The sequence below is a fragment of the Ornithodoros turicata genome, chromosome 3 (genome assembly GCF_037126465.1).
Source record: "Ornithodoros turicata isolate Travis chromosome 3, ASM3712646v1, whole genome shotgun sequence".
NCBI lineage: Eukaryota > Metazoa > Arthropoda > Arachnida > Ixodida > Argasidae > Ornithodoros > Ornithodoros turicata.
In genome coordinates this window covers 52,689,682-52,761,770 of record NC_088203.1, presented here as the reverse complement: position 1 = coordinate 52,761,770, position 72,089 = coordinate 52,689,682, and the positions used below count along the sequence as shown (strand labels likewise).

Genomic DNA, 72,089 nt, shown 5'->3' with positions numbered 1-72,089 from the left:
CCACAGATGGAAGCACTAGATTTGTTACGTGTTGCAGGCTTTGTGACATTTTTTGGAGTCTTTGGACAGGTGCAGAACATTAGTATGACGTCAACAATAGGAGAATAAACCGATGAGTACTACTAGGTTGTTTGAAGGGTACAAGAATACTATCTGTAGAGGTGTAGCTATGACTTTATGACTAAGGAACGCTAATTAATTTTCTAGAGATGCATCCTCTACACTTGAATGCCCAATGAAACAGCGAACGTTCATTGTCTTTGAAGCCCCACTACTGGAATTGTTCAATGTGTGCCAAAGCTGTAGTGAGCCATGCAGGGTTACCACATCATATTGGTCCTAAATTTGCAGAGTTCCCCTATCTCGGACGCAACTGTCATTTCTCTTTATTGCGCTTCCGATCCTACCTTCTCAGAGATTAGTGTGGTTCACCATACACTGCATGGGCACTGCCTTTCTCTACTCATGCCTTCGGTTTCTTGTTCTGTTGAATAAATCTTCACTTGAGTTTACAGCCATCACGCTGTCTACTGTGTTTGCCCCTCATCTATATTGATGTGCTATAACGGTATAGCACATCAACATGCCAACAACCTACCAACAACTACCAAACAACCTTGCCTAGTCCTACTTTTGTATGGAAACTACACGATGTGGTAACATCCACATATATAAAGTTTCAGTCGACGGAGATTTGCTGTTTTTGTACAACCTTCATTGTACATTTCTTTTGTCTCACTTAGCATGCCTGAAGAAATGTTCTCATCTTCATCAAGATGACAGGTCATTGTTTGATCTGCAGCATTATTGTTCCTGTAATCTTTTCACCAACAGAGAATACAAAAGTGAACAAATGGTAAAATATAACTACCTTGTTAAATTCAAAAGCAAAAGGTAAAACTGTTTATACGTCTCTTGTTTATTTTGTTGCAGGTTTTACAACTCTATCAAGTACGTCAAAACATCAGAGGGCAGGAAGTCCTACTCTCTTTCCTAAATCCCTGGACAATAAAAAAGAAAGATATAGTTTGAGTTGTGACAAAACGTTGCTTCTGCTCTTATATTATATTTCAACCAAACGTTACGATGCATTTGCAGTATACACTGAAGCTAGTTTCAATTTGCAGGGCTGTCAAAAGTACTTTACAAAAGTACATCTCAATTACAGTAACAGAGAACTTATGCAATAAATTATTTAGCCATTTTGGAGTACTATGCACACCAATGGTGCATGGTTAACTTTGAACCCAGATCAAGGGTTAATAATAATTGAAGTCCGCCCTCAAGTCCTTCTTTAAAATGTTAGTTGGTGACGTGATAATGACTCAGTTACAAGTACTCCGTTCAGCAAAACAGAGTTAATTAAGTGTCAAATCCCAATTTTGGTTCAAATATTAATTGACATTTGGAAACGTGGTCACTAAGAAGTATACTAAAAAGTCATGAACACGGTTCAGCTGAATGACAGTGATGAAAATTATCTTACTTACTCCTCACATATACAATTTATTTATTTATTTTTATTTCATGATACTGCGGGCACTGCCCAAGCAGGAGGGGAATAACAAGAATATACAAAACTACCATTGTTAATCACACAACACGGAAACAGCGACCTCAAATTGGTTAATTGTACAGTTCGCAACATCAAAAGACAACGAGTTCCATTCAGGTATCGTTTTCACAAAAAAAGAGTTTTTAAAAATATTCGTACGATTGAGACATGAGTATAACCTACAAATACATCTATGCCCACAGGTTACTTAACCCTCCAGGAACAAACTAGTAATTATAATATGCTGACATCAACATTTCTACAATCTGCGAACTGATGGGAAAGCATCCCTAATTGCATGCATGACGCAGATCGAGGTCCAGTGGAGTACTTTCTATTGTATTTTCTCGGAGCACCCCATATGCTTCTTGTGAATGGAAGACAGATGGTATAACGGAATTTCCTGCAGAAATAAGGGTTTTCTGTCCAGTTTGCCGTTCAAGTAGCGCGTAAAGACCACACGGCGCTGCCGTGTATGTTGCCAGGCTCGGTTTCTCGGATGTATGTAAAAGACACTTGCAGTACTTCGGTGTCAAGGCATAGTATTTCGAAATATTCGTTAGTTCTGATGCAATTGTCTGTCTGCCTTCCACACGCATTCTCTACCTCTCGGCAGCAAAAACAGTAGTATCCATCTGTAGTATCCGTCGGTTTGCATTTCACACATGAACACCTGCACGACGAAAAAACAGCGCTTGTTTCGGCTTACACAAGTGCTTCTCTCTGATACATGGAAAGTTCAGAAAGCAGTCCATGTTCACGGCACGGTGAGTTACTGCTGAGGACGAATGTGACTCCGACTAATCTCTGGACGAGGAATCTTCTGCTGCGAAGAACACACTTTCCACCACGCTAACGCACGAACAACAGTTATGTGTGAGCGATAGTCCTCGAATGCGGAATTCCAGCACACTCATGTTCAAGAGGCTCGACATTCTCGACGTAGAAAGTGGTCACAAATGCCCACTGCCATTTTCGTTTTCGCCGGACTAGCGCCCGGAAGTGCGCGTATTACATGCGTCCTCAACAGATGGCGCGGGGTCATGAAATTGTTGACAGACTGCTCGATTTCCTACTAGGTCCCTGGACATGCAATCATGAAAAATTCGATAACACAAAAACTACAGCGATTTCAGCGGAGTTCTTTGATATTTGAACTTTTGAGGGTTCAAGCTTTTCGCTGAACATAAAGTTTCGATAGGTTTGTATTCACTTTTCGGTCCCTTTAATGCGTCACTTCACCAGCAATGAAAAAAAAAAAAAAGTGTGTTACATTGAAAGTATATAACCACCAGTCCCGCATATGTACTATTTACTTCACAAATATTCACTTAACACAGGTTATATGGAACAGAGATAGAAGTTGGAACTCGTTGCCAGTTAATTTAGACTGTTGAAAGATGGAAGTCACTGAAAAGGTTAGCCAGAACATAATTGTAGGCCGGTTCCAGGTTAGCTCAGACAGGGAGGTCCCATGGACCTCCTGAATTTTCATGATTTCTTATATATATTTAGACGCTCATCGCAGATGATGATCAACATTGGTAAAATTAATCATTCGAATACTTTCCGTGCAAAGAATCGAGAAATCCAGCCCTGAATTCGATTGTTGCAATTTTGCCGTGTTTGCACGTGTACACATCCTGCGCGTAAAAAAAATACTTTTCCGGACTGCGTTATGCGCAATAGAGAAAGCTGAGGTTTAGATTTAGTTAACCTCGATTTAGAAGTCAATCGACACTTTCTTAACAGAATGGCAAGTTGATGCAATCCACTAAACTTGGAGAAAGCAAAAAAGAAACAAAACGGAAAAACATGAATGACGCAAGAAAATAACGGAATCAAGAGAGAAAGCAAGGTGACGTCAACCAACGGTTTAAAAGCAAAACAGAATAAGTCCACAGACCGTTTTTCGTAGTCCTTTCCTGCACCCAACGAAGTAGTGAGACACTGGATATAACTTGAGGAATTGTTGAGGAAGGAGTTGTGGGAAGAAACGATCAGGGACGGGCCTCGGTTGTGGGCATAGGCACAAGGACGCGTTCCCACCTGGAAAGGATATAGAAGGCCGATTCCATGCAAAATGATACAGCGGACATCCTCGGCCCTCACAAAACATCCAGAATTTCTACGATTTTTTTTTTCAGTCCCTAATAGTGCAAAACGACATACCACAAAACATTTCTTTCCAGATATCAATGTGGCGGGTGCTAAACACGAGCAAAGCTCGCAGCGCTGGCGAAAACCGTGCCTAGCGTGAACGGCAGCTGCGGCTCATAGAAAGCACCTAGAAGTGTGCGGTTTGCTTTTGCCTATAGAGGAAATCATGCTCTACAAAGCGTCGCAAATCCCGGTTGTAACGCTATAGTCGGAGCTGGTAGTTTCGCAACTTTACTCCAATTTCGCGATTTTTTTGTGGAAAATCAAACCACTAAATTTTAATGACTATTTTTTCCTTCGAAGGTCTCACGGAATACTTCAACAGGAAAAATCGTAAGACGCGTAACCTTCGTAGTCATTGCAGGAAAAATAGGTGAAGTATGCGATTTTTCCAAAATTCGCTACAATCGACCGCAAAACACGCACGCAATGAAGAAATTAATTATGAAAGCCTCAGAACATCAATTGTCTCATACGCAATGAAGAGTTCGGAAGAGACGTCTAAAACCAACCCAGTTTTATAGAACGAGCCTTCCTCTACAACATATTAAAGAATCTCGATAATGTTTTTTCGTATACAAAAAATAATGTTTTTTTTTCCCTTTTAGTAGAGGATATTACGGCCACACTGACCCAGTTGCATGTATCCGGTGGGGTGCTATATTTGTTTTTTGGGCTCTCGTTTTAATTCGTCTTATTTCCATTTTTTTCTGGTCTGGTTGAGTTTGAATGTGCAAGCAATACGCTGTGGCACAGACTTCTGCAAGGTTACCACAGTCTTTTCTTCTATAGCATAACGCGCGGCTAGGTTTATCGCATTGTTTTCGATGTGCACGGTGCCGGCAGTCTGTCGTCTGAAGAAGGCGATCTTTGCGTGGAATAGCATGTCTCCAAACCTTCAGGCGGTCCTCGCGGAAAACAGGGACACCTTCTCTGTACACTGGAGACTCTTTTCGGCTGTAGTTCGAGTCACGGGCTCCACCTCTCGGCGAACGTCATATGTCACGTGAGAAAGTCGCTTCTGCCCGCGCGCCGGTCGCTGGGGATTCTTCTTGCTGCGGAGAGATGGGGAATATGCACATGTGGACATGTGCTCGTAGTTTTATAAAGTACGCGTACTACTGCATAGCCTTGCTCGATAGAGATGACATGAGTTTGTGTAAAACCGACAGCGGTTCGCTGCACTGAGTGCATTCAGGTGGTTCTTCATCTCGAACGAAACTGGGAAGTGTCTGAAGTTTCACCGCTACCCCACCTCTCCCCCCGTTTTTTTTTTTTTCATTGGTCTAATAAATATACCCTCCCCCCCCCGCTTTCCCGGGCCAAAGTCGTAATACACGGCACTGGCACTGCCCCGGCCAAAATAGGGAAGCCGATCGGCGACAGCGCTAGGTATTTGGCATTCAAAATAATTCATACGGCAAGGAAAGCTTTTGTTCGTTTGTTAAACCAAGCATATCATTCCAGATTGCAACAAGAAGAGTAACTCGTTCACTATTCCTTTCTTCGCAGGTAAGATGGGGGGGGGGATATATTTATTAGACGAAAGAAAAAAAGGGGGACGAAACGCAAGATGGAGATTAGTGTTTGCCGAACGGAAACACAAGTGCCTGCTGCTGAACTTCGGAAAAGTTTGCGATCAACAACTATAAATCACAAGGGGACTGTTCTGAACTCCCTGAACTTTCGTCTTCTGCAGCATAATACAATTTAGACTAACTTTGCGACAGGTGTGAGTCGCAGTTGTGCCTGTGATGTGTGATTCAAATGTGTGCTCAAATCGCTGGAAACATAAAAGAAAAGAAAATAGCAACAGAATAGACTGAGAGCAATATACATATGATTGATGTATTCCATTTAATGAACGAGTTTCTCTGTATATCTCGAAATTCGGAAGCATGTACAACAACAACAATAAATGATAGAGAAGTTCTGATGACATGGGATGTTTACCCCTGGTAGCCAAAGGACCCAACCCTACTTCACAGAGGTTGATATGAGAGGAAACACAAAGTTCGTATACTAAAGTTCCACATAGCTATGATAATCTATACTATTTTGTGAAGTAAAATAAATGTGAAAATCGCCGTGTATCGAATACATAATGCTGAATTCGAGAAGCCGTAATGGGTAACACACGTCAGACAGCGGTACACAGGCAACGGCGTAAATAATATTTCGCGTTTGGAAGTGCTGGACTGTTTCAACGGAACATTTAACGGAATGTTTATCCTGTTCTCAGTCTGACGGGCTGCGTACATATAACCGCTCATAATACCTTCTTTGAATTTATAACTCCCAAGAAGCTCGAATAATTTGCCCTATACTTGCAAACAGTTCTGCCGCCGGGCACATACCAATCTGACCTCCCCATACCCCGTCTTTGGTGTTCCCGCCTTTCCCGCTCCATCCCTTGCTCACCCTTTCCCTCCTCACGTGACATATGACGCACGCCATAAGGCGGAGCCTCTGTGACTCGAACTACAGCCGAAAAGAGTCTCCTCGTTTTATACCCGGAGTTACATCGCGGCACGAAGCACTTCTTCCCCATGTCGGATCCGTTGTCATCAGAGCTTTTTTTGTCATCAAATACATAAATTTGTAAGCGGAGGCAAGTCTCAGAACCAAAATAGCACGCTCTTCAATTTGGAGCCAATGCACGGCAAACGCGGAAGCAATGATAAGAAGGCCCCCAATAAAAGTGTCGCGCTCTGTCGGCATGGAAGAGAAGCGCGGACCGACCTTGAACCGCTCGACCGCGTGGAGGAGGCGCGGCGTCGGATCACCTTACCAGGCTCCCACGTCCCACAGCTCCTCATAGAGCCCATAGTTTGAGATAATTCAGGCAACACTGGGCATGAAACCAATGAAAATGAACTATGATGCCTACCATTCGGCCAATGAGGAGTCTCTCAGTTTGGCTCGCCTTTCGGCCCGGTCCTGGCTACCATCGGCTTTTACTTTTACTGGTTTTCATGCCTGACGCTCGTTATTACGTATTCCACAACAAGAAGGCATATTTTGGACAAAATACACATTTATTTGAAACATCGTATTGACTCAATAGTCTGACACAAATATTCACCGTGCGTACAGAGTTCAAATCGTTGCGTTCGTTGACCAAGTTCGAACTCGCAAAACACACACACAGTCTACTCCTAGAAGCGAGCGACGCTCACACGAGTGCATGCGATTTCACGGTGAGCATCTCCTTTCGGTGGTTGCAGTGCGAAGGTTACAACGAAGCGCGAAATGCTTGTCGCACGGACACCGAATCCTGTCTCCGTTGCGACTGCATTTGAAAATGCGACGGCGCTCACAAGTGTTCCTCAGGTGTCAGCTCACCACTGCCTTCCAGTTCTGAACGCGAGAGACTGTTCGTACATAGGATACTTGTGTCGGGAAACATCACAACACGCACTGAGTCACACACGAACGCACGAACAAATCTGCGAACAGACTTCTCTTTGAACAATGCGGTCATACGGTGCTGTCAACTAGTGATGGGCGATACTATCGAAACATTCGATACTATCGATACTTTTTGACTATCGATTGTCCAACTATCGAGTGAACCGGAATATCGATAGTATCGCGATAGTTTTTCGGACTATCGATAGTATAGTGACTGGTGCGCCTGATGCGTCGGTGGTGCACTTCACTGAGCTTCACGTCGCTTAAGCCAAGCCAGTCCAGCACTTCACTTCTGCCTGCAAACGTTTCATACTTTATTCAGTCCAAATTTAAAGTTTTAGCTTGTTCCTTTTGAAAATGACACTTTATGCGAAATTTTCGTTTCGCTCCTGCAAACAATCAATAGTTTGTTCACTCAGAATTTAAAACTTTAGCATGTTCCTCTCCAAAACGAAACCTTCTGAATTCGCGTTTCGCTCCTGCAAACTATCAATAGTTCGCTCAATCCGAAATTATATTTTAGTTTTTCTCTAGCAAACTATCTGCACTTCGAATTTAAAATTTGAGCAGGTAACGAAACTTTCTGAATTCGCGTTTCGCTCCTGCAAATTATCCATAGTTTATTTATTTCTAATTTATGATATCAGCATGTTTCTTTTGAAAACGAAACCTCCTGAATTCACGTTTCGCTCCAGCAAACTATCAATAGTCCGCTCACTGCGAATTTAAAATTTTAGCAGTTTCTTTTGAGAACGAAACCTTCTGAATTCGCTTTTGTTCCTGGAAACTCTCAATAGTTTGTTCACTCAAAATTTAAAATTTGAGCAGGTTTCTATTGAAAACTAAACTTTCTGACTTCGCGTTTCACTCCTGCAAACTCTCAATAGTTTGTTGACTACGAATTTAAAACTCATTTTTTTACTCATGCTTCTTTAAAACTCATTTTTTTACTCATGCTTCTTTAAAAAAACGTATGAGTTCGCGTTTCACTCATGCAAAGTATCGTTCAATCACTCGCAATTTAAAAGTGAACATATTTCCATCGGAAACAAAACCGTATGAATTCTTAGGAAGGGAGTTGCCTCAGGACAGAAGCCGCCGATATTTCGAAGAGACTGTTCTTCTTCTGGGCACCGTCCTCATCATTGGCATGGTATTTAAAGGCTTAGGTGTGACGTGTTTAAAGGTTCATGCGAATTGTGGGTCAACAGCCCGGAGGGAAGAAAGGGTCCGTACGGGCTTCTACGGCCGGAGTGAATGGCTGCTTTGTTAGAGTGTGGAGGGGATTATGTGAACGTAGTGGTCTAGGCTACAGACCGGTTACAGCGACTGTGTTCGGCGACTGCTTTGGGGAGTTTGTTGGACGTGTCGGTTCTGTGTCCGGTAAGGCGGTTGTTCATTTGTTGGCCGGTTTCACCAATGTATTGCATAGAGCAGTCGCCGCATTCAATGCAGTATATGACATTGGAGCTTGTGCATGTGAATGCGTGGTTAACGGGGTGGGTGTAATTGCTCGCAGTGCTTTTGATGGAGTTAGCGTGTTGAACGTGCTTGCATGTTTTGCAGCGCGGGAGGTTGCAGGGTCGTGTTCCCATGTACGGGGCGCTTGTTTTGCTGATTTTGGCATTGACCAAGGAGTCTGCCAGGTTTCTTGCGCGTCGGTATGTCAACTGTATGGGATTTGTGAATATGTTGCTAAGTCGGTCAGTGCTTTGGAGGAGGGGCTCGTGCTTCTGTAGAATGGCTTTGATGTTTGGAAGTGCGTTGGAATATCTTGTGATGAAGCTTATTTGGCACGCGTCGGGATTTTTTCGGTTTTCCAGAACCTCGTTTCGATCGAGTGTGAGTGCCTTGCGACGGAATTCGGTTAGGAGGGGAGTCTGGATAGTCCCTTTGGGCAAGTGTACTGCAGAGTTCGTCAAGCTTCTCAGCGTAATCTGTGTCGTTTGAACAAATTCTGCGTAGTCTTACACTCTGCACATTAGGAATTCCAACCTTACAGTGACGCGGGTGGTGACTCTTGAAGTGAAGGTATTGTTGTTTGTCAGTTGGCTTTTTGTACAGGGTTGTGATGAGGTTGCCGTTGTCTAGTGATATCGTGGTGTCGGGGAAGTTAAATAAGTGAGTTGACTGTTGTGATGTAAACTTTATGTTGCTATGCGCGGTGTTCAGTAGATCTACGAACTTTTGAAATTCATGTTCCCCGTGTTCCCATATTATCAGTATATCATCGATGTATTGAAGGTACACCGTGGGTTTTAATGAGAGGGCGCTGAGAACTTTGTTTTCTAAGAACCCCATGAAAAACTGACACCTGAACTAGAGCTAGAGTGGGCGTCAACCCTTAACAACACAGCCCGTACGTTTCTTGAAATATTAAAGAAACAGTGCCACGCGCAACTCGCTACGATCCAGGCCCATATGAACAATACCAGTCTCACCGACGCGGAGGCAAACACTCTCGAACTACACATTCAACAACTCAATCGCGAGCTAGCTAACAAGGAACACTCAAAACTCGGAAAACCTAATTCCAACAACGACACGGATACCGGACCCACTAACACGACACACGCAGCAGCCGAACAAATCATTTCCAGCACCACAACCACAACTCTCCGCAACATCGCTGAGCCACCCCGAGAAAACGCTGACGCAAGCACCGTAATAGATATATCACGCTCACTAACCAGCGACGAACTACAAGTCCTCTCTAGGGGGTTAACGTTCTGCCCTACACTCAATTCTGTTAACGAATACGAAATCCACAAAGACATATCAGACTTTGCGAGACGGCTACGCCTTAGAGAATTCTTCGCTCATACAACACAAGAAAACAACAACGACCTCCGACTACCATCAGCCTGGACACCAAATCACGGCCGAGAACCCGCATTAGACCTGTACATTAAACAAGTAAGCAACGACATCCTTCGCGGTATTTCCCAAAGCTCGCGTGGTCACAACCTCACTAAAACACAGCGTGACATCATCAAAGCGCTAGCTGACAGAGATGATATCATTATCAAGCCCGCAGATAAGGGTGGGAGTATCGTCATCTGGCCCACAGATAAATATATTTCTGAAGCTCATAGGCAACTCAACAATACGCAACACTACCTCAAACTGGACCATGACCCAACAAAGGAGTACACGGCGCTAATAACCCATACCATACAGGACCTCCACGAACGAAAGCTCATCACACGTGACGACCTCAGATATCTCACCCCATCAAACACAGGCGCAGGTCGTTTCTATTTACTGCCCAAAATCCACAAGGTACACGCCAACGAGCTCTATACGGCTGATATCCCCGGCAGGCCAATTGTATCTAATAACAACACACCAACAGAAAGACTCTCGAAATTCCTGGACCACTATTTAAACCATATTCCGACAACACTGCCATCGCATGTACAAGACACACCCCACCTCCTCAGAATAATCAGAGATATAAACAACACTTGTACATTTGGTGGGGACACAATACTAGCCACGCTGGATGTGACATAACTGTATACTAACATCCCACACAACGACGGAATCACAGCCCTCTGCAATACCCTTTCTACAACAAACACCAGAAAAGACACGGAAACCATACTCGCTCTAATGGACTTGGTCCTTAAACTGAACTACTTCGAGTTCAATGGCGAATACTACCTACAAGTACACGGTACAAGTATGGGCACACCTGTTGCACCCACATACGCAAATATCTTCATGGGGTTCTTAGAAAACAAAGTTCTCAGCGCCCTCTCATTAAAACCCACGGTGTACCTTCGATACATCGATGATATACTGATAATATGGGAACACGGGGAACATGAATTTCAAAAGTTCGTAGATCTACTGAACACCGCGCATAGCAACATAAAGTTTACATCACAACAGTCAACTCACTTATTTAACTTCCCCGACACCACGATATCACTAGACAACGGCAACCTCATCACAACCCTGTACAAAAAGCCAACTGACAAACAACAATACCTTCACTTCAAGAGTCACCACCCGCGTCACTGTAAGGTTGGAATTCCTAATGTGCAGAGTGTAAGACTACGCAGAATTTGTTCAAACGACACAGATTACGCTGAGAAGCTTGACGAACTCTGCAGTACACTTGCCCAAAGGGACTATCCAGACTCCCTCCTAACCGAATTCCGTCGCAAGGCACTCACACTCGATCGAAACGAGGTTCTGGAAAACCGAAAAAATCCCGACGCGTGCCAAATAAGCTTCATCACAAGATATTCCAACGCACTTCCAAACATCAAAGCCATTCTACAGAAGCACGAGCCCCTCCTCCAAAGCACTGACCGACTTAGCAACATATTCACAAATCCCATACAGTTGACATACCGACGCGCAAGAAACCTGGCAGACTCCTTGGTCAATGCCAAAATCAGCAAAACAAGCGCCCCGTACATGGGAACACGACCCTGCAACCTCCCGCGCTGCAAAACATGCAAGCACGTTCAACACGCTAACTCCATCAAAAGCACTGCGAGCAATTACACCCACCCCGTTAACCACGCATTCACATGCACAAGCTCCAATGTCATATACTGCATTGAATGCGGCGACTGCTCTATGCAATACATTGGTGAAACCGGCCAACAAATGAACAACCGCCTTACCGGACACAGAACCGACACGTCCAACAAACTCCCCAAAGCAGTCGCCGAACACTTTAACGTTCCTGGCCACAATTTTGACAACATTAAACTATATATTCTAGAAACCGGGTTTAGATCCACACGTGACAGACGTGATAGGGAGACTTATCTCATATACAAGTTCAACGCTCTTCACCCGTCCGGTATCGAAAAATCACAAGGTACCCTAGAAACACTTCACAAATAAAATATGCTTTTCCCTTCTACCTTCATTATCGTCTGTTATGTTCTGCATGGCCACTGCTTTCTGCTCTCTTTATTGCATGCCACAACTTTGTATTACAAATATACATTTAAAAAAAAATCCTTTGCTCGTTCTGGAATTTTTCCCCACGTAACCACTAACCTCCTTATCTTTCGCTATGCTTGCCAATTCTTGCCTGTTGTCCCGTTTCGTCCACGTGTTCGTGAATCTTCCATTTTTCTGTAACCGGTCTGTAGCCTAGATCACTACGTTCAAATAATCCCCTCCACACTCTAACAAAGCAGCCATTCACTCCGGCCGTAAAAGCCCGTACGGACCCTTTCTTCCCTCCGGGCTGTTGACCCACAATTCGCATGAACCTTTAAACACGTCACACCTAACCCTTTAAATACCATGCCAATGATGAGGACGGTGCCCAGAAGAAGAACAGTCTCTGTTCGAAATATTGGCGGCTTCTGTCCTGAGGCAACTCCCTTCTACATCTCTACCGGTTCGCTGGATTTCTACCCATCTACGTATGAATTTTTGTTTTTCGCATGCAGTTCGACGATCGAGTTTCGCTCGTGATTGATAATTACCTCTCGGGGGGGGGGGGGGGGGGGCGGAAATAAAATATGAAGTTCACGAAATATGAACTATCGGAGTATACATCTACACACTTCTATAAAGTTGGCATTTCTGAGGAGGAATTAGTGGCCCTTAATTGTCACAAACCCGTATTACTGTGACAGTAACATAAACTAGTAACGGTTTGACAGCGTATGCGGCTGCTCTGAATAATACTAACCATACGCATAGCGCACAACAACCCACGAAATCTCTTTTTCTGCTTTGTTGGCTTAAAGGTCAGCTCCGGAGGAAACTCACTGCCACAGATTACAACAAAAACTCGCAGGCACAAAGGTTGATGCCTACTGAATGTAATTCCAAAATAGTTTGGGCGAATACCCTGTATTTACTGCGAAATCTGTTTTTTGGTTTGCCGTCCGATCGTCCGCTTGAACAGCTGACGTCACGCTCAGCTTTCGCTTTGGCTCCTCTTGGCTTGTTTGCGAGCTCGCAGTTTCGCAATTGCCAGCAATCACAACTCGTCAGGCTGAAAGCGAAATCGAGAGTCGTGTATGTACGGGCACCTTTCTCCGCGTCTGAATTTGATCATCTTTTTACTCCGGCTAGTCAGTACACACAACCTCATCTAAGTTGTCACTTTGTGAGAGATGCAGCGTGAGTGAATTGTGAGAATGCCGTGCTTCTCGCAGTATGAGCACGTACGCTACTAAGAAAGATGTTTCGTGCCAGGTTCCCAGTTGATATTGTGCGTGATTGAGTGGTACGAAACCAGTGGTTGAGTGCTCTGAACTTATCAAGGCAACTGTCGTGTGTGCTCGAAGCATTTTGCATCAGAATGTTACGAGGTCGTTCACCTGACGGCCGATTTGGACTGTAAAAGTCGCTGGAAAGGGATGCGGCACCTGCCTCGTTCGACGACAACAAAGAGGAGAGGATAGCAACAAAGGACCAGAGTTGCGGGTAAGTGTCCGCACGAACTTGCTCTATGGCTTGCACACAATGTAAACATCTGAACGACAAATATGGGACTGCTAAACTCTATAATCCGCGGTTGTATGTAAAACTACGCAGTTTCTCAGAGAAGCTGGTTGAGAAATTACATGAGTTTGGAGAAGTCTGAGCTTGGGCACAGGGAAGACAAAACAGTCACAGCAGCTGAAATCAGCAACAACTTAGGAGTTCCTGTTTTGAGACACTCTGTGTCTGTTTGGACTTCTGTGTGATCACATTCAGCCTTTTCCCAACCATGGAACCACACCATATCCTGCATACATGGTAGCATATTGTTGTCCCTCTTTAAAAGCCGGGCTGTGTCTGTGAGTGCTGTGTATTCAAGCTGTAATGTAAAGTTATTACGTGCCAGAAATTCCATTCTGTCCTTCTATACTAATGATGTTGACTCCACCAACTGAGTACCTTGACCAGCAAGGGATGACGATCAGCATGCTCGTCACAGATTAGCAGAAATAGGTGAAGTCATGAGAAACACTCATCTACCTGTGAATCATCGTTTTGACACATGGCAGATTGCAAGAGGGCCACATTTGCTTTGTAGCACACCGTCATAACACATATGTATGCTGTCCATTCGTTGACAACATATTTCCTATTAGAAGGGGTATAGCTGGGGGCATGGGGGTATGCTGTCAACATTGTTGATCACATTTTGTAGCTCTTAAATATGTAGATGCTTTTTTGCACTTTTCCTAACAATATTAGCCTTAACAGGTATAATTATAATTTCTGCTTCTCCTTTCTCAGGCCCCAGGAAAGAGGTACATACAGCAGCACTGGTGAAGCAACGTCTGGTGCTACAATAATGGTGCCACAGTATCGTGAACATGTACATGTGTGCGCACATGGACAAGCAATGATAATGGCAACCTATTTCCGGTAAAATGGCTTATGATACTCTGGCATGTCATGGATATTTGGATCATAACGTTGCTTCACATATTCATGAGCATTAAAGTCACCATGCAAGATGTGCACATCAAGACATTGGGAAGCTGCTTTGGCCCCACGAAGGTGATTTACAGTATTTCAAGCTAGCAGCGATTACTAAGCAACTGTCCTGCATTCCTCACTTACAGGAACTGGAACATTCGAAGTGTTGTAGGGGATACTGGGTGTACTTCGCCTTCTGAAGGGCGTCCCGCCATTGTGTGCACTAAAAGTTTCCTTGTCTCAGTGCTGTTACTCGGTCATGTATCTAAGTATGTCATGGTAAGTAGGTCATGCATCACTTCGACCTTATCTGTGTGCCACATATTGTATCTACACATAAGGAATGTGTGTGAGAAAACTACTGAAACAGAGAATTGCATTGCTTCTTTACTGCACAAGCCTGTTCTGTCTGTTTTAGGAATTCTAATAATGCTAATTTTCATGTCAGGGTATGTCCAGGGGCTTTCTGGTGCTCTGCTCGATCTCTGTGGACGATAGCAGTTCATGAGCCCCCGAACAGAAGGAAGACACTACACAAGGGGGGCTCACCGCAAGAGTTACAGTGAATGAGTAAACGCTAACAACTCTGCAAGGCATTAAATGCAAGTCGACAGCAGAAGGGCTTCAGCGAACATGTACAAACAGTCGCACACCTAGGATTTTTAGTTTTTGGCATTTCATTCGCCATTAATCGGTGGCTTCTGTAGAAGCGTAGGCGATGGGGAAACAAACACAAGATTTTGGAGCACACAGTAAATGGTACTCCATGTTCCTTAGCCATTTCTACTACATGAAGTGCCAGGCTAAAATCAAAGGGGTTGGGACGCTTTCATAGACGTGGTTTGTTACATTATGGGTGCATCATGCATTGCGCTCCATAATGCTGATCAATCTTTTTTTTTTTTTCATGTGTCATACTTCGCGAGATAAAAGCTCTCGAACAGATGCCTGACTAACGCACGAATGTCAAGGACCTCAGAGATACAGCCAATTCCACTGATAGCCCTGAGATCTGTGACGTCAGAGCTGCTTGAGTTTTGCTATTCAAGGTGCCCATTTTCTACGCTCTATTCCAACCTTGGTTTGTAAAACACACATTGGTACGAAGAAGCTTTTATGTTCATGTGGGATGTTGGTGTTGCACCATCTTGCAGTGTGCTTGTTTACCTGTTGCGAGGGATTATGGGGGGAGTCAGATAGTTTTATGATCTCTGTGTATTCAATAAAATTATGGTCTGTTCAGTGTTACGTGTAAAATTACAGTATCTGTGGAATGTGTGGAGAAGTGCATTGATTCAAGAAGTAAATCGGCTCCTGAAACCAGCATGCAGATCCAGATGTAATACTGGTGTCTTTCACATATGGAAGCAACTCATCTTCATTTCCTTTCTCTTTTTTTTTCTTTCTTTTTTTGTGGTTGATTAATGTGATGGCTCATGGCTGCACTGCACTAGTAAACCAGCCGAAATAAGGTGCAAGATATCCCTGATAATTACACTTGCATGGTGTCCTTGTACTGTGCAGTGTATTTTTGTATTCCTTTCTTTTTCTGTTCAGCTCTCATAAGCCACGTATGCCCTCATGTAAGTATCTTGTTCTTGTATCTGGTGCTTGCTCTCTCGACAGTGTAAAATTTCGGCAAATACGTTCATCGCGGATCTACACTAAGGTTGTCATTCAAGCCCAATTCTTACGTACGTAGTACCTGCAGTGTGTATACGATAACATGGCGTTGCCAAACACAACTCGTTCACCCGGTTATAATGCCAAGAAATGCGATTACTGCTCCTGTAACGCCAAACGCCAGGTATTCGAGAGTGAGAAAGATATGCGCAAGTGATGCAGCAGTGGTGAGCCGTAACTATAAGAGAGTGAAGTCTTCAATTAAGCGATGAATTGACTTACTTTATCAAAGACACCTACAATGCGAATAAAAATATCTTTCGTATGTAGGCGTAGCACAGTTCCGTTGACGATATACGTGACGTTCATTGCGCTCTTAGCCAGTCTGCCGCTGGCCGGAACGCGACAGCATAATTGCACGAATCCTAAGTGCACAAGTGGTATCAACAGCGTGTTGTAGCATTGGCAGATCATCCCAAATATTAAAAAAACGATGCGATCAAGAAGCCTACGTCGATCGAGCAGACGCTTCCTGCCACCATCGCCTGTTTACATTCCCGTATGCTCCGTAGAGAGGGAGGGAAGTCTTGAAGAACACTGATATCACTTACGTCGGCGATATAGACCGCGTGAACAGCTGCCGTCATAAAAATGGCGGCCCCCATGTCTGTTTCGAAATGATTAATTTACGATTATTTAAAATATGGGGCTGTTTTGTGGAAATGAAGGGTGCTTTCAGACACAGTTCGATATGGGCTTCCAGAATATTGTTACAGTTTCAAGAAGTCAAGGTATCTCCGGAGCTGACCTTTAAGCAGAGCAGAAGTTCCCGTCCGTTTTTCGGCTCCTTATATAATCGTTTTTGTTTTTGTTTTTTCTTTCGTGCTAACGGTGCGAAACTATTTGAAAGATATCTGCTATGTAACTATAAATAAAGGTATTTGATTAGATTGATAAATAACTCGAAGCAGTGACTTCTACATTTTTGCAGCAAGCGGGTTTGGTATGTGTCCAGCTTACTATCGATAAGTGAAACCATCGATAGTTTTGAACAAAACTATCGATACTTAAATGAGTAGTCATCTCAACCATCGATAGTACTATCGATAGTGTTTGGATGACTATCGCCCATCACTACTGTCAACTGACATCGTCGAGACGCCGCCGCCACTTCTCTGTCTTCTCTTCTCTAACTGCCCGCCACACAGGCAGCCCGCGAAAGCGGGCGAGCGGGCTCTTTCGAAACTTTGCCAACCAATCGCGGAGCGCGCAATCTCCTCCGGCCAATGGGTATCAACTATGATGCCTGACGGGTAATACCACGTGTTTGTGACGTGCGAACATTTTTTTAGAGCCGCGAAGAGGGGGAGCTGTGGGGGCCTGATCTTACTATCTACCACCACCGTGGGCCAGGTCTAAGGAATACTCTTTGTCGTGTGAACTAAACCCATTGGCGGATGAGCTTTTTGACATCCGGATCCTACCCGAAAGATCATCGTCTTCCACGGCGCGCAGCATAGTTCAGTTTCTGGACTCGATATATCTAGCCAATTTTCCGGGAAATAAACGTTATTTCCCGTCAGCACAAAACAGTAGAGAAAAAAAGACTAACAAATACAGCTGTCACCGAACTCCATCCACACGGGCGACTTCCTCTCTCTTGTTCTGACAGTGAAAACCGCGGAGTGGCATAGCTTTCGTAGCGAGGACAAGTCCTGAGTGTCCATCGTGCCACTAAAGGATACAAGACAGCAAGCACAGATTTAGCTGTCACGAAAGAATACACGCCACCAAGCACAGCAACACATTTTGCAACAAACGGAACAGGTAGGGTTTACTGCAAGTGGAACACAGGGTGGCGCCGAACGCGCACCTCGACTCGAGGCGCCAGAGATCCGTCCCAGACGCGCGAGCGACTTAGGTACACGTTGTACTCTGTGTTCGGTACCTAGTGTGAATTGATGGCCCAATCTCGCGGTTTATCCGCATCCGAACCACTCCTGATCCGGCGCCATCCGCGTTCGCTCCGCAGATCACAACAAGCGTCCATACTTCATTCTAATCTAACCCACAAGTTTCGGGTATACGCTTCCATCCATGGATGGTGCAGGGTTGTATCTGTGAGCCTCACTGGAACATAGGACAGTTTGGACGAAGATCCACTACCACGAGATTCCGTCATTTCCAGTACTTCTGCCGTGTAAATGACGTTTTTGTATGTTCGTCCTTTCCTCTAGCGTTATAAATATAATTTGCTAGACTTTTCGTGGTTTACGTTTTTGCTGAATTGTTCGGCATTTAAAGGTTACAGTTTGTGGGACATCTAATCCGAAGATACAGGGCACGCTGTGCCACGGCGACAGCAAGGGGGCGTGGCAGACGAACCGGGTATAAAAGCGGGGGTCTCGTTAAATGGTGCTCCCTTTTGCTTTGTCTCAACGGCTAGAAACGTGAATAAACCCCTCATGTTGTTTGTTTGACTCTCTGTTGTGCTGCTTGTTCCTTCGCGCGTGGAACGGACGTGCTGACGCCCCGGGGTTGTGGGAACTGAGGTTTCCACAACTGGTGCCCAACGTTTGGGGTGCGAGCTCGTCTGTTCCGTGGCGGGGAACACGCGGCACGCGTCCTGCGTAGTTTCTATTAGTTTTTAGGTTAGTTTCTAGTAGTTTATTGCTGTTTCTTTCTTGGTGTGTGCTTGCGTGTGTGTTTTTGTGTTTGTTTCGTCGAGTTTTTCAGATCCCATCTGGTGGACGTGCCCTCAGAGCTGATGGCTGACAAGGTGAAGGTGCAAACGCCGCAGTCCGACGCCATTGCGACGGCAGAGCTCCTGTCACGCATGACGGAGTTGTGTTCGTTAGTGGTCGCCATGGTGCCGAGTCGGTTTCGCCGCCGCAGGCACAAGCGCCTCTACGACTCAACTTACCGGTGCCTACCATCTCAGGTTGCACCGATAAGAAGTCTGTTGCCGATTTCCTGGACGACCTTACCGCCTATCAGACGGGTATGGGAATTTCGGACGAAGTTCTAATCCAACGCATCCTGCAGGTTGCTTTGGTCGGAGACGCCGCTCGCTGGCTTCGATTGCAATCGGAGTTTACGTCCTCTCAGGACTTCCAGAAGCGGTTTAAAAACGAATTTCTTCCCCCGGATTACGAATACCGTGTCCTAGAGGAATTACATAAGCGAACTCAACATCCTGAGGAAAGCTTATCTGAATTCGATCGGGCATTGCAGGATCTGTACAGCAGAGTGGATCCCACTTCTACGGAAAGGCAGCGCGTCGCACGGGCTATACGTCAGTGCCACCTGCGCTTCCGCCCCTACTTAAGAGCCCATCACTTCACTACCCTTGAGGCGTTGGCCCAGGAGGCTCGTTCAAGGCAACCTCCTGGCAGAGCTCGAATACCGCCCCCCCCCCCCCCCACGGAGCTAGCGTTGGAACCGCGCTGCGCGTGGTCGGGAGGAGCCGCCTCGGTCGAACGCCTGCATGCAACAGGTTTGGGTGACAACCCCCGTAATTCATATAATGCGGAGTCATCCCACCGAGCCCTAGATCCCTTCCTCTATGACCAGAGGACGATCCCCGCACGAATGAGCCTTGACAGACCCGTCCCGCCCCGAAGTCGCGGTCAACCTGTCCTTTCAGCTGGCGAAACCCCACGGCAGCGGGAGCGGCATGATCCTGCACCCCCGCAGCCACGAGCGCCCAACGGCTGTTGGAATTGTGGCAGCCCTGACCATTTTCGTCGGGAATGCCCGCGACAACGACCAAACACCCGTAATGTGCCATCGGGAAACGCTCGCAGCCGGCGTCCATTAATGCTAGCTCAACGACGTCGGCAAGATGCGAACAAAGCGAGCAAACGGTTACTCTCCGTGACCTTGATCAGTCAAAAACTAGCTTTGCAAGCAGTAAGACAGCGCAAAGAGATGCTTGGACTCCTCTTGCCTTTTCTGTCCGAGATTTCATCGTGAATAAGGAATCAAACATCGCCGTTCGAATTTTGGGTAAAGATTACATCGCCTTTATCGAGACGGGAGCTACCCTTTCCCTATCGGGGACAGTGTTTACGAGCATTGCGTATTACGGAATGTGGAATTGCAATCCACAGATGTCATTCTTGTCTTGCTTCCAATGACGCCGTTCCAGCCATAGCTGGGCGGCCTCACTCATGAGGACCCTCATGAGGACGCCTCACCCTCACCTCACGACGATAAGGTGAGGGTGAGTGAGGCCAGACCACGCTGAAATTCCTCATGAGGACAGTCGTGAGGCATTGTCCCTCATGAGGCCCACCGTGAGGGCCCTCATGAGGCGGTCGTCGTGAGGCCATGAATACGTGAGGGTACAACGTATTCCGTGAGGAGCCTCACTGATGAGGCCGTGAGGCCCTTTGTGAGGAACCTCACGGATGAGGCCATGGGTCCATTCGTGAAGAGCCTCACGGATGAAGGGGAAGTCACTGTATCCCCTCGCTTGGAGAAGGTGTGCGGCAGATGACACACTCTGCGCGATGGGCCAATGGAAATTCGAAGATCTTCGAGGATCGCCATGTTCCGTTCTTAGGTTTCATTCCTCCATATACAGGGTGGTCCACCAACCATGATAGAAATTCATAGTAAAAGACGTTGGCCTCGAAGAGACATGCGGTCAAGGGATTTTTTTCTGCCAATAACTTTTGCCACATATTGGTAATATTTTATTTCATTTTAATTGACGGTGAGTTAATTTCTTGAATTGAACTCCGAAATTTTCCAAGGCGACCTGACGTTTTCTTTGCGGAAATGGGTTCCCCGTGGTCATTTTTCTCAGTATAGCCATAATCCCACTCTAATGCAGTGGCAAATGCCGAAACAAATTCGTCGAAAATTCCTGGAGATGAGCCCTTGGCTCCGCCTCTTTTTTGACGGCTCTAAGTTTGAGCGCAAAGCTGCGAAGAAAGGAGGTTACATTGACACGCCACACGAGGGGGGAAAGGGTTACAAGCCTTACCCACGGAACAAACACCCGCGGTGAGTGCGGAATCAGAGCTATCTTATCAAAAATGAGGTCACCCGACGTGTTGACAGGTAGGGAAGGAAATACATTTTTGGACCGTTTTGCACTCCGGTCTCAGTGAATGCAGTGAACAAGTAAACGGCAGCGATGGCAAGCACCGTGTATTCTAACCAAGAAAAAACAAGGATGATCATCGCTCTGGGGGCTGCAGGTATGGACTATGACAGAGCAGTCCTCAAATACAGTGAAATGCTTCCAGGAACTAGGGCGGTGAGCTCATGTACCATAAGACGTGCATTTGTGAGACTGTCCACAACAGGAAGTTTCCATTCCGGTACTGTGGCGATTAGAAAGCGCCACGTGTCACGGCGACAGAGGGCAGCCGTGCTCCAGGGGGGCGTACCCCGGTCACCGGGGATATGCGGTGATCCGCTGGAAAAGTGGTGTTTCGTTGCGCGATTGTTGGCTGGAGCGTTGGTTTTTCCTTGGCAATAAACCTGGTATGTTGCATTGAATTTCTGGTTGTGCTGCTTGTTCCTACGCGCACGGAACGGACGGGCTGACGCCCCGAGGTTGTGGGAACTTAGGTTTCCACAGTACCCAGAGCCGGTCACACCCAATCTCTGCCAGTGAGTCGACACAAACAGACCACGCCCTGAAAGAAGTAGGATATGATCTCCACGTAATGTCTGCGCACTCTAGCAAAGTGAGTACAGACATCAAAGTCAAGTGTGCTGAGGATACTACACAAGCACAAACTCCACCCGTACCACGTGAGCCTTTATCAACATTTCCAGCCGGGCGACAACCAGAAACGGCTGGATTTCTGTATCTGGATCCGATGTCAGACCCAGGAAAGCAGAAACTTTGTGAACAGGGTCATTTGGGCAGATGAGGCCCCCTTCTGCCATAGCGCTGAAGTGAATCGCCACAACGCGCATTATTGGAGCCAAACAAACCCACAGCTACGGGACTGCAAGCATCAGTACGAGTGGGGATTGAATGTATGGGCTGGGATTTATAACGGAGCCATTATTGGGCCAATCTTTTTCACGGGACCCCTAAATGCCAACCGCTACTGTAGCGAAATTTTAGATGCCGTGTTCAGCTTTATTGATGACCTGCCTCTTGCTGAACAGACCCGCGTGTGGTTTCAGCACGATGGGGCTCCACCTCACAGCGGGCGGCGTGCAGTACAGCTGCTCCGTCACATGTTCCGGGAGAAGTGGGCTGGCCGATTTGATCCAGTGTCATGGCCCACCAGGTCTCTTGACTTAACGCCGATGGACTTTTACCTCTGGGGTCGCATCAAAGACGAAGTATACAAAAGCGAACCACGATGGCTGGCTGACCAGCAGTGGAAAATCACTGCTTTCTGCTCGTCGCTTTCCAGATCCGAAATAAAAAGGGCCGTGGAAGATACAATTCGGAGAGCCCACCTGTGCATTGCAGCAGATGGCGAACGCTTTTACGCTAATGATAACCTAATCAAAGTAAACAGGAAGTGTGTTGAATGTGAAGAAATCCGTAGCATGTTGAAACAAACGAATTGAAAAAAGAAGAGAGCTGACGGGCCGTGCATACAACTCTCTCGCTCTCTCACACACACATACACAGGTTCATGACAATAAGGTGATGCAGAAAAACTACGAGACCGCTATCAGCGGTCATAGTGAAAACTGCCACGTACGCACGTACCCAAAAGCAAACAAACACACTGAGCAAAACACGAATAAAGGAAAAAGAGCGCGACCCTGAAACTGACGTGGGCAAAGCTGATACCTGGCAGTGGAACTCTTCTGTGGGTTGGGTTTGTAACGCTTTCCCCCTCGTGTGGCGTGTCAATGTAACCTCCTTTCTTCGCAGCTTTGCGCTCAAACTTAGAGCCGTCAAAAAAGAGGCGGTGCCAAGGGCTCTCATTTCCACGATTTTCGGCGAATTTATTTCGGCAATTGTCATTGCATTACGAGTGGGGTTATGCGCTATACTGAGTAAAATGACGACGGGGAACCCATTTCCGCAAAGAATACGTTAGATTGCCTTGGGAAATTTCCGAGTTCAATTCAAGAAATTAACTTTCCGTCAATTGAAATGAAATAAAACTATTACAAATATGTGACAAAAGTTACTGTCAGACAAAAATCCCTTCACCGCAAGTCTCTCCAGGGCCTACGATTTTTACTATGAATTTCTATCAGGGTTGGTGGACCACTCTGTATGAAGGCTACCATGAAGAATCTCACTTCAAAGGGGCATGCGACCTTTTCATGAGTGGTCTTACAGATACTAAGTCATGACTCTCTTAGGCGGTCACGTTATGGTGTTGCATAAGATAAAACCCCGAGAATAAGGGAACACGATTTCGAAGTCGTGTTTTGAGCGCCGCACTACCTCCTGTGGATTCGTTTTTCTGCCTGTTTACTGGAATAGCAGCCTCGTTTGGAGAGGCCCTGTACCGCGTTTTCGAAAGCGCGTGCAGCTGCTTTCCCCCGCTAATTTCGAATGATTGCAACTGGACACACGCGTGCTGTGTCGTGCCAAAGGTGCCATGTGCGGTGTTTTTGTATTTTCTTTTTAAACAAATGTTACCGCTGCGGGGAATGTAACGAGGCTTTCTTTTTATTTTGACATCTCTTGTTCTTAACAGCATAAAGCTCAATATAAAGCAGCCTTTACCGGGCTCCCCAAAGTCTGTGCGGCAGCAATAATGAAGGAAGTACTAAGGAAGGAACTAGCAAAGCAGAACAAACAAATAACAATCAAAAGGATCTATGATGAAAAACCCGAGACTGGGGAAAAGACGAAAAACAGACGACGCACACAAACTCTCAATTTCAATGTCTGTTTTTCGTCTCTTCCCCAGTCTCGGGTTTTTCATCATAGATCCTTTTGATTGTTATTTGTTTGTTCTGCTGGACATGAAGTTGTAAGAATTTTCAAAATCTTTCTTTGTCTCCTCAAAATGAAGCCAGGAGAACTGGAATCCCCGTGACTGTAGCGCGCCTTTGAAATGTGAAAGAAGGAGAAGCAAAAACAACAACAAAAATGCACGACCTGATTGCATCTTCAGCTGTGAGCGTATCCTCCGATGCTGGCATCAGCGTCATACGGTTCTGAGAATCGAGTACGGGATCTCTTCAAGCACTATTCCCAGCCACCACCCGATCATTTCCGAAACGGTACATCTGCACTGTAGTATTTCGGGCTCCACTTTACTGATACCAAACACTAACGTTAAATCTCACTGTGACAGTAACAACTGTCAGCACATTTATCCAAGCACAGCACGAAACCCTGTAAACAGTTTAATGCCGCGCAGTATCATTAGTGCCAACTACCGACACAGTAGATAAACGTCGACGTCTCATGTGAACATGACGGACAGTTCTTTTGAGGCTTACGTGCACTGCAAAAAAATTCACAGTAAAAAAAACGGGCAAATGCAAGGAAAGTTGGCTGCCAAACATTGGCAGTGTTTTTTACGGTGGCCCCGTATAGGTTGTGCCCGTGAAAAAATACTGCATTGGCCAGTAATTTTAACTTGCATATGCAGTGTACCCCTATCATACTGTGCCCCTCCCTGGAGCCCCTCTTTTTCTTTTCTACATATAGTCGTAGCAATGAGAGCAGCGCAACACATTGTGCTGTTTGTCACATTGGGATTTATTTTCTATGTACATAGTGATGAAAATGCGCCAGCCACCTCTGGCATCAAAACCCTGCAAACAGAAATGAAATTGTTACAGGGAGCCGGGCAATTGGCATGCAGTTATACTCACCGTTTATTTTTTCAAAGGAAAAACCTACGAATTAACCATGTGCACCCATCAGTCAGCTCTGGCATCAAAACACTGCAAAGAGAAAGGAAACTGTTACAGGGAGCCGGGCAATTGGCATGCAGTTATACTCACCATTTATTTTTTCAAAGGAAGAACGTACGAAGTGGCCATGTGCACCTATCAGTCAGCTCTGGCATCAAAACACTGCAAAGAGAAAGGAAACTGTTACAGGAAGCAGGGCAATTGGCATGCAGTTATACTCACCATTTATTTTTTCAAAGGAAGAACATACGAAGGAGCCATGTGCACCCATCAGTCAGCTCTGGCATCAAAACACTGCAAAGAGAAAGAAAACTGTTACAGGGAGCCGGGCAATTGGCATGCAGTTATACTTACCATTTATTTTTTCAAAGGAAGAACATACGAATGAGCCATGTGCACCCATCAGTCAGCTCTGGCATCAAAACACTGCAAAGAGAAAGAAAACTGTTACAGGGAGCCGGGCAATTGGCATGCAGTTATACTTACCATTTATTTTTTCAAAGGAAGAACATACGAATGAGCCATGTGCACCCATCAGTCAGCTCCGGCATCAAAACACTGCGAAGAGAAAGGAAACTGTTACAGGGAGCAGGGCAATTGGCATGCAGTTATACTCACCATTTATTTTTTCAAAGGAAGAACCTACGAAGGAACCATGTGCACCCATCAGTCAGCTCTGGCATCAAAACACTGCAAAGAGAAAGGAAATTAGACTCACCGTTTTACTTTTTCAAAGGAAGAACATAAGAAGGTGTACACAAACCGCAGAGATGGCACGGAACTTCTTCTGGCAGCGTTCATAAGGAGATCTGATAATGACCCTCTCGTATGTACTGCTTCATATGCGACACTATCTCTATCTTCGTAGTGAACAGACGCGAACACGAATGGACGTGACATACTTTCGTGGTTTCGGAGAGCAAATCGATTCGAGGCGACCGCCCTGGTGTGTTCTTGTAACGTCCCAAAATGTGACATATGAATTTTGCATAGTTCGCCGCCATGTACACACATAATGCATGACAGCACGGTATTCTGCTCGCTTCGTGTACACCTCTACAGTGGTCAACTAGCCCGCCGGAGTGTTAAAACCACAAGGGCACCTTCCGCAACGATACATTCAATAAGAGCGCCTTGATCACGCTACCAGCCAGGACGCATGACACACGGAGGTCTGAAACTAGGGAGACGCTTCACAGCAAACGCGAGCCACGATTTACTGGTGTCCCATAACCTGAACAAGAACCAGGCATACGGTGCACCACGCTCAAATCGCAAAGAACAAGATGTGCGAACAGAAATGTGCTTACCTGACTACGTGCATTCACGAGATTTACAACGACCGCTTCGTCCTCCTTCATCAACGATCGTCCGCACACGATGTTCCGCTTCCGGCGGTTGCGAATGGACGCGTTAGATTCGTGCTCCGGGAACATTCCCTCTTTCAGGGGATCACTTAACACCTCCAAAGTCACTTCCGGTGCACGTTCCCGGGTGCACCCGGCGCAACCCTTCTTCGGAGCTGGAGAGCCGGGGAACGCTGGGGAAGAGCGCGGCTAGTTCCGGAGCGTGACGCATGTTCCGGTGTACTACCTTTCGAAATGGCGCAACCCTTGCAACACGTTGCAACCGCCCTTGCTCTTTGTGTTTCCGGAATCATTGGATGTCGGCGGTAAATAGTTATAATATTATAGAGGACTGCTATGGTCTACTGCAATGTTTACTTAGAAGCAGACGACAGAAGAAAGCTCTATAGGTGGCGCGCGCTCAGCGGCTCTGGCGCTCGGCTTCCGGATAGCCTCACAAACACCATTAAGTGGAGACACCAAGGGTACGTTCCCCTGAGAACCCAGGATATGGCGCTCGGGAGCCTGCCTAACGCGCCCAATGACGGCAATTCGCAATGCCCCGTAGTTGGCTTGGCATTGCCTCCGCATTGAAGTTTTTGGCCGGCGCATGATGATGGCGCCACCGTTTTACGTAGTTTTCGCAGTATTTGTGATTACGGTAACACGCCGTCGCCAGATACTATTAAACGGCCGTAGAAATCACAGTATTTTTTTTACAGTGTGTCTCCTAGTGACTTGAAGACACATGAGGCCATGTGGGTCCTCATGAGGTGAAGGTACGTGAGGCCATGAGGGCCCTCTTGAGGTGAGGGCACGTGAGGATGAGGCCACGTGAGGCCACGTGGGTCCTCATTAGGCGAAAGTACGTGGGGCGCCGTGAGCGCATGAGGGCCCTCATGAGGTGAGTGCACGTGAGGATGAGGACTCCTGAGACCATGAGAGCTCCCATGAGGTGAGGACAAGTGAGGATGAGGACCCTCATGAGGTGAAGATACGTGGGGCCATGAGGGTCGTGAATAGCCTCATGAGGTGAAGGCATGTGAGGATGAGGATGGTGAGGCCTTTCGGGATCCCGATGCCCTGAAGTGAGGTTCGTGAGAGAAAAATTTGAAAATTGTCAAATGGAATGTGGGGGTGAGGGCGACTGAGGTTAAGTTATTGGTGAGGAAAATTTGGTGAGGGTGAGTGAGGCTGATAAAGTCCGTGCTTCGTGAGGTGAGGATGAGTGAGGCCGCAGGAAAAAGTCCACCTATGGTTCCAGCACAGGCTGCAGTTGTCCTCTGGATACGTTTTGATGGAAGACGACGAAAGCAGCGCTTCGTGCACCTTCCTGGCCTAGCAGTTCCTGTTATCCTGGGCAGAGACTTCATCATCTGTCAACGTTGGCGCTAGAGCTGCCCAATGGAGGATATGTGTACAGGTTGGGACAAAAGCTTACGGAACACGGTTGTTCTTCGGTGCGACACCCTAGCGGCCACCGGAAGCGGGTGAGTTCACTGTTTCGGACGGGGTGGAAGGATGCGCTGTTAGCGACACACAGCGGTAGCTTCCACATCCCAGACACACCCAAGGAGTGTACCCCGTTTTACACCATTAAAAATAAATTATTGAAAAACACGCGCTTAAAATTCCAGTCACAAAAATCCATCCGCTGCAACAAACCTCTGAAAAATCCATCCCTTTGAAATCCACACTTTCAAAATAAATCATAGTTAGGCTTATGTGTACACTATGCCGTGCTACATTGGGTGAGCAACGCAGTGTTTTATGTGGGTGGAAACAAAAGAATAGGGCATTTTGCGATGTTCTGCCTCGCATTTATCGTGTTTCTTCAAATGTATAGCTGGTATCATCGAAATATTGGCAAAACAACAACTTTATTTTTGACCTTGGAGAGTGGTGAGTTTCATCGCCACAGGCGATACTCACCCCATTGCTGGTTGGAATTGGGGGAATAAAATAACGAGCCCCTTCACAATAACGATCGAAGTCCGATGGTGTCCAGAAATGTCAGAAGAGCTTTTTAGCGCAGAGCGTTGCTGGGCTGGATTGGGCCAGGGACCAAGTAATTTCGATAGGGAGAAGGGGCGAGAGTCCAGCTGACGAAGAGACTCGGAGAGTGTGATTCGGGAGGGTTGGTAGTGCGGGCAATGAAGAACAATATGCTACAGATCCTCAAGAGCACCACAGTGGCAGCAGGTGGGAGAGTCAAATTGTCTCAAGCGGTAACGCCACTGAGCTGTAAAGGCCACATCGAGGCGCATTCGGTGGATTAATGGAGCATCTTGACGAGAGGTGTTTCGTGGCATGCGGAAAGCGAGCGTTGGATCACCTCTGCTCAACATAGAGGGGGGAAGAATGTCGGTTGTCCGTTGGCGGGAAGCCAGGGGGGTCACTAGGCGTCGCAGAATTGAACGGCGGTCTCCTCTCAGCAGAACACTACTGGTCCGTTTCCGATACGAGAGTGCTGCTTCTGTGGCGTTGTCGGCCTGCTGGTTCCCCACGACACCACAATGGGCTGGAACCCACTGGAGAACTAGCCTGTGGCCTGCTGCGTAGATATTGTGGTAAGCCATTAACACATCTGTGACTAGGGGTGCGGATGGGCTTCGTTTGCGGGATTGTTTGAAGTGCAGATTTGGAGTCTGAAAAGACTGCCTATTCCCGGGGTGTAAAATCAGCGATGTGTTGTAGAAAGAAAAGGATGGCATAGAGTTCCGCAGCTGTGGAGGAGGTTGGATGTGAAAGGCGTCTCCCATGCACTACGCCTTCGGATGGTATGACGAATGCTGAGGCGGACTTGTTGTTTCGGGATGCGCCATCGGTATATGCCGCCGTAAACGTAGAAAACTGCTCGTCTACCAGAGCATGAAAATGGGCTCGGAGGACTTGAGGGTGGACCTGATCTCTTCTTTCTAGAAGGTTTGGGAGGCGTACAAAAATGGGCGGTACCGGTAGAGACCAGGGGGCTTCCGGCGGTATAATGCTTGTAGAGCGAGAAATGAGGCGACCAGGCTCTACTGAGGTTGATGGGTTTAATGACGGTTAATGGCGATGAACCGAAAACGAAAGCTCGGGTCACGCGCAGTGCTGCGCGTAACCGATGGCGGTGCTGGTGATGATTATGACGCTGCTGCTACAGGGCTCCCCCCCGTGGCGGATGACAAGGCTGGCGAGGAGGGCCGAGGTTGGCGGAAAGGTCGGGCGCCGAGGCCAAGGAGCGCAGGAGCCGGACCCGAGGCGGCGGGCGGCTCGTAGTGTGCGAGCTGCGGCGCCCAATGCACTCGACGTGGAGGGGGAGGAATGCTGGAGACAGGAGCTGAGCACGGACGTAGGGAGGGCGGGTCGGGCGATACCAGAGGTGCCGACTCCAGGAATGCGGGCTTGAGCCTGTCGATGGCCACAGTGTCAGGTCCCCGCGGAAGATCGAGGCGGAAGAACTTCCCGGCTCGCGAGATGACCCTGTAGGGGCCGTCATAGGGAGGCTGCAAGCTGGAGCGCACAGAGTCCCGGCGGACGAAGACGTGGGTGGCTTGATTAAGGTCGGGGCTCACGAACACGCGTGTTGCGGGAGCGGAGCGGGTAGGCGTGGGCTTGAGGTCCCGGAAGAGCTGGCGGAGACGGTCGATGTAGGAGGAAGGGTCGTGCACGAGCGGGGCCGAGGGGGTGAAGAATGATCCGGGAAGGCGGAGCGGGCAGCCGTAGACCATGTGGGCCGCGCTGCAGTCATCCTGGCGGATCGCGGCGCGAAGGCCAAGCAGGACGAAGGGTAGACGCTCGGGCCAGGTTGTGTCGCCGTGGTCAGTGGCGCGGAGGGACGCCTTGAGCTGCCGATGAAGGCGCTCGACCAGGCCGTTGGCAGCCGGATGGTAGGCCGTGGTTCGGATGTGATGGGTTCCGAGGGCGCTGCACAGGTGACGGAAGAGGGACGATTCAAACTGGCGTCCTCTGTCCGTGGTTACAGTGGACGGGACGCCGAATCGGGAAACCCAGGAGAAGAGGAATGCGTGGGCCACCGTCTCTGCCGTGATGTCAGGGATCGGCGTTACCTCCGGCCAGCGGGTAAAGCGGTCGATGCACGAGAGCAGGTAGCGGTAGCCTTTGGCCGGAGGAAGCGGGCCGACCAAGTCGATGTGGACCTGGTCGAAACGTGCATCGGAACCGCGATGGAGGCGAGATGGTGTGGCGGTAGATTTTGGACCGCTGGCAGGCCAGGCAGGCCCGCGCCCAGTCACGGACGTCGGCATTCATGCGAGGCCATATGTAGCGCTCTGCGACGATCTTTTGCGTGCCGCGCACGCCAGGGTGGGACAGCGAGTGGAGGGCGTTGAAAACATGCCGGCGGAAGGCCAGGGGAACGAAAGGGCGCGGGGTACCAGTAGAGGTGTCGCACCATAGACTTGCCGTCGAACCGGGGAGCGAGATCTCCCGAAAAGTGGTGGATGAGGCGGGGGAGGAACGAAGATTGGCGAGATCTTGATCAGCGTGTTGCGCCTGGGCGATGCCGTCCAAATCGACCGCGGGGGGCGGATGGAGAGCATTGACGTCCGGCCGCGAGAGTGCGTCGGCAGCGGCATTGTCTTCGCCTGCGACGTGTCGCACATCGGTCGTGAACTCCAAGAGGTAGCACATGTGGCGGGTTTCACGAGGCGAGTGGTTGAGGGAGGCCGATCGCAGGGCGAACATGAGAGGCTTGTGGTCGGTGTACAGCACAAACGGGCGGCCCTCGAGGAAATGGCGGTAGTGTCTGCATGCCAGGTAGGCGGCGAGGAGCTCACGCCCGAAGGTGCTGTAGCGTGTTTCGGCTGGCGAGAGACGTTGGGAAAAGAAACCGAGAGGTTTCCAGTGGCCATCCTGACGCTGCTGCAAGACTGCGCCGACAGCAGCAGTGGAGGCGTCGACGAACAAAGCTGTCTCGGCGTCAGGACGAGGATGGTGGAGCAGCGCAGCATCTGCCAGGGCCTGCTTGACCTCTTCGAACGCGCGTTCTGCTGCCGGTGTCCACTCCAGAGGGGCAGCACGGGCCTCTTTCGGATGGTCAGCGCCGAGAGCTGCGTAGAGAGGCTGGAGCAAGGCAGCACAGCGAGGCACAAAACGTCGGTAGAAAGTCACGAGGCCGAGGAATGAACGAAGTCCTTTGCGAGAAGTGGGGGCAGGAAAGTCTCGGATGGCCTGGACCTTGGATGCGAGTGGCCGGATGCCTTGCGGGGTGATGGTGTGTCCCAGGAAGGTAAGGGTGGTAACGCCAAACTCGCACTTCGCGGCATTGATGGAGACTCCGTAGTCCTCCAGGCGCGAGAACAGGGCGCGCAGGTGGGCGCGATGAGCCTCCGGAGAAGGACTTGCGACGAGGATGTCATCCATGTATGCGAATGCGAAGTCCAGGCCGCGGAGCACTTCGTTGATGAATCGTTGGAATGTCTGCGCAGCATTACGCAGGCCAAAGGGCATCCGCACGTATTCAAAGAGGCCAAAAGGGGTGGTTATAGCAGTCTTCGGGATGTCAGGGGGATGGACGGGAATTTGGTGATAGGCTTTGATGAGGTCTATCTTGGAGAAGATGGTCGCTCCGTCAAGATTCGCGGTGAAGTCCTGAATATGGGGAAGCGGGTATCTGTCCGGTACCGTGACGATGTTGAGTGCACGGTAGTCCCCACATGGGCGCCTGTCACCAGGTGTTGCTTTGGGCACCATGTGGAGAGCGGAAGACCACGGGCTGGAGGAAGGCCGAATGATCCCCAGTTCGAGCATGTGCTCGAATTCCCTCTTGGCAATGACGAGGCGCTCCGGAGCCAGCCGTCTGGGGCGAGCGAAGACAGGGGGGCCCCGTGTCACGATGTGGTGAGTGACGCTGTGGCGAGGTGGGCAAGAGGCGTGCGATTGGCGCAGGACAGCGGGGAACTCCGTGACAATGTCGGCGAAAGCAGTGGGCAACGGTAGCCGTATGGTGGGACTAATGGCGGCTATATGCGCTGGAGCTCCATAAACGTGCAAAGAAGTAGTGTTGTCGACGAGGCGCTGGCGTCTAATATCCACAAGAAGGTCGAAATGGTGGAGGAAGTCGGCGCCAAGGATTGCGAAGGGGAGGTCGGCGATGGTAAAAACCCAACGAAATACCCTGCGCAGGCCGAGGTCAAGGGTGACGGAGCGTTGACCGTAAGTTGAGATGGTGGACTTGTTGACGGCCTGCAAAGCCAAGTCTGGTTGTCGGTGTCGTTTTTCTGCGGGGGTTGGTGGAACGACGCTCACGTCAGCCCCGGTGTCCACCAGGAAGCGACAGCCGGACACGCGGTCCGTGATCTGGAAGAGCCGGCTGTTGTCGCCCCCAGCCATGCCAGCCGTTAATGGTTGGGGGGAGCGTTTCCCGGCCACGAGCAAGGGGCCTGGCAGTTCCTTGCGGCATCGCCGAATTTTCGATGATACCAGCAGAAGTGGTGCTGAGAGGGCGAAGGAGACCGTTGACGGGATGGCGAGCAGCGACGGCAAAACGGGCGCCGAGGGGAACGTGGTCGCTGCGGGGGAATGGCGTCCACCCGGTTCACCAGGGCCGCCACCGTAGTCTGGAGTTGCTGGAGCGACGTGCTGATGGCATTGATTGCAACGTCCACCGGTGGAGGGGAGGTGCGGGGGGCCAGGGCGGCAACGGTTTCTGGAGATGGAAGGCCAGCAAAATCCATAATACGGTCCGCCATCTTCGCTGAGGCTTGAGAAGTGACGCGGCGTCCGTCGAAGAGAACCTCCGCCTGCGCGAACCACAGCTGAGGGTCGGAGATGGAGAAGGGCAGCAGGCGGAGCGGTGCCACAGAAGCCTCAAGCGGTGGAAGTGGCGGTGGCCGGCTGGGAGGCGAAGGGCTGGTGGAGTGCTGGTCACCGTTCATGATGGTGGAACGCTAAGACATCACGTCCGGGTCACCAGTTGTAGAGCGAGAAATGAGGCGACCAGGCTCTACTGAGGTTGATGGGTTTAATGACGGTTAATGGCGATGAACCGAAAACGAAAGCTCGGGTCACGCGCAGTGCTGCGCGTAACCGATGGCGGTGCTGGTGATGATTATGACGCTGCTGCTACATGCTCTTAGTTATGAAGCCAGTGAGAGTCTGGCGTGTTCTCTGCGCTACTTGATAGAAGTCGCTTTCAGGGCGGTATCGAATTTTCCTGAGGGGCGGATGGCGGGGAATGTGAGCACGCAAGCGGAGGTAGTGCCCAGCCGTTTCCCGTTCACGGAGAACCTCAATCGGGAGCTTCAGCCAGTACTTGCCGTGTTTCAGCCATTCTTGGAACTCCGAGGCATCGACGAAGGCTTCGAGCAGACAGGGACCGAAGTGTATTTAATGAAGTTGTTGATATCCTGTGCAGAACAGGAAGGCTGTAAAGCACAGTCGCCCTCACCAATGCCGCGTGAACCGCGAGCAGGGAACGCTGATCACAGCCCCATCCCGAGCCAGAAAGATGTTGAATTGCGGGGAGCCATCGCTGCACTTTAGTTTCAAGGTGTTTAATGTGCCGAGCCCAGCGCAAGTCTGAGTCGATTACCACGCCAAGGAAGCGGTGAAAGCGTACCGGTTGAAGCTTCTTTGTACCAAGCCAAAGGGGGAAATTGGCCATAGCTTTGCGCGTGAAAGGGGAGCTCGACACATTTTTCGGGTGAAACGTCCATCCCAAGGCGCGTGAGGTACGTATAAATATTGTTTAAAGCGAGCTGCAGGCGGCGCTGGAGAGCTGGGCATGATTTTCCTACTGTCCAAATGGCGACGTCATCTGCATACACGGAAAACGACACTTTGCCAGGAATTACTGATTGTAGCTCGGCCATCACCACGTTAAAGAGTGTCGGGCTGAGAATGCTTCCTTGGGGGACTCCTTGAGGAACAGGATGCTGAGGGCTTTGGCCTTGGGACGTACGGACAGCGACAGTTCGGTCCGTAAGGAAGTCTTGGAGCCAGACGAAGAGCCGACCGGATACTCCAAACGAGCGCAAGGCCTGGAGTTCACAAATGTGCGAGACGGTATCATATGCGCGCTTGATGTCCAGGAAAACCGAACGGACGATCCGTCGATGGGCACGAGCATGTTGAACTGTAGAAACTAGGCCGAGAACTGGATCCATGGAGCTTCGGTGGCGACGAAATCCAGCCATTTCGTGAGGGAACGCACGTTGTTTTTCGAGCCACCAGTCGAGGCGATGCAAAACCATTCTCTCCATCAGTTTCCCCATACAGCTTGTCAGGCTCACAGGGCGAAAGGAGGATAGGGCATTTGGGGGCTTGCCTGGTTTCAGGATGGGAACAACCAATGCTTCCTTCCATGTATGTGGTAAAAATCCTTGTTGCCAAGACGTATTATACACATGAAGGCGAGCTTAGAGTGACCGCCCGTGAAGGTTTCGTAGGGCGGCATAGGTGATTTTATCGGGTCCAGGGGACGAGCCGGCGTTCACAGCAAGCTTCAACGCTGCCTTTAGCTCGATTAGTGTGAAGTCGCGGTCCATAACTTCCGGGGGACGGGGCCAGTCTTGGGGAAGTTCAGCCGTCAAACTGTGGACAAAGCTGCGGTGTAGTGGCGTGGTCGAGGCAGCCGCCGGAGTCGTTAGTACTACACCGAAGTCCGTCGCTAGCGTGTTGTCGTCTACACCCTTAACGATAGCCAAGGCCGCAAGAGGATTCTTTTGAGGGGGCGCCTCCTTCAGAGATCGGATTGTCCGCCAGATCTTCGTGGCCGGATCGTGAAAGGTGGTGGCAAAACTTACGCCAACGCTTCCTGTCCTCTTTCTTAAGTTCTCGTGTTACTTTAGCTTTCATCCGGCGGTATTCCACAATATTCGTCAAATATTGGCAAAATGAAATGTCGCCTATGAATACACCGATCTACAGGTCCCTCAGCGGAAAGCAACTGAGACGAGGCTATCGGAGGCTATCATGTCTGTACGAAGCGAGAAGTTGCGACGTAAACAACGAGAATTGCCGAGGTAGACCACAATTCGTGACGACACAGACATGTGAGACTCAAACCCCCAATATTAACGAATTCAAACAACATAAGGAAAAGAGGTGCTGACGTCAGGAATGGAGCGATTGCTGGCGTGAGCACATCTTTTCTCCGAGTTGTTTGAACTAGTGGTAGTTGTATCTGGTTGTGTTTGTTCAACTTAATATGGCGAGTTGGAGCAAATAAAAACATGGCGAATTTCCGCATATGTCTCCATTTCTCATTAGGTTGGCCATGATACATAACACTGCCAAGTTTTCCCCTTTCGTGTATCACAGAGTGCTTTTACGGCGTTTAGCTGTGTGTAGTTGTGATATCCAGTGTCAATTACGTCAGCACCGCCGCAAGGCTTTGGTAGCTTATCCAATATCACTGCGCCGCCGTTCCCTTGATATACTACCTAGTGTTTAAGTTCTCGACTGCGCGGCGTACCTTTGTGTTGATCGCGTTTCACTCTTCCTTTACGAAATAAAGTTCACGTACAGAGAGCACGACGTTGCAGTTGCTACACCGTGACTCGAAGGCATACAACTCGCCATGATGTCTGTGTTTCTATACTTACGCCATCCCGCGACTATGATATTGGCGACGAGGATTAACCACTTTGCATCTTTGCTGTTCGAGTAGACCTGCATCTACAGAGCACTCACCGTCATGCCAGTTTACGGCAATATTGAGCAGTTCGACGGCGACGCTTCTGCGTGGACTGACTACCGGGAAAGGATTCAGCAGTACTTCGAAGCTAACAACGTTGCTCAGGACAAGCAACGCGCTGTCTTTTTGACATGCTGTGGAAAGCAGACATATACGTTACTTCGGAGCCTGCTGCACCGTCCGCCACGGCACTACCCGCCATCCTGGAGGCATTGGATAGCCATTACTCTCCAAAGCCGTCACAAGTGGTCGCTCGCTACAAGTTCAACACAAGGGTTCGTCAGGAAGGCGAAGCCGTAAGTGATTTCATTGCTGCGTTGAACAGATTGTCGGATGATTGCGAATTCGGGACATTTCGGGACAGTATGCTACGTGATAGAATTGTGTGTGGCATTAATGACGCCCAAATGCAGACACGACTACTCGAAGTGCCAGATCTTACCCTAGCCATTGCAAAGAAGACTGTTGTCGCAATTGAAGCTGCACGAAACGATTCCAGAGCGCTGTCCACACAATCCGAGGGCACAGCTGCGAATTTTGTGAAGAATAAGTCGACAGGAATAACGTGTTACCGCTGCGGTGATAAGCATTTGGCGACACAGTGCCGACATCGTAACACAGTTTGTCATAGCTGCGGGAAAAAAGGTCACCTGGCGAAAGTTTGCCAAGGAAAAGCAAACAAGAAGAAAGAACAGGTGGAAGACAAGAAAAAGTCTGACAAAAAGAAACCAGTAAATGCCGTTGAAGATCCATCTGAAGACGAAGAAGCTACTTCTGTGTCTCAAGTGTTCGATCTCTGGAATGCGTCGGATCGAAGCGATCCGTTTCGCGCGCACGTCGTCCTGGATGGTGTTCCGTTGGAAATGGAACTCGATACAGGTGCTGGAGTATCTATCATTGGCGAAAATGTTCTGCGCAAGGTTCTTCCCCATGCAAAGCTTGAGACTTCCAACGTACTGTTGCGAAGCTATTCTGGTGAACTAACTCGTGTGAGGGGATGCGTGAACGTTCAAGTGAAGTTCCGTGACAAGCAGGAGTGCTTACCACTCTACGTGGCGCCGGGTTCTTGCCCAAATCTTTTCGGCCGCACTTGGATGAAAGCTTTTGGCATGGCTCTGACAGCAGAGGACACACACGTCTGCGTGGTCTCAACTGTTGAGAACGTTATTGCTAAGCATCAAGACGTTTTTTCAGACACTTTGGGTACCCTGAAGGATGTCACAGCGAAACTACAAATTCAGGACGGCGCACGCCCAAGATTCTTTAAAGCGCGTGCAGTACCGTTTGCTCTTCGAGACCGAGTCGCCGAGGAGCTACAACGTATGCAGCGTGAAGGCATTATGTAACCAGTAGAGACGTCTGAATGGGCCGCGCCCATTGTTCCTGTCGTCAAACGCGATGGACGTGTAAGAATTTGCGGTGATTTCAAGATTACCGTAAATCCCGTTGCCGTACCTGAGAAGTATCCGATTCCAAGGGTTGAGGAACTGTTCGCTAAGCTGTCAGGAGGAAAGAAATTCAGTAAGCTTGACCTCAAGGATGCTTACCAACAAATACTGCTGGACGAAGAGTCCAAGAACCTGGTGACCATCAACACTCAGAAAGGGTTGTATCGGTACGTAAGGCTACCGTTCGGTGTTTCTACGGCACCAGCGTTATTTCAACGAATAATGGAAAACCTGCTGCAAGATCTGCGTGGCGTCGTGGTTTACTTCGACGATATCCTTGTCACTGGAAAGGATGACGACGATCACAAGAAGAACTTGGATATTGTACTGCGAAGGCTTGAAGAGGCTGGACTACGATTGAAACTTGAAAAGTGCATTTTTATGGCCCCTAGGGTGCACTATTTAGGTCACGTAATCACGGAGGCGGGGTTACATCCTGATCCAAAGAAGGTAGAAGCTGTGCCGAAGGCGCCAGCGCCAACGAATGTGAAAACGTTGCAGAGCTACCTGGGGCTAGTGAACTATTACAGGAAGTTCTTGCCTGATTTGTCGACAGTACTGCATCCTCTAAACAAGTTACTGGGAGCAAATGCGCCATGGACTTGGGGCACCGAGCAGCAGCTCGCTTTCCAAAAAAGTTAGGACCTCCTAACGTCTGCTAGGGTCCTAGCTCACTTTGACCCCAAAAAACCTTTGGTGTTGGTATGTGATGCATCGCCTTATGGCGTGGGTGCTGTACTTGCGCACCGTGAACTGTCAGGTGAAGAGCTTCCTATTGCATATGCGTCAAGGAGCTTAATGCCAGCAGAATGTAATTACAGCCAACTCGATAAAGAGGCTCTGGCCGTAATTTTCGGCGTTCTGAGGTTTCATCAATACCTCTGGGGTCATGCATTCGAAATAGTGACCGACCACAAGCCACTGTTGGGACTTTTAGCGCACGATAAGCCTGTACCTAATAACTGTTCACCCAGGCTTCTTCGCTGGGCCCTGACGTTATCATCTTACCGCTACGAGTTGGTCTATCGACAGGGAAGCCGCATCGCACATGCCGACGGACTGAGCAGATTGCCACTACCTACTGAAGCTGTTCCCGTGGAACGACCGGCAGAAGTGTTCCTGTTGGAAGGAGTCTACCCAACTGTTTTATCCGCAAAGGTAGTCGCTCAAGCAACGTCAAGAGACGTCATTGCATCCAACGTTCGCCACATACTGTTGTCAGGCGGCAGATTACCTGACGTCACTGACTACAGGCCTTACCAAAGGCGTTTTGATCAACTGAGCGTGCAGGATGACTGTATACTTCTCGGAAATCGTGTTGTCATTCCTCAAGAGCTACGTGCAAAGGTTCTCGACTTGCTTCATGACAGCCACCCTGGTGTCACAAAAATGAAGGCTGTGGCCCGCAGTCACGTCTGGTGGGATATCCCAAAACAGCATTCGAGTTTCAGTTTTACTTAGTAAATAACTGATGTCCCAGGGACGTCTGTAGGATATCGCACTTTGGATGTTTGAAAAGCCTTCATCCCCGAGGTATCCATGCAAGATCTAGTATATACCAGATTTTGGGCACTGATTGGACCATTCAACATCAGTGGGATGTCGCCAGGACGTCGCCTGGAGAGGTACGGATATATGTGATGTTTCACATATTTGGACAGCAACTTTTTTCTTGCGCTGAGAGCAAGCAAAAACTTCCGTGAACCTTAACTAGATATGGGGGAACAAGTAAAACCTATATCTCTATCGTTCGCGTGCTGCTGGCCATGCGACGTATTTATCTGTGCGTGACACTAGCCGTGCAACAGAATTCGATCACTTTTACAGCTCCACGCAGCTGTTCCTCACATTATAGAGAATAGCCTGAGTTAAAAACACAATATTAGATAGGAAGGAATGTCAGAAACTTTATTGGTTATACCTTGAATCGGCACACACACGAATTAAATGCAAAGAGGCACCCCCTCACCGTTAGAAATGTGTTACACAGCAATACTCTTATAATGAACGTGCCCCTGCAACTTGTATTTCAGTATATGCTCCAGCCATTTCGGCAGCAGACGCTATTGTGGATGCTCTGGTCTCCCTCCGCGTACGCGGTGGGGCGGAGGGGGGCGCACATTAGGGGACTGCCCTTATTTTTAGGGTGAGAGCACCTTTAAACACGTTTACGTTCATTAATTAACATACTAAGTATGTAGGCTACTTTCCGTTAATAAAACCGTGGCGTCGTCACTTCTGATGCATCAAGTAAAATAAGTGCACATTATATTGAATTTTAACAGTCAGAACAATAACGGTTCATAAACGTCCCACGTACATTTGTCCTAATATCCCAAGGTGACATCGAAGGGATATACCTGCGACGTCCAAACAGTGCCCATATCCTTGTCTCCTGTATGTCGCATGGATATCTATGGGATATTCAGACTGCTCCCAGGGATATCCCATTGTAAAAGATGGGATATCCTACAGACGCCGTCAGGACGTCTGTTGTTTGTTGGGATTATTTAAATATGTGACAGTTGTAAAAAATCACGCGTCATTGGAGCACATAAAACATGCTGCAAAAGAAAGCTTTGTTATGCAAAGCTGTCAGAGCTTCATTCACCATGCACTGGTCTCGTAATATTATCCAAAAGCAGTTTTTAAATCTGTACAGTGCACCAAAATGTGTTTTGTGATGACATGAACTTGGGATATCTAGTGGATATTGAAAGGACGTTACAATGTCCGGGATATTAGCGACCCAATTTGGACCAAGCCATGGATAGCCCACAGATATCCGGTGGACGTTGAGATGTCTGAGACATCTGCAAGTTATTGTGGATATCACCAGGGCGTTTGTGGTTTGCTGGGCGAGCGTCAGCGCATCCATGTAAACAATCGCACATGGCCGAGTGCCACGGCCGCGACCAGGCGCTCACATGCATTGGATAGGTCGGTAATCACACCAGTCACTCTAGCTATAGCATCGTCACATTCTCAACAACTTCGCCGTGGCATATCACGTATCACATCGCTTCAGCTCATAAAAGGCAAGGTCAGCACAAGGAAGTGCGCTTTCCAAACGACGTCGCGCCAAAGAAATGTTCACATGCTTTGTTTCCGGCTTAGCAATAACATAACAGCTGGTTGCCAACGTACGGTGCACAGAGAACGAAACCAAGAAAGCCAAGCGGCCAAGACAAGAGTCCCTGCCAAGCCAAAGACAGATAAACCTAGATCAGTGACGTCAGTGCGCCTGCGCGCAGGGTTTGCCGACAGTCTTACGAGTGGGCGGGAAAATTAAAAAAAAGGTTCCTAAAAACTACGAACAGTTGGAGCAAGATATTTCGCACGCATATTCAGTGTTTGGTAATGAACACACAGCGCGAGTATCGCTCAGTTCTGCGGCACTTCAAAATCGGCATATCTGACCTTTAACTCAACCATTGTCCTCATCGTCCTCGTTGTCGTCGTTTTTCGCATTTCCTTCTACAAACGTCGCCAACGCGCGATCTCGGAAGACGAGGCACTAACAGCTGGCGCAGTAAAACTTGTCGGAGCGAATATCGCTCCGAGATCGAGCAGTGTCGGCGCGCTGCGGAGAATCAGTGAACTACATTGTGTGGACGCGTCGTCTGCTTTTACACGTTTATTCAGCGTTTACAGCAGTAGGTGGAGCATAGAAGCGGAGAGTATCGTGCCAGTGATCTTCCGGTGAATATATACTAGAATCACGGAAAAGAACTATCAATTCCGAACATAGGCCCACGTGTTATCCACACTAGAAGGCGCTAGAAGGGTGACAGTTTCGCCCCCTATAGGTCGATCTCGCAGCGAATTGCTTCATCAGCTTGCTTGCATCCTACCTTTATGTTCAATTGTCCATTGAGTTCCATTTTCTGTTTCACACGGAGGTGCAAAAATTTTGATCCCGAGATTAACCGGAACACTTTCGCTTTGCGCAAAAACGGAAGGAAACAACACCGTATTCATTGGTTCGGAGATACCAAAACCAAAACCGGTGTCTTAGAGGTCCTTTGGGCGTGACTTTGATTGCTTGGATTACGATCTGTTATCCAATCCAAACCGGTGTCAGCTCAGTGCCTCATTGCCAACGGCATGGCGTTTGTGTGTATGTGCGCGAAGTTTTGTTTGCTGAAGTGCTGTGTAAAAGGTACAGTATGTCATATTTTTTACAATATTGTGATGAAATCGTGAGCCACCCTTTCTTGTTTCGTTTTTGGGTAATTTGAGTGTCCATGAAGCTGTGACAACTTTTCCTTAGATTGTGATGCGACATTTGTCACTGCTATGGTGAGATTCGTGTACACAAAGCTTTTCCAAGAAATATGTTTGGTTGTTGGTCTAAAATAAGGTGGTGTGATACTGATAACTTACGCCGTTGCGTGCAATCTTATTCATCTTGGCTCAATGTGGAACGGAAACGGGGGAACATTTGGCTAACAAATCACGGTGTTACGTGATTTCTGTTGGAATGTTTTCTTTGGGCAAGCGAATAACAGTTCTCGTGTGTCGCGAACCCGTCGTGTTTGGATATCAGATTTTATAACGATTGTGAGGATCTGCTTTAAGCGAAAAACGGGCCTTTGTGAAGTGTGTTACATACATATAACGCTGCTCGAACTTTGTCACTGAGTTTTAGTGGCGCAAAAACAACTGTTAACTGTGTCACCGTAATGTGCATGTTTTTATACGTTTGAGTGACCTGAAGTTTCGAGAGAAAGTTTTACTTGTGGTCCGCTATATACGATTGCAGAACATAGTCTCAGTTCAGAGAACATAAAGTCTCAGTTTAACTGATTGCATGAAGCGAGATTTTCTAAATAACATTACCAGTGGGCCTTGATAGATCTGATGTTTGTTAAACCAAACTCCTAAGAATGTAATGGTGGGTGCACTAAAAGGTCAGTCACATTTTCGTGCAAGACGTGATATCTCCTTAACGCGATACCTCCTTGACGCACAAACTTCCTATGCCTCAGAGTAAAGCATTTATGCCAGAGAAACCTACGAAAAAGTTGTGGTTACCAAGCACTGTGTAACAAAATAAATACGACCATGCAAACTTTCGCCTCCATCCGTCAGTATAGTGCATAGGAAATACATGAAGACGAAAGTTTGTGTGGCTGTATTTATTTTGTTACACAGTTGCTGGTAACCACAATTTTTTCGTAGGCTTCTTTCAAATAAATTATTCATTGGGTGGCAGCGAAAATCTGTCTGTCAGGTAGGTAAAGCATCACGCACGAAAACGTAACTAACCTTTTATAGCACCCACCCTGTACATTGTGTGCTTCTATTACTCGTTGTTATTTGAAATTAACATGGATGTCGTCCTCGGGTTTGGTTTATTGATTGCTGTGAAGACAGTATATGCAATTTTGTTTACATTCAAGGAAATTGGCTTAAGATTTAACCAGGTCATATTTAAATTTGATAGATGCTTATTAATGTCACTCGCTAATGATTTTAGATCACTATGTTGAAAGAAATACAGAAGTGTCCTCCACATTTTGTCAAGTTCAACATATTGATTTGTTTGTACTCAGGCTTTTGCACTATAAAGTTTGTCCACCAGCTGACCTGCATCTACGCCATGCTGTCAGGTAAAGTTTACTGTTAGAATGGTCTCCGAAGGCTAGTCTTTGCCGTAAGTCGCTTCACTGTGCCTCCAATCCAGTCACACAGCCGTTTTCTGTGCGAGGTCCTGAGGAAGTTCCATGTCGCTGGAACCCCAAAATCATCTTTGTGAAAGCATAGTTTATGAAGCTCTTTCTTGGTTTTTTTTTCTATTGTGGCACAGCACAATGGAAAATATAACTAGGGATCCGGGTTTTTCGGATTTATCCGAAAAATGTACTCCGGTAAAATGTTAAGCAATTTGGATTAATCTGAATAACTCCGCTTGGCAGATGTTTTCCTTGATAACCGGGTTATTATTTTTGACCTCCTTTTGTGTCCTGGCTTTCTTCTGACTTTGTATACCGGCCCCACAGCAACATAATAATGGTTTCCCACCTAGCATTTTGTTCAGCGCTTCGGCATTCATCTCGACCACTTGAGGGTTGACCGCCTGGAGTTTTCCCCAGCCTGTTTTCAGAATTCCTTGTCCTACACGTAACCTAAGCACTAAAACAAGCATCGAACCAAGGTCATACGGAGTGGTCTTTTGGAAAGGGCAACTAGTTGCAGTGCTGGCAACAAGATGAGACACAAGCGAAAGCTGCCCTGCGACTACATCAAGCAGTACCCTGATTTCGCAGAGTTCACATGGTCCCGTGCAGGGTGAGCACTGCACACGGAAAGGGTGCATTTGGAATTGCGGAATACCTCAGTGTGCGTCGCACAAAATGTATTGTTAAGCTTGTGTCTCTTCAGTGTTGAAGCAATGAATGTGAGAACTGCGTTTTTTGCTGCACAACTGTGTGTGCGTCGTAAAGTTTTCTCCGAATTTCGGATATTAACTGACATGTAAATCATACACTCCGAAAAACTTAGTTTTTTGAAAAAACAGTAAAATCTGAAAAACATCCTCTTGTAATGGCCAGGAATAAACTTCGAAAACCCGGAACCCTAAATATAATGCAGCTTCTTGATATGAGGATGAGTCCGGATGCAGTACTAACCGGATTATGCTGCAAGTATCTACACTGCATCTATTCGTACTGAAATTGACCTCCAGGAAGTCACCGGGGCACCTTCAACAGGATGTATGAGATGTACCGTAATTTCACGTGTATAAGCCGCACCGCAGATAAGCCGCAGGACGCGTTCTTAGGAACGTTTTGAAAATTTTCTGGCAGATAAGCCGCACTCGCAGATAAGCCGCGGGCAATCCGAGACGACTGATTTGTGAGACAAAGGAGACCATAGGGAAGGCCTTGTGGTCCATACTACAGGGCCGGCATAGTGTACAGCAAATGAGGTCAGCTCTAGAGTTCTACCAAGATCGGATTGTGCCCTTGTTGGGAGTTTTTCATGGATTGATGGGTCAGCGGTCTTCCAGAAGACGTGAATCACCGTCACCACTATCGTTAAAGCTGCTTGGGGGAATGCACCAGGAAGATCAGTCTACTCGAATGTGGACCCCTCCCTGTTACGCACTGTTCGTGCATCAGGGCAGTGCTGTTCCAGAGACACTGTCGGCCCTTTCGTTAAAACCGGCGTATGGGAAAAATACCAGGAACAAATAGTCATCAGATAAGCCGCACCGGTGGATAAGCTGCAGAGCGCCCGTGAGAAAAAAAATCACGCATAAGCCGCGGCTAATACGCGTGAAATTACGGTAATATTGATTTGTTAAGTACAGTCAACCCTCGATTTATGAACCTTCGATTTATGAATTCCCTCGTTTTATGAACACTAGCACGGGGAACCAAACTTTTTACATGCATTTTTCCCTCGTTTAATGAACCTCGATATTCGAATAATGAATGGAATTTCTGGGAACCAACTAGGAATTACCCAGCGTTTTTGCCCTCAATTTATGAACGGATCGTTCCGAGGCCAACAAAAACATTCAAAGGGATTATTCGTGGTCTTATGAATGACTCCTGAACAGACAAAACATTTTCCAGGTATTGCACCCTCGGTTCAACAACAAACGGGTTTTTGCAGAAGTGTTCCTGACCTCAATTCATGAATAATGTGTCCGCTGTCACCCGAAGATTAATAAACATAGGTTAAAAACCCCAGAGGAAATCCGAGACCAGTTGAGCGCAAATGTGCTGACATCTCCTCTTTCCAAGATTGACACAGCGGAAAGCATCGTCCAAAGCAAAATTAAACTATTTGGTATTGCATATTAAACAGAGTGTGAATGCGCTAACATCTGTGCTTTGTGAGATTGATATAGCAGAAGGCATGGTCGAAAGCAAAATTACATAATATATTGCACTATAAACACAATACCAACTCGGAAATACTGTTCCGTTTGCTCGATAGAACTCACTTAAAGGAATTTTCGATTTATGAACGACTTTTCGGGTAACCGAGGGTGTTCATAAATCGAGGGTTGACTGTATTGTCATGCTACGGGTGCCACAAGTCAGCATGTGGAATGGAAAAGTGATGACTTAAATGAAATTTGAAAACAAAGTTAACAAAATCATTCCTAAAAATCACAAAAAAGGACCTCCCAATTAAAAAATTTTTTCAAGCGGACACATTCACCATCATTTCAGGGTTAACAGAATGCTCGTATTGTGTTGGCCACTTAGATTTGTTTGGCTAGCAATATAGGTAATTTCTGAAATTCTGCATAATTCTCAATGCTTTCTTCACCCTGGGAAATTACTTTGTTTTCACGTCTTCACCAAGTGACCAGCTCCACGTCTCCAAATTTTAAGTCCATATGTATAGGCAAGTGACTCAGATAAGAAAAGAAGGAAACATACTGTGAACAAGTGGAATTCTAGACCTATCATATGGCATGAAAGGCACATGAACATGTTTCTTCATACAGAATGAAAGAGTGATTCTTTATAGCCCGCTGATGTTTACAGACCTAAATATCTTTAGCAGTTTTCTCAGGAGAAGCCTTTAAAGGAGCATTAAAGTGGTATCTAACATGGCCAAAAATTGCTGTCATCTTGTAACGCACTATGTGAAAAGCATTCCCACAAAATATTTTTGTCCAAAGTTGTTTCACCGCGGCACAATTAATTTGCAAAATCGCCTACCCACTCTCTCAAATCACCCACTCTAGTGTGACGTTTCTGGTAGAGAACCCCCTCATTCGCTGGTAGGAAAAACCGTCCGTTACGAACATTGCGAGCTGTTTCTTGTTGACTTCTATTCCATATATGATTTATATCACGTTTTCTAAAAAAAAACGAAGCATATATGCACCCTGACAAAATAAGGTTGCAATAGTAAGAGTAATATATTCGTGGCTTCTGTGCAATCTCGGAACTCACAGTAGCAGAAAGCAAGCGATGACGTCGGTATTGTGGCACCACCTGTTAGCCACTGAATCAACTGTGCGGTGAGAACTGTCAGAGAAGCTGCGCACTGTCGGGAAGCACTGGGGTATCGCTGTACAGCACACAGTTAATTTATTGCTGCACCACTCGTTCTTCCCGTGGTGTCAGTGGTCCCAAAAAATCGAGGTCGTGTCGTTGACAGCCTTCAAGTCCTCCGTTTCGAACATCACGCAGCCGAAGGACGCCTGGCGTCTCCGAAGCGGTAGCAGACGCTCCGGCCTGCGCGGTGTTGCTCACCTCAATCATGTGATACCAGATCCAATGAGGAGCGTCCCTACCACTTGCGTCACACAGTGATGCACGTGGCGGCTCTCATCACGTGGCTATCCTGAAGGCGAAGGAGGGTGTTTCGCGCATGGAGAGGTTCGGGGGGGCTATTGCAGGCGTCCCAATTTTGCTACGGTTGGACTAACTGTGAGAAAACTGTTTTCGGCCGCCTAGAATTCCATACTGACCAAAAACAGAGACAAGGTTGTGTGCCTCTAGACTGCTCCTTTAAAGGCACCTCACTTTCATGGTAACTTGAGGTGTTTAGCGGCACCTAACGTGAAAATGCGTTCAAATTCAGCAAAAATATTTTGTGGGCAATGGTTTCTCTATGGTGTCATACCTGCCAACTCTTTTGGATTATCCAGGAGACTCCCAAATTTTGTTCCATCTCCCACTTGTCCGGATGCACCCTCCAATCTCCCGGAAAATTGAGGCCTCATGCTTTTCTTCTTCCATTTTCCGCAAAACGTTTTCCTGAAGAGCATGTGTTTCGCGGCATGACCATCCATGGCTGAAGGCGGTGGTAGATAGCGTGTTTCACTGTATCCGTGTTTCTCGAGAAGATGCTATCGTCCTGTCGTCAGCCTAGTCTTGTACAGTAGTTTCGTCTGCTCTGATGGCACTCTCCAAACAGAATTACCTTCACGAATTCCTCATACGTACCAGGTGCTTTTCATGGGTTTTCTCATTGAGAACGGCCAGCTGCGAAATGTAAGCGACCACGTGTGACAGCTGTTACGGAAGGTGTTACCAAAAGGTGACGAAGTGAAGTGCTGCACGTGTGGACGCACGAGGACCATGGCCATCGTCAGTGGAATGGCTGCGGCTGCACAAAATGCAATGTCCGGAAAAGAAGCGTCTTCGCAGTTATGGTTGACGGAACCCACGATACTGCATCGCAGCTCCACCCGATAGTGGCTGCTCATGATGTAGAGGAATCGCAATACAGTGGCAATGCTATTTCGAGTACACAAAGTTAATGCGTGCCCCCCTCCCTGGTTGTGCTGCGGAGCAGTCCTGAAATTTGAGTTCGTTCGGTTGGCACGTACGCGGTGTCAACCAGTAAAAAAAAATTAACAAGGTTCGTGGTGTTCGAGCAACGCAATTGTATCACTTCATGTGGAACGACCCATCTACGTAATGTCCAACAAGAGGTTATGCCTTGAGATGACTTCGAAAAGGACAACAGTGATCAGTGAAGTACATAAAGGTCAATCTCGCTGAGCTCAGGTGTGACAGAGGAACCAATGTGTTCAGTACATTGTTTATTGCATTATTATTATTACTATTTATTGCATAGCCTAAAGGAGTACACAGGGTCGTCCAAAAAATATCAGATTAAGACGTCACATGAATGCGTGTGTGTCAGTTTACAGAGTAGTGCGAAAGGTTCTGATTTGTGCAATTTATTTCCCAGAAAAAAAACTCACATGAGCATAGCTCCGCACGTTCACCCTTAACTCGCCACTCCGGGTGTAATGAGAAGGAGAAGCATGATACCACGTCACCAATTACGTTACAGGGTCCACACGTTCCGGTTTGCTGATCAGAGAAGGTCAGCGCCCTTTCCCTTTGCCGCCATAAACCAGTTTTGCAAGTTCCCCGTGAGAATTGGGGAAAAAAGGAGTGGCCGAATCACGACTGCGCCAGGAACCGTGCTTTTTCAGAGCCCCGAACAGCCGAGTAGCAGACGACAGCTAAATAGCAGACACCATTTCTCTGAACCAATCAGCAGCCGTGGACCCTGTAGCGTCAGCGTGAGATCACAGGCAGATCACAGGGTGGTACTACTCTCCACCACCGTTGTGCTTTGGTCGCTTTGTATGGCGTACTTTAAGGCGGACTCACTTCTTAAGAAGCATATGGAGAATTTTTGTTCGCAGGGTTCTTGTAAACCTCGCTAAATTTCTATGCGAAACAGGTAGAGGCGTGTTTCCCTCGAGTTTATCTAGGGGATGACACATTTTTGAAGGCATGATGCGATCCAGTGATTTTTGGCGAATTAAAGTTTGTCAAATTTTCAATACATGGGATTCTATGGGAGATGCAACAAAATGGCTTCTGTCGGCCCGCCCGCCCGCGATATTTAGGCCAAAATGATGTCATTTCCTACAGCAGCAGTTGGGGAATTGATTGCAATCACGAATTCGACAAGCTTACTGCTAGGTAGAAACTAGGTGTTTTCAACCTAGTTATGTACCAACTTGCCGAAATCTCCGCCTTAACTAAGCTTACTGCTGTCTCCCAGATCCCTACGAATGAAAATAAAGGCTTATTCGTTTGCTATCATGTTCTGCACGCTGGCGTCGATTACATTAGTTCCTTAAAATGCGGGAGGAAAGCAAAGCGAAGGAAACAATTTTGGGATGGTGCAGCCAACCTATTTCCAGAAGCGAACGTTAACTAGACCGCATGAGTCCGCCTTAAGTTCAGTTTCTGCGATAATTATGACTCTGGTGTGAGTTACTTCTCATGGTACATTTTATTGGCTTACTTAACAGTTTTATAGAAAGAAAACAGGATGTTAAAAATGACTTCTGTGCTACTTTAATTCATCATCTTAAGCTTCGTTGCTGGTTTGTGAGTCTATCGTATTGTCATCTCTTCCTGTGTTTTACCTCAAACTCAAGGGAATGTTAACATCACACTGTATTATAGTTTTGTCTGTATGAACATTGCTGCTAGAGGCAGGTCCAGGATTTTTCTCAGGGGTGGTCCTGCCTTGCACAGCATGCTATTGCACAACTAAGGTCAATTGAAACTCTATGTAACAACAGAAATTGAGGGGAGGAGACAGGATATCAGGGCCCCCCTCCCCCAAACCTGCCCCCAGTTGCTGCCATCTTGTGTTAATGCTTTTCCTCAGGACTGACCTTAGGGTCTGTAAAGTAGCACCAAAAAGAGTTTTATCAGCAGAACGTGCAGCTCCATCAGTTCATTCATTTCAGTGTTCCCCCAAAGAATTAAAAAAGCCCTTTGTTATAGCAAAATATTTTGTATACCCTCACAGTTTTTACAGATAAATGTAAATGAAACCTGTTTGTGTCCAGCATTAGAGTGCAGAAGAAAAGTGACAAGATATGCTTTTCATTTTAGTGTGCTGACATGCAAGACATGCAAAAAGAAGAAGGAAGATGGAGAGGTGAAAAACTCACCCACCATGATATTTCACTCATCCATCTAGCTAATGCCTGAGACACCCTACGTGAGCATGCTTCCGCAAAACTTCACAAAGCAGTACTACACCTGTGGAAATGAAGAGGGCAACAGCATATGAACCAAGGTCCTTGAGCTTCTGCTGGTACTTATTTCTGCCTTTTCATTCTTCCCACTCATGAGACCTGGCATATCAGCAGCTTGCTCGAAAGTCATACAACATTTTTAAAAAGCCATATCATGATTAACATTTATTGATTCTACTAGGGAAAGATTCACCTGTGTATTGCAAGTTACGGGTGGCAAGCTTTTTCCGGCGATACGACATTGAAGCTTGTGAAGGCAGTTAATCCACAATTGTGCTTTACATGATGTAAGATGCAGCTGCAAATAGTGGCACTTCGGAGAAACACAAAAAAAGACTCTGCAAGTGTAACTTGTGCAGGCAAGGAAGGACGTACATTTGGCTCGAAGCACGCTACACACTACTCAAAGAACGCACTGTCCTTGAACTACAGTGTTACAACATGTAAAGTTTTTCGAAGGGTATGAAAGGGTATGATATGAAATAGTGTACCCTGATGTCTGCCAGTACATATTTTTTTGTGCTAGATCTAGAAATATACACCAAACGAATTCTTTTCAGATTTTGTGAGCATTTTCACTGGTTTCTTCCCCAATATACAAACACAAACATTGAACAACACCAGTCCTCAAGCCTGCCAAATCTTTTGCACGGTTATTTGTAGTTTGTGCACACTTCTTCTAGCTTCTTTTTGGGCTCTTTTATTTCTGGACCATCATACAAAGTAACAATTCAGGACTGACCATTTAAAAAAAAAAGGTATGTGATGTGGTTGGTCCAGGTAGTGCAATTCCAAAGCACTACACACTAGAACAGGTCATGATTTAACTGAGGCATACTACTTGTGGAACAGAATGTCTACCTCACTTTAAACATTGGAAACTCTTTGGCCAATGTCTCTCCCTTTCTCCTGTACCTGAGTGGGACCCTTGAATGTCTTCACTGTGGAAACCTCCAGCATTCAGCCATCCTTCAATTTGCTTGGCTAAATGAAGGATTTTAAGCAGTGTTACCGTGTTGTGCTACTCACGCGGAGCATTTATTCTTAATGTGTTTGTTGTCTTATAGTTCTTCCTAGGTTGATCAATTGTCATTTTGAATTTCTTTGTTTTGTCAATAAGTACTAGTCGCAGATAACATTGCACTTCCTTGCTTTCCTTTGCTGACCTGTGATGCGTGTGTGTGTTTGTGTAGTCACATAGAGTTCTCTATATCTTAGTAGAACTTGCTTAGCCTGAGCTTCACATCAGGATATTTCGTTTTAAATTTCCTGTACGCTTCGCGGATAGAACAGGTGATATAACGTTTTGCCTTAGTCGTCTTCTGTCCCCCTTCCTTTACTTGTACGACGTCTCTTGCTCTTGGGCTCTGGACGGAGCAGTCTAGCTCATCCACGGTGTAGAAGCTCATCGCTGGTAGCAAGTCCTCTTCCTTCAGGTGACCTCTTTTGTAGGGGTCAGGTGTTACCCACACATGCTTCTCTGCAACCAGTCTCTTCGACTTGCGAATCATATACCGCATTGCTTCTGGAATGACTTGCTGTATGTCCCGCTCTGACATGAAGGAAGGAAGCAGGGTGAGAATCTGGCAGCGTACTTGCTGTGACTTGCTTTCTTCGTAGGCTGTTCTGCTGTTCTGAAGCAGCTCCTCACTCAGCCTATTGCTGGAACTTGACGTCCCAGGAAGCGAAACGTCAAAAGCCCTCTCGATCTGTCGGCGCGTCTTCACGTTAAGTGGTTCACTGATTTCCATCTGCTTTTTCTTCAGATACGGCGTTGAAGGCTTTTTACGTTTCCTCACTGGTGTCACGTCGATCCCTTGTCTTTGTATGAGCTCGTTAATTTCTCCAATAGTTTCGTCGGGCGTTGTGAAAGGCACATCATCGCCGTTGCTTCCACACGACACTGATGTTGTCACTTCCTCTGATTGCATCAAAGTCTTTAGGTGAACAAAACAGTTCCTGCAGATCATGTTCGATTCGCGTGCATTCGCTGTCCTCTCGGCACCAAGAGCAGATTTCAGGGCTTTTATACCGATGCTAGACACATATCGGAAGTCCTTTGTACGTAGAACTTTCTTCTTGTATCGACAGCAATAGTCTGTACAATAAACATGTTCACTACTGTGCACCGAACTCATTCTTTTCAGAAGAAGGTACGACGAATCACGACATCACAGGCGATGAAAACAACTCCCACACACAGATTGAACCTAAAGACGCGGAGCGTAGGTGACGAGGTTGTGCTGTTGTCCGAGCGGTGCAGGTAAGGGGGAATGAATTGGAAGTACACATACACTTTTTGAGTCAAAATTGTCATTTCGGTCATGTGAACACGTGATAGGGGATCCAAAGGCGTGGGTTGAAGGACGGGTGCACGTTCCCACAGCCTTGACGTCGACTGCTGTCGAAGTGCAAGGTCACCCAGGAAGTGTCCAAAGGCTTTTTCGGAGACACAAGTGAGATTAACAGTGGTCATGGCGACGCATAGGAACATGGTTGACTGTGCTTGAATGCGGCTTCCTGAGTAGTTGCGGCCTTTCTGAAGCTACGTTCCGCGCAATTCATAAGTAGGCGGTTTTACCACAGCACAGCGTATTTACTCTGTGCATGGACCCTGTTCATATAGGCAACAATACGAAGCGCAACGTGAAATTGTTCACGTTGCCTCCTAAAATTATTTTACAGATCAACCGCTTTCAGTCAGCACGCGCACGAATTCAGCGCTGGGGGGTTCCCGGCACGCGACCCCATAGGGCGCGTGCCCTGCGTTCATTTAAAAAATCGCCGCGTGAAGCACGATAACGAACGAATCACGATTTTTTGTGGGTGTGCGGGGAAAGGATTTCTGCGTAAAATATAAAAAAATCGAGGCATGTTTTTGGTGGGGTTTTTGGGTCAGAAGCGTGCTAAACCTGCCAATTTTGTGAAACCGCTTCTGTGTTCAGGGCAATATGGATGCGATTCGCTGATGAAATGATGATGATTTTGATACAAACAGAAAGAGCTTTTAACGGCGAACACAACGGTGTGTGTTACATGTCTGTGCGACAAGTAGGCTGCGCAGCAGAAGGCTTTAAAATGAAGCCATTTTAACGCTCTCACCCAAGTTTGGCATTTTTTCAAATAGTGGCTCTTTGTGCCAAAACAGTAAGAAGCCGTCAATCCATTGTCCGCCTGTCAGAGGATAAGCAGAAAATAAATAACTGCCGTGCGGCCCACTGCTGCCACTTGGGAAGCGCTCAAAGTTAGCCGAAACAACCAGGCGCCAATACACCGCATTTCTTTCTCCTCCTCTCCCTCGAGAACGGTTATAATATGGAAGTTTCATTTATGGTCTTTTTTCATCATTTGCAATGTGGTAACACATATTTTTTTTACGCTGAGATCGGCGATGTCGAGGTTCCATGCTTGGCTGATTTTCGGTGGAATCACCCTACTCCAGATTCTGTGTGTGTACTCTGAAACTAGTGGTCGTAAGATCTTAGAAGCCTAGATCCTTAACAGCAGGTGCTCTCGCAGCAGGTGGTGCTTGGCTCTTGTGATTAGTTGTACACGAGTAACAGTCTCTGTCGATCCTTTCGCATATGTGCTCCCGTTGCCGTTGCATGTTCATGATGCTGTATGTCTTCAGTGTGTCTATGACGACATTGCTGTCTCAGTCCACTTTGTGCATAATTGCAGAGCATTTGAATGCTGCTTTCTGTACAGCTCAATTATATGTAGCAGTGATTATGCAATGCATATTGCAATATTTTGGGGATGCGAAAGACAAGGCATAAGGTACACACAGAACAGGCATCACTCACAACTGAAGTGTATTGAGGAAAAAAGGGAGGCATAAATACACATACCGGTAACAGGCAACATGTGCCGACATTCAAGACCTCACACGTGCGGAACGACATATCGCTCCCAGTAGATAACAGGTGTGTAATTAGCTGTAGAAGGCAGCTCCTTTATCCGACAGTGCAACATATGGTTGACTAACACACTTGCCTTCTGCAGTTAAAAGTATGTGATGGGCTTCAGTGACCTCCCTAGTGATTTGGTGCCTCGCCCTCCCTATGACAGTTGTGCTGTGAAAGTCAGGAACACAACCACATCTATCGCAGTGGCATGCCAGATTACCCCCCCCCCCCTTCCTTTCTTTTTGTCTTAATAAACATATTCCCCCAATATATACTCTACTACACCAGAGAGAAATGCTGTACACAACCCCGGAAGAGCTAGGCACGAATTTCTGAGAATGTGCAGTCTCACACGCATCCCTCCGTTCCGCCCTCTTGACCATAGCACAAAGGTGACCTACCTTGTTAGGAGCCGAAAGGACTGTTGACACCTGGAACCTATTTGCTACCTTCTTGATACTGTGGGAAAGTTGATGGACACTTGGCAAAATAACAGGTCTACCTGGAGGCCTTTATCGTACTGTACTTTCTGCACTTGTTCAAGACATTGCATCATGGGAAGGGTTTATTTCCAGTTCTTACCATGTTGGCAGAGCTAATCTTTTCTTTGTATGTCTTATTCCAGTTACTTTGATTATTGATAAAATGCTTGTTTTGGTCCTGGATAGGACCAGGACGGCACATGGTACATATGCGGCAGCTGCTGCGTATTTTCATAGATTGAGAAGTTACCCGTCAAAAAGAACTCGTTGCAAGTTAAGTTACCGTGTGCAAAATGTAACTAAGTTAATAACGAGGTTCTTCAGCCTGATTTATAACTCGCAGTTACTGAGTTACTTAAAAAAAAGAACGAGTTACTTCCAAGTTACTTCGGACACAAAATAACATTACGCAGGTGCAGCGCGCGTGAGCAGTTGAGTTAGACCTTGAGTTGGCTGCGGAGGAGTGCAACACGCTTAGATCGTTTTCGTTTATGTCCAACAACAAACCTCTCCCTGTTTGTAAACAAATGACGTCATAGTGTTCGACAGTGCCACAAATTTGGTAGAATTGAACTACGCTCGAAGCTAGAGGTGAAGGTCGCGCCCGAAAGTCAAGGTCTTGACGGGATTATGATATGGTCCCTTAAAAGGACGCGACCATCGGTCCTGCTTTTCTTTCAGTAGGAGGCAGCGAACAAGTGCCCCTTCGTGGAACCCAGCCCTCTCCTTCCTATTTCTTTCGGTTTCAGTCGGTCTACCAATACCAATGTCATGATGACGTTTCTCTGGTAGAGGTCTATTCGAACGCTTTGCATCTTACTCCCTGTTGGCGCACAATGGTTCAGCTTCATTTCAATCGTAGCGGTTCATACTTCCTGAATAAAATACTGTCATTCATTGAATATCACGTTTTATGGCAAAAAAAAAAAATGCCATGAAGGAACCGGAGAGAAAGCAAGAAAATATGCGGACGTGAGTGAAAAGCGAGTTAAAAGTAACTTGGAACTTAACTTAAGTTACTTTGGCAATGTTACCTGAAAAAGGAACGAGTTCCTCTGAAAGTTACCACGGCGCAAAAGTACCGAGTTAAGTTACAAGTTACCAAAGAAAGAACTTAGTTACAGTAACGAGTTATTTGTAACGAGTTACCTCGAACTCTGCGTATTTTATCAGTGCTAGTGATGTTGAAAGAATTGTGATGAAGCGAGTGAGCTGGTCATTAGAATACATTACACTCAGTACCAGCGATATGTTTTTGTTAAATCAGCCTCCGCAATTCAGACAATGCTCAGAATGCTGTTGATTTCATGTTTAGAAGTTAGAAACCCAAACTTTCCTTGAAAGTGCGCTTTAAAAGATGTATATTCAGTAAAATGGCTAATATTCCCGCCAAAAAATTACTCATGGCCTAACTGCAGTGAACTAGAAAACGATCGCGGGTTCGAACCCGGCCGAGGACGCCAGCAACTTGGTGGCAGGGTACAAGTTGCTTAGACACGCCGTCTTCCGCGAGGGACGTTAAATACGGGGTGCCGTGTGATGAGCTTTCATCGCACGTTAAAGAACCCTCAGGTGGGCAAAAGCAATCCACAGACCGACCGCTGTGGCGTCGCTCATGATCTCAGTTGTCTCGCGACGTAAACACCCAATTATTATTATTATTATTAAGAAAACGGCAGTGGAACGACCAGCTCTCCGCTGACATTTGCGCTGACTGTTGCGTTGTTGATAGCCAAAGGCGGCTCTGTAATCGACGACTATGGAGACGCTATTGGAGGAGACAAGTATTGTTGGTCTGGATGATAGGTAGACCCCGGATGTTTAGGCACGAAAAAAACTTTGTTTTATGCACGTATAAAGGGTGCTAAAAACCTGACTTTGGCACAAAAAAACGGCATTAGAAGCGCTATAAATTGTTGATTTTTTCATCTGCAACTTCGACGGTGCTAAAACAAAGTGAATAAATCAGTTCCATCCACAAAAACAATGCCATGAATGGGAGTTGTGGCTGTTTTTCTAATCTTTTTGCCGCAAGAAATGCAAAATTTAACCATCCTACTGTAGTCAAAAGGCTCCTAGCCATTGTCACTGGTTCCCCGTCACTTCCCAGAAGGACTTGTCACGAAAAAGCATACTGGTGATGTGCAAGATGGGTTTCAGGCATTGGGGCCTTTAGTCTAATCTGCAAATCTCTTAGTCCTCGAACTTTTTGAGCTTTGCCTGCTAGATTTTGTTTTGGACATTACCACAAGGCTCGCAATAGCAAACAAGTATGGGGGATCAAGTCTGCTCACACTGAACAGTGTCACGTTCACTTGTGTACCTATGACGCTGACTGCCTGCGAGGAGGACAGCTTCCTCATGATGCCAAACTGTAGGGATTGTATGGGTCCTGCATCTACCTTAATTCGTACGTCATGCCCCCTTGTCATCATTTTACCGGGTGTCATTTTTGTTGTACAAAAAATAAGAAAGCTTTGGGGACTGTTCTAGATGCAAAGTGTAAGTAAAGTTTCTGTAAGTGGGATATGCTATACGGACCAGCACAACATATACTGCAAATGGCAAGACCATGTTTGACCCAGTGTTCTTATCAAGTCGTTCGAGAGCAGCGGCGCCTCAAGTTCTAACGGTTCCATCAATTATGCCCCCGATGCAGTGAGCGCGCACACTTCAAGACTATAAGAGGCAATAGCTCTCCATGTTCTAGATTCCGACAAAACCGTTACGGGACGTGTCTACAGAATGCTGGAAGGGAGAGAAAGAATGAGTAAGCGACCGCACTGGGTAACTGATGTTCAATTCTCAACTTACATTCCAGCACTAACCGGCAAAAGTGGGAGAAGTCTAGCACTCATAAGTGAATAAAATAAGTATTTAAAGAGATTGAAACATTTATTTTACTGAAAGCCAAGTAAAACCACCAACTGTGGATGCCCTCAGTCCTCTCTAATAAGAATGTGTATTTCCTCCTCACCACCTTCGTTGTCCCCTCTCTCTGATGTACATGAGTATAAATATCTCTACCAAGTGTTCAATGTATCGCATCTGATGAAGGATGGACTCCGTCCGAAAGCTTGTTTTTCAGTAAAATAAATGTTTCAATCTCTTCAAATACTTATTTTACATTCCAGCACCTTTGAGATACTGTATCAGTGGTTAAATTCGCGGGCTTAATAATTCGCAAATTTGCGAAGAGCCAAGGTCAGGCAATTATTCGCGGAACCTTAAATTCGCGGTACCGCAGTGTGTCGCCCCCGCACTGGGCGTCTTTGGGATTTTCCACCTTGAACTAACAAAAGAACAACAACCCTGGACAATAACCCATTTCATCACTTTTAAGCCCTTCTGACTCGGAGTGCTACAATGAGGGGTCATTGCCGAATTTCCGTGTCTCCCGTCATTCTTGTGTCCGCATCGACACAGTGAACACAACGACAGCTTCGTATTTTTCAACTCATTACCGCCATGTTCTTGCTCCGGTACTTGAAGCCAACGTCGCCGCGTCTTTCTTCAACCAGCCACCACGTGCATGGACTGCCTGAGAGTGCCGTCCTCCATGCGATAGGCGACAAACAAACTTTTTCTGCTGCCAATGAACATGTCTCTCGCGAAGTCGCAGATCGGCACAACCAGAAGCGCCGCTCATAGCCACAGTTGCTTCGCGGCGGTAACACGCAATAAAAAAAAACAACAACCAGAAGCGTAAACATCGCATCTACAGTCCTGAAGTCAGCTGCAGAATTGAAAGTGCAGTATAAGAGCGTAATAAACCGCGTACATAAGATGTATCAGCGTCCAGGGCCTTATTTCTTTCTCGTATTTTTCTGTCATTACTTCGAATATTTCGCAGGATTTTAAATTCGCGAAAAAAAGGCGTTAGCAAATTTCGCGAAAAATAGGTCCTCGCGAAAATTACTACTTATACAGTACTCGCTCCTTTCGAGCGTCAATGGTTTCAAAAGGACATGCGACATGACCAATGTCAGTTTCGCCTGGACAATGGAGTTTTGCCACCGCTTTTGGGATATTATAGGCATTTTTTTATGTTTAATCAGAGTGCTAGGCATCTAAGCCAAAATGGGTCTGTGTTCGAAATATCGGCGGCTCTTGTCCTGAGGCACTTCCCTTCATCAAGTGTATGTACTGGCTGTTCAACCATGCGAAATCACCACAAGCTAAGCAACAGCAACATTATTTGAATGATGATGAGTGGAAAGTCTCATTGCCAAGGGCTATACTCTAACGCAGTTCTGGCGATAATGTCATGAAATGGAATACTTAGTAGCTTCACAGTGATGACCAAAGTCCTACGGTGTCCAAAAACTTTGAAGACCTTATAGGGCCAAGCATTAGTGGGCTGGATTTTGCCAAAGACTAAGCAACTTTGACATGGAGGATGAGAGTCCAGCTGATTTAGAGACACTGAAAGTGTGGATCTGAAGAAGGGTTGGAAGTGCAGGCAATGGAGAAGGATGTGGACGGCAATGTGGAGCATTCCACAGAAGAAGGGAAACAGATACACAACATATTTGTGCATCCTGTGTAAAGACTTCTATGGTTTTGGTGCACGCATGTACCTTATTTCTTGCAGCACAGCTCCACTCTGCAAAGGTTCGTCAACTTACGTGAGGCTGAAAACATTTAATTGACAATGACCTACCCACCCACTTTTTTGAAGTGGGACTCACCACAAAAATATGACAAATGATGTGGTGTATGAAAGATGAAAGTCACTGAAAAGGTTAGAACATCAGTTCTCTCATCATGTGGTGTATCTGGAACCTCTCTGAGGAGGCCCCCAGTGTACACACTGTGGGGAGCAACTCTCTCTATTCCACATTCTTATCACATGAAGAAGTTCGAAAACCAGTGGGAAAAAAATGCGGACACAGGAGGAGAGGAGACATGCACACAGGGAAAAGTAACAACTATAATGACGATTTTGGCCCCTGCAGAAGCCCAATCCTTTTGCGCCGTGCAGCAACCAAGATAAAAATGTACTAGCACACTCATACCAAAACACATGTCACTTGTCTAACCCCAACCCTTGAAGGAAGTCAAACTCTCTATTCGAGAGCGATAACAAGGAATGCTTTCACAGCCATTAATTTCGTGACTTTCATTTGAAACGCTTCAACAGCTCAAACATGCTGAGTTTGAGACCACGTTTGTGTTTGTCTGTTATCGTCCCTACCTCGTCTCGGGTTTTCAAGTCATGGATCGTCACCACCAGCTCGCTTGCTACCTAACTTTCCATTCGCTTCAATCAGTTCTCATTTACGTTTCGTGAAACCCCTGCCAATAATCTGTACCCGATAAAAAAACTGAGAACATTTGTACACCTCACAATGAGCAGGCCAATTAGCTCCCATTCCAACCTGATAGGCGTTCGGGGTTCTACGCGAATATTCATGTAATGGCTTGTCTGTCCTATGTATACCGTGCCACAAGAGCCTCAAGTGAACCTCAGTGTCTTGCAAACAGCTCTAAACGTGTCAAAAACGCCGTTAGATACAACATCTATGTCCACATCGGTGGCTAAGATCAACAGGACTAACCCTTTGAAGGGTACGGGTGCATCAGTGCGTCTGAAAGTCTCGGTCTGAATTTCTGTGCCCTCTCTTTATGGTGCAGCGGAGCTGCTTTAGGAGAGTGATGTTTGTCTACTTGAGGCTTCTCCAGGGAACTGTAGCTTCATCTGTGGGCTTTTTTACACGTATACTGGTAATATGTTGCTGGAGGGTGAACATCGCCTATATTGCAAGTAGCGGCGCTCGCGCAGTGAAGCTGAACAGGCAGGAGTTACTTTGTCTTCACCAACCAACAACGTGGCAGGCTTATCTATGGAAGGACACTGATTTCATATGCGTTGAGTGCGACAAAGGCTTCTGTGTACATCTGTGGCCACCACACTCTCTCGAATCTTTGCAGACAAGTGGAAAAGCACAAACCGTGTTCTGTTATACCTAACCAGAGTGCAAATATATGCAATATGACTATTAATGGCTTATCGAATATTCCTATGAATATAACTTTTCACAATTGATCAGGAGTGGATGCTGTTTGTGAAGCCTTACCCATTTTGGCACGCAGTTGTAATTTTTGCCCACCCTCCAAAGGGTTGAAAAATCATCAACATACCTGAAAATCTTAACCACCCATTTGTCCACAAGAGCAGGACTAAGGGCATTGTCAAGTTTTGATAAGAAAATGTGACACAAAATGAGAGCCACGCTAGAACCAATACAGATTCCTTGCTTCTGCACATACAGATCGCCGTCAAAATCAACAAAAGTACATCTTCAACGGCTGCATAGAAGAAACAACACTCCACATTCGTTCTGGAGAGCAATGGTACCATTCTTATCAATAAGCTCACAAATGCTACAAACAATTCCATGTATGGCACAGAATAAAAAAGCTCCTCAATGTCCAAACAAACTCCTCAAGTACTTCCTCCGCTCCTTCCTCTGTAATGATGGTCCTAGAGGGAGAGTCAGCTTTGTGGGTCTTAGCGCCGAAAAACATGCATAGCCTATCTGTCTTGGAGTTGCGAACGTCTTTTGCTAGTCTCAAGACTCAACTCCTCGAAAGACTTCAGGGCCGCCGCTTTTACCTTTTTTGGTTTCGCCATTATTTGTTTGAAGTTCTTCTGGGTCACTTGGGTAGCCTTCTTGGAGAACTGACCGGGCAGCAACACCACAGATCTTCCCTCCTTGTCGGTCTGAATGAGGCAGAGATCGTGCTCATGAAAGTCGTGGACAACTGGACATAAAGAAGCTTCACCACCTCCACGTGAATGGCAAGCAGCACTCAAAAGGCAGTGCTTATGAGTCCTCACACGCTAAGTTAGTTAAGCATGGCATAGCTTCATTGTGTTTTGACTATGCTTTAAAGAGAAGCTGTCTTCATTCTATACAGCGAAGCTTTGATCAGCAGATCGAACGACTTGAAGCTGCTTTTTCTGATACTGTCTTGAAGGCAGTAGCTGAGACAAAGCTAAAAAGATTGAGCAAAGAGTGAGTGGGCGCAAATGATGCTCGGGAGAAGATGGTCTGCAAAAAAATGGAAGTTATCCTGTACATACGCAAATTATCGTACAGTGTGAAAAAAGTAGGGGGTAAGCGTTGCATACAGGTGCCTTTTTTCTACTCCGTGCAAGCTACCTGGACTTGTGCCAGGATAACCAATAGAAAAGCTAGGAGCACATGTAACGTTAGTCACGCCACACTGTTGACAAGTTCCACTACAAATGTCGTCTACTGTACTGTGTTTGACTTGTAGCAAACCCATGACCAACGACGACGGACAGCTACAGCAGACGGACTGTTGCATCAATATTCGCACAGAAGAACACCGAATGTCTATCAAGTTGGGAGGGGGCCTAATCTGCCTGCTCATAGTCAGCTGTGCTGATGCTCTCCGCGTTTTGATCTGGTACAGATTACGTACTGGCAGAGGTTTCACGAAATGTGAAAGAGAACTGATTCAGGTGTTTCAGATGCAAAAACACCGAATTAGTCGCTGTGTAAACATTGCCTTGTTATCACTCTCAAAGAGTTTGACCTCTTTCAAGGGTCGGGGCTAGCCCAGTATGACATGCTTCTGTATGAGTGTCTGTTTTTTGTTTTTATCTTGTTCGCTGCATGTCGCATTGGGGGTGTGGTTCTGCAGTGGCTAATTTTATGTCATTAAAGCTGTTATGGTCTCAGCTCCTCTCCTCCTATGTCTGTGTTTTTTGTGCTGGTTTTTGAACATCTTAATGGAGCATGGAACGGAGATTTGATTGGCTGAAAACCTTTTTTAATGTCAAGCTGGGTGTAAAAATCATTCTCGTCAAATATTTTGGCTCAGCAATGTTTTGTTACGGCGCAATTCAATTTATAAAATCGCTTCCCAGGGTGGAATGCTTACACGCTCAAGCCACAAGCCACTCCCCATTGACTGTGACGTCAAACGTTTAAAGTATTCTCATTCACTACGAAAAACTTGTCGGCTTTGGGCATGGCATGCTCCTTGTTGACAACTATTCATTAAGTTCTGTTGGTTTGAGGCATCAGACAGGAGTGCAAATGAAAAATGAAACATTATGCTCATATGCGTCGTTATCATGTGTCGTACTGTTCTAGTGTTAAACTGACAGTTCTTGTATGTTTGTGGCCATGTCTTCTCTTATAAATTTACTTATAAATTTGTTTGATAAGCGCTGGAAACGCGTACATCACAGTTGGAAATACTAGGCCGGGCTCAATTCACTGGGCCATCGGGCTGAGCCGCATAAAAACATCAAGGTCTGGGCTCGAGCCATTTTTCGATGTGACCCGGTTGGGCCCGGAAAAGTAGGCCCGTGCATGGCTCTAGTACATAGTAGCCTTTCCTTGGTGCTAGTCTGAAGGTGAAGTGCCGAAGTCACAATAATGAGAGGATAATACATAGGAAGTGACTTTTTCGGGTTTTATGCCTCACCCAGATTCAGGGGGGGGGAGGAAATTGGGTTACATTTTTAATGCTGAAATTCAGGGAGAAATCGGGCAATAATTGTGCCTTCTGGTGTTGTCAGGTGTTTTGTATTTTGTCACTTGTAAATGATATTTACAGCACCTATATCTATCGAAATCACAATGCTTAAGAGTGATATTTGGAGTGCCTACAAGTTGAAGTACTATTTACAACACCGACCACATGTGTTTATGGGCATTCTTGTTCACAAATAGCATCACTTGCATCTTGAGGAGTTCCGATGACATTTGTGAGTGCTCTGGACGTTGCACATATCCCAATCAGGAGAATGCTCTTTCAGCGTTGCAGCTGCCATTTGGTGTGCACAGAATAGCTAGAGCTGCCTGTGACAAGTGTGGGTAGTGTTCCTTAGCATCTTCCCAAGTAGGTAGTCAGCAACTTGGGATTCTGAGGTGCATCCTCAATGAAATATTGCTTTAGTTCAGCATTAACATGAGAGAGGTTGTCCACAACAAGGCGGAACAAATCACTGTAGTGATCTACCTGCTGCGGGACTGATGCTTTTCTAAAAGGGTCTAGGACAGAGCTTAGTTTCAGGAAACGCATCTGGTTGAACTTGGTACCTGCTTTTACATTTCGCGCAACGGTCCTAGAGCACTTTTCGCACAGGCTATTGCAGAACTCATCAAGGCTATTTTTCACATGTTCTCTTTCTGCCCTTAAGGCATTGCCTACGCTGTACTTGCCGTGTTGCTTCTTTCGCTTTGCAGGTCTGAAAATACCTGTGGTAACTTTACGCAAACAAGATGCTCGTAGTGGGACACTAAAACCTTCCCACTCTCGAGCTCAGTTTGGATGTCTATCAACTGTCAAAGTGCATCTCGCATCAATACAGCTTTTACAAATATTTTTTGGCTGTGTCCAGCAAGTATGCTCTTTATCTTTGCCACTTTGCTGTTGCTAGTGTTGGTTTGTACCAAGTCAGTCAAAGGACCCCACATATCTACAGTGCAATCTAGTGACTTGTAAAAGGTAGACCTTCTGTTCGGAACAACAGCGGGAGGTTTGCGAATATCGCTTCTGTCCATTCCATTTACGCGGCAAAGCTGGTGATACTCCTGGAACAGCTTATTTGCATGCTTCAAGAGTGCACCAAACTTAATTACAACGGATTGAACATCTGCTACACAACTTCCAGACACAGCGCAGTCTACAGTGACATGAGTAAGGTGGGGTATGTCCTTAACGTGCAAAACTTGTGTGGCCTCTGCTGCACAGATGTCCTTCATCATTTTTCTGATGTACTCTGCTGAATCTGAAGCCAACACAATTACGTTCTTCCATGACTTTGCCACACTATTTAAAGCTTTAGTGACAACATTACCAATAGTAAAGTTGTTGCATGCATTCACTCTTTCCACGTCAGTTAATACTGTTCGCTTTCCCTTCTTTTCTTTGCTGTAGTAGCATAACAAAACGTTTACAGTTGGAATGCTGGTTATGTCAGGAGACTCATCCACAATTACACTAACATTCGATTGTGCTATGTCTTCACACTTCAGTGTCCTTCTCAAATACCTTCTTGAGATGGCGCCGCTACAACTGGTCACTTGGTGGCGTTGTGTTTGTTGCTGGGCAGTATTTCTTCACAAAGTCACCTAGGGCACCATCGGCGTGTTCCGGCTCACACCGGCATATGCTTGAGTGCGAACAAAGTCATGTACCACGCTCGTTGCAAGTTGGTCCTTTCGCCGCTGTCTGAACATGATATCAAACACAGCGTCGGCTGCTCTTCATTCTTCGCTTTTTCTTCGAGCGTGCATGTCTTATGTCGGGTTGATGCCAGATGCTCTCGTATCCTGTCGAAGGGCTTCTTCGCAGGACCGTGTGGCAACACTACGTGGCAATATTTGCATACCAGTGAACGTCCTCCAGGTCATCATGGTTCTTGCACCAGTCTTCTGCATTGTCCCATCCTTTTCGTCCCATCGTAGATGCATCCAGACATTGCTAATGACAGATTAGGACTGAAATCTAGCCAATATCTTTGAAAAATAATTATTTGCTGATCAAAAGAGGAAATTCGGGGATCGCTTATTCACTGGTTTCCTTTCCAAGTTTTTTTGTGGGTGACCTACTGACGCTAATCTCATAAGTAATGGACAGTAGGCTACTGACACACTTGGATGCATTTCTGGGCACGTCAGTGACCCATTTAATACAGTTGAAGCTCTATATAACGAATTTGTAAATGCTGACTCTTCGTTTCGTTATATCGAGATATTCGTTAAATGGAACACGCCAAGTTAAACGAAGATGGCCGCCGCACTACCAGCGCCGCGCATTCCGCAAAACGTCATTTGTCATGAAACAGGTACTAAGGTAAGAAGGGCACAAAATATCAAGCTCTATTCATTACATAATGCTAGGTAACACGTAATTTCTGCACAGTGTCGCTCTGAGCGTTCATTACCTTTGTAACTCCGGATGAACCTCGACTGCTTTTTCCTACGCGCTTGCGTATCGAAGTTTCTTTGGTTCACTTTCACTCATGACGTCCGGAAAGAACAATAGTACGCCGCCGAAAAGAACGAGAAATGGGTACATGTCGCGTAGACGCCTGCGCCGATGGAACGTTGAACGGCAGCGGCATCATGCCCATTTTACCACCGTCAGCATTAGCGGCGCGAACAAAAAAAAAAGTAATGAAAAGGCACAAAACCACAACGTACTGTCGTCGTCATCATCAACACAAGCAGATAAGACTTCGCGAGGTGTGAGCAAAAAATGTCAGCAATGCGTGTTTTCTTGTCCGAAAACGGGTGCGAAGAGAGCCTCGCGCCGGCGTGACACACCGTCGCGGCGCACAGCATCTGCGCACCGATTACCGGCAGAGGCGAAGCACACGTCGGCACGTTCGCGCCCCCAGCACGTGACAACCGAAGTAACCAACGAAAACTCGCGTAAAACCAACGGAGAAGGAAGTTTCTCCTCCTTTTCTTTGTGGTTAAGGGGTAAAGACACGCTCAGGAGAGCCCGGGGACTTCGTTAAATAGAGGTGACCAAACGAACGTATTTCGTTAAATCGAGCTCAAAAACACACTGGCGTCTATGGGGACGCGCTCGTGCAACGGAAATTTTTCGTTAAACGGAGGATTTCGTTAAATGGACGTTCGTTATTGAGAGGTTCAACTGTAGTGTGTTACACGTGGCCACCTTTGTTCTGGTCTTCAGTGGAAAGGTCACGGGATTTCGTAGTGGGTGGAATTCGGGGAGAAATCGGGTTTAACCCGAATTGGTCAGAGGTCCGTTCGGAGGGAAGAAACGGGCGTAATCTTGTTTAACCCGAAAAAGTCACTCCCTAATAATACATGTGTTTGATCCTACTCATGATGCAAACATGGAATCAGCAAATTGTCATACTAACAAGCTGGATTTACATCGATGGATTTACGAGCATGTCATGTTAACGCCGCTCATACCAATGAGGGCTCATTGTACACCGTCTCACAGCATCTCGTCTTTTTCAGTGCATTGGATGTGGAACGTGGACACTACTTGTGGTTGTGCAGTGCTGTGTGTGTGACTGATGAGGATTCTTGTGAAGGAACGTTCTTCCACATATCTATGTGCTTGTGCATGGGTGGAGCTGACAGTAACGCTTCATAGAAGAACGACGAGGATCATCAGGTAAGTGCAACTAGTTCACTCTCCCTAATCCTGGCAGGTACCGCTATCAAACAGCAGCTCCCTTACACCCCAATCGGACACGTTGCAGCTGGGTAGTTTCATTTTAAATCGAACAACGTGTGAAAGTCTTATTTTTTAATTCGGCTAGAAAAAATATGTTATATGACAGCTCAAACGATGCAAATCGCGCCACGTGCGACGCTCGTGCGTTGAGTAGTTTCCGCGTGGGAGAGAAGGAAAGTCCGAGGCTGCTTGAGCGCGCTTTCTTCTGGACCGACTTTGACGGGATCTAGCACCGCTGATTTTATGTCTAGGAACTGGAGTTTTTTTTCTGATTATAGGCTGCACCGTAGACACTGTCGACAGCCACCCACAGGACTCTGAGGGTCACAGATTTTCTGCTAAAAATTGCCAAACTTGGCGTAAACGTTCAAAAAGGCCAAACTTTGTTACCAATTTGCTTCATGACGGTACGTCTGAGGACAGCGAGCTTAGTGCCATTCGATAGGACGTTGAAAGAACTTTCGTGCTGTATAAAGTTCATTTTTCTCAGTCCAATGCTTTCTGTGTTATTAGCTTGAGAATCGCACATGGTAGGCGAAAATTGCCAATGTTGCATCTCAGTTTTCTCAAAAATGCCATCTTCGATTTCCTTGATTATTTTTGAAAAGGTGGCGTCATGTCTCTACTTTAGACCCCAAGTGAGACAATCTTTTATTTTTACGTGAGAGACGCGCAGCGAGTTTTTGTTCGTTTGTTAAACCAAGCATATCATTCCAGATTGCAACAAGAAGAGTAACTCGTTCACTAGTCCTTTCTTCGCAGGCAAGATGGGGGGGGGGGGGGGGGATATATTTATTAGACGAAAGAAAAAAAGGGGGAGGAAACGCAAAATGGAGATTAGTGTTTGCCGAACGGAAACACAAGTGCCTGCTGCTGAACTTCGGAAAAGTTTGCGATCAACAACTACAAATCACAAGGGGACTGTTCTGAACTCCCTGAACTTTCGTCTTCTGCAGCATAATACAATTTAGACGAAGTGCGACAGGTGTGAACAAGCAGTTGTGCCCGTGATGTGTGATTCAAATGTGTACTCAAATCGCTGGAAACATAAAATAAAAGAAAATAGCAAAAGAATAGACTGAGAGCAATATACATATGATTAATGTATTCCATTTAATGAAAGAGTTTCTCTGTATGTCTCGAAATTCGGAAGCATGTACAACAACAACAATAAATGATAGAGAAGTTATGATGACATGGGATGTTTACCCCTGGTAGCCAAAGGAACCCTACCCTACTTCACAGAGGTTGATATGAGAGGAAACACAAAGTTCGTACAAAAGTTCCACATAGCTATGATAATCTATACTATTTTGTGAAGTAAAATAAATATGAAAATCACCGTGTATCGAATACATAATGCTGAATTCGAGAAGCCGTAATGGGTAACACGCGTCGGACAGCGGTACAGAGACAACGGCGTAAATAATATTTCGTGACGCGTTTGGAAGTGCTGACTGTTTCAACGGAACATTTAACGAAATATTTATCCTGTTCTCAGTCTGACGGGCTGCGTACATATAACAGCTCGTAATACATTTTTTGAAGTTAGAACTTCCAAAAAGCTCGAATAATTTGCCCTACTTGCAAACAGTTCTGCCGCCGGGCACATACCTCCCCCATCCCCGTCTTTGGTGTTCCCGCCATTCCCGCTCCATCCCTTGCTCTCTCTTTCTCTCCTCACGTGACATATGACGCACGCCTTGAGGCGGAGCCTCTGTGACTCGAACTACAGCCGAAAAGGGTCTCCCGGGGCGATGTCCAACATACTGGACAAATTTAATATTTCTCAAAAAACTCAGGAGGATTGAACATTAATTGATGCGTATCAAATATAATACCTGTGGGGGTTTATTTGACACACACTGCAAGTTACCACCATATTCGTAAAATACAGCACATGAAAACTGCACAATGGATTGACGTCTATATGACAAGTTCCTTAACACAAAGTAAAACTGTGCTACGTGGTGAAATGTTTTGATGGAATGGAAAGGAGTGGCACAAGAAAGCATTGCACAAAGAACAGTGTATCGGGGGGAAGAAACTATGCCTCGAGCGCAAAAAATGAAAAATATCTGTTTGTCAATGTAAAGGAGAGGTATGGAGCTACTTGTGTGCTGTAAATGATTGAAAACAAAATTAGCATTTTTCAGATAACTGAGGTCAAATAAGGCAAGAGTATAGTGTGTAAATTTGAACACTTTTCATCAAAATCATACATTTGTAATATGTGTAACTATCCTATATCACAAAAAAACCCTTTCATGAGATATCGAATGATACCCATCCCAGTGGTGTGGGACAAACCGTTACAAAGCTACGTATGTGGTGGGGAAGTTTGGTGTTTTCTGTAGTACGTGCCATGTTTACAATGCCTAATAAAATTAACTATTTGTCTGAACGAAATGTCGGCCAGGTGACACTGAGACATAGAGACTTTAGACTTGTCTTTCACACAAATAAGAACTTTCCTTGTATCTTGAAACCTACCAGCTCAGAGTGTGTCAGCACAGAAAAGTTAGCACAGCAGGAAGCATGCCCCAGAGGCCTAAGAGTTCCCCCTCTCCACCTTGCAAACCATCGTCTGCTCTGGCCTAGTATAGGAAACTCTTCATGTCATCCAAGGCTCCCTTCAGTATATATTTTTGTAGTTTTGTTTAGTATATTGTTTTGTTTTTTATTTAGTATGTACAATTACATCAATAACATCAGAAACACGAAGTAGAGCACACAGTGGGAAATGATCCCTTTTGAAGGGTCCTCCATCGGGATAGCATAACATATACGTGATTCACAAGGATAACCAGCAATAACAATATTAAGAAATGTCACGGGTATTACAACAGGGCGATTTCATTTCAATTCAGGCAGGGCCCCAATTTTCAATTGCGCATATTTTGTTACCGTACCTGCGCGATTCACTTTCGCGGTAACCTGGTAAAAGGCATATCAAACGAAAGCTTGTTCTACGCTCTTTCTAATGGTAAGCAGAGCAAATTTCTTCATCGCGCTGTTTGTGGGGAAATCGCGTCTGAATTGACATAGGTCGACACGTTTTGTCGAAGTTGGCCAAGCATTCGCGTAAAAACCTTATGTTCTATTCGAAAAAGAAAAAAAAAATTGTGGCTCAAGGTGGATGCTTTTTCTTGCTTTTGACGCAAAATTTCCCTCTGGTAAGCGCTCACAGGCCGAGTTACGGCCGCTGGGATCGACCCTACCCCGCCAGGCTCGTGCGAACTGACGCGCCACTGTATCGCTTGCCGGCCTTCGGCGCGCGAATTCTTCACGCATAGTAATCGATGACTTGAATGGATTAAGACACAATTTGAAGTCGTAAATGGCATATTTGAATCAGATTCATTGATTGGTTCAAAAAGCGAAAAGGCAGAAACAACGAGGACAAATTACGGTACAGTACATCTAAATCAGGACCAGAGTAAACTTCTCTTAGTTTTAAGATACACAGAGGGCAGATATTAATGCGGGATGTTGACTTCATTCATTGTTCGTGCAAGAAGGACCTCCGATGGTGCCGTGCACTCGCCTTGTACCAGACGTGTGCGGACCGAAGGCCGTACACTGGCCGCAACGACGACCACTCGATTTGTTTCGCACTCCGGAACGATGCAACTTCGCCTGAAGGAAAGTGCAGGAGATGTGTCGCATGCCTGCGGTTTGTCAGCACAGAGACAAAGTCTTCGGCAGATCATATGACGTCCGCTGCTGGCGACCGTAGGTTGTATACGCTTGCCGCGTGCTTGAGGGATCCGCCAACACCGTCACAAGCATTTTTCCCATGCCCACTCGCAGAGAATATCCAGCGGGTCAGCAGACTGTTAGAGCGAATTTCGTGCACCTGATATCTGTTCTTGAAATGCGCTACAGCACCGTCAGATATCTGTGTAAATATGGGGACAATGTCCTCGAGCGTTTCTACTATTTGCTTCAAAGCAAGCAGCGCATGGGCTGTGTCATGCCGTAAGTCGTCGCTCACCGCTTCTCGCCGCTCACGGTCGCCATGCTTAGTGTGGCGTTCTGTGCTTTAACCACACACGTGAATATAGACACTTGGCTTCTCTGCCAATAGTGACCCTGCACTTCATTTGGCAAGTTCGCTGTCCGGTTCTCAGCAAAGTCGAAGCGGAGAACGATGTGTCTCAACATTGCGAACTGCTTTTCGGTCCAGGTTGCCTTCCTCTGTATGTTGTGAACGTGCTCGTGCTTTACGTACAATGAGGCTTACATGCGTATCTCTTTCAGAAATGCGCGCCCGCTCATGGTCTTCCTGATGAGGTCACCATACTCCCACATCGCCACCACTTCACATTCCGCAGCAATTTCTAGTTTCCTCAGGGTTATGCACTTAGCCTCAGCGCATCCCCTGCACTCCCGGAAAAGGCACGCTTCGCTGGTGTGGTCGCACACACACAAACTTCTAATCGTTTCTTTGCATAACTTTGTTGCAGAAACACTGTTCGCTGCGATTATAACAAGTTCGAAGTTGGCGCAGTAGGTACACAGACACTGCAACTGGTAAGGTGCTATTCGAACCCATTTTGGTCGTAGGGATTAGAACTTGGTCACGCCTAGCTTTATTTCCGGATGGACTTTTTTTTAAATGCTCGATGTCTCACGAATGGAGCGAGTCATGAATCTTTTCACTACCCATTCTTTTTGGCCGTTTCTCAAAGTGTGAACAACGTCCTTCGTATTCGGACTTTGCACGGAACGGTCTAGTTCATCATCCAGGTAGTATTTCAGTGCAGTCGCAACTTCAGCCTCACTAAGCCGGTGCCCAGCGCATGGATCTGGTATGGCCCAAACACCTTCCGATCGCCTAATGCGTCTTGTCTTATCGATGACGTATTTCGTGGCTCCTGGTACCAAAAACATTGTTTCTTTTTTGCTGATCGTGTCCGGCAAGAGCGTTAGAAGTTGACATCTGGCCTGCTGTGAGGTACATTTCTCGTATGCTTTCTAGAAGGTCCGGGCAGTACTTGCACTCCACTGCCGATTCACGCCGTTCGTTCACACCGTACGCATCACCGATTTTGCGGCGCACAGATCTGCTGATTGCCGATGTTACTTGAGCATGCTTACGAGATACGTAAGCCTCTATGCTTTTTTCTTTCAAGGACCCCGGATGTCTTAAAGGGGTTACATCAATATCGGTAGAGGAGATCTGTTTGTTGATATCTTGATGACCTCTTCGGGCTCAACATATTCGCTGTCACGCGCCGTTAAGAATGAGCTATACTGGGCATGTCACTTATGACGTCGCGAAAATACCTGAAGCAGTTCCTGCACAGCTGGTCGTCCTCGGCCACGTTGCTGGCGACCGCTGGGCCCAGGACTCTTTTCAGCGCTGTCATGTCCAAACGAGAAACACTCACAAAGTCACTCTGCTTTGAGATGCGCCTCTTGTGTCGGCGACCATAATCTGCGCAATAAACACGGTCGCTGTGTAGATCCTGGCAGCCATGGATGGGTCACTACAGCTTCCACTCACAATTGGGATACCTATGTGTGGCTTGTGCAAACTCGAAAGCAAAAGTGACGAAC

At 46.7% G+C, this 72,089-nt stretch overlaps 1 protein-coding gene and 2 long non-coding RNA genes across 6 annotated transcripts; 2 read left to right on the top strand and 1 right to left on the bottom strand.

The window, feature by feature from the left end:
• Nucleotides 1-24,800: 24,800 nt before the first annotated feature.
• LOC135387077 (uncharacterized) lies at nt 24,801-26,248 on the bottom strand. 2 transcript variants are annotated; one of them, XR_010420839.1, is made up of 7 exons: nt 25,595-26,248; nt 25,463-25,534; nt 25,331-25,402; nt 25,199-25,270; nt 25,067-25,138; nt 24,935-25,006; nt 24,801-24,874 (listed from the first exon to the last, which is right to left on the bottom strand). It is a non-coding gene; the product is annotated as an uncharacterized LOC135387077 (long non-coding RNA). The 2 variants fall into 2 exon arrangements; XR_010420838.1 differs by lacking the exon at nt 25,463-25,534.
• Nucleotides 26,249-36,096: 9,848 nt separating this feature from the next.
• On the top strand, nt 36,097-38,055 carry LOC135389458 (uncharacterized protein K02A2.6-like). Its single transcript, XM_064619505.1, has 3 exons — nt 36,097-36,261; nt 36,379-37,307; nt 37,443-38,055. Exons 1-3 carry the CDS (start codon nt 36,097-36,099, stop codon nt 38,053-38,055), a joined length of 1,707 nt encoding a protein of 568 aa, XP_064475575.1.
• Nucleotides 38,056-41,432: 3,377 nt separating this feature from the next.
• On the top strand, nt 41,433-70,919 carry LOC135387076 (uncharacterized). Of its 3 annotated transcripts, XR_010420835.1 has the most exons (5): nt 41,433-41,575; nt 42,972-43,028; nt 49,773-49,977; nt 66,302-66,461; nt 70,788-70,919. It is a non-coding gene; the product is annotated as an uncharacterized LOC135387076 (long non-coding RNA). The 3 variants fall into 3 exon arrangements; XR_010420837.1 differs by lacking the exon at nt 42,972-43,028; XR_010420836.1 differs by lacking the exons at nt 66,302-66,461; nt 70,788-70,919 and adding an exon at nt 50,100-50,477.
• The last annotated feature ends 1,170 nt before the right edge of the window (nt 70,920-72,089 follow it).

Bases quoted from the DNA above. Each gene is read 5' to 3' on its own strand.
- LOC135389458 (XM_064619505.1), top strand. From the start codon at position 36,097: ATGCTGTGGAAAGCAGACATATACGTTACTTCGGAGCCTGCTGCACCG. The intron at 36,262-36,378 runs GTAAGTGATTTC...GCCCAAATGCAG, and splicing joins TTCGTCAGGAAGGCGAAGCC to ACACGACTACTCGAAGTGCC. The intron at 37,308-37,442 runs GTAACCAGTAGA...TCCGATTCCAAG, and splicing joins ATGCAGCGTGAAGGCATTAT to GGTTGAGGAACTGTTCGCTA.